The 72,089-nt window shown below is 48.6% G+C and overlaps 2 protein-coding genes across 2 annotated transcripts; one reads left to right on the top strand and one right to left on the bottom strand.

The window, feature by feature from the left end:
- Nucleotides 1-35,682: 35,682 nt before the first annotated feature.
- Nucleotides 35,683-37,063, top strand: LOC121595818 (probable GDP-L-fucose synthase). Its single transcript, XM_041920063.1, has 4 exons — nucleotides 35,683-35,978; nucleotides 36,051-36,294; nucleotides 36,367-36,591; nucleotides 36,657-37,063. Exons 1-4 carry the CDS (start codon nucleotides 35,851-35,853, stop codon nucleotides 37,029-37,031), a joined length of 972 nt encoding a protein of 323 aa, XP_041775997.1. The 5' UTR covers nucleotides 35,683-35,850; the 3' UTR covers nucleotides 37,032-37,063.
- A 23-nt stretch (nucleotides 37,064-37,086) lies between these two features.
- Nucleotides 37,087-69,393, bottom strand: LOC121595817 (inactive serine protease scarface). Its single transcript, XM_041920062.1, has 8 exons — nucleotides 68,975-69,393; nucleotides 62,614-62,752; nucleotides 61,026-61,279; nucleotides 56,456-56,608; nucleotides 39,512-40,660; nucleotides 38,863-39,017; nucleotides 38,520-38,797; nucleotides 37,087-38,449 (listed from the first exon to the last, which is right to left on the bottom strand). The coding sequence occupies exons 2-8, from the start codon at nucleotides 62,750-62,752 to the stop codon at nucleotides 38,034-38,036; spliced, it is 2,544 nt and encodes an 847-aa protein (XP_041775996.1). The 5' UTR covers nucleotides 68,975-69,393; the 3' UTR covers nucleotides 37,087-38,033.
- Between the last annotated feature and the right edge of the window lie 2,696 nt (nucleotides 69,394-72,089).

Genomic DNA, 72,089 nt, shown 5'->3' with positions numbered 1-72,089 from the left:
CCCGTGTCCTGTTCAACCTTCCTGTCACCCTGACAGCCACCGTTTGTCGCCAGCGCGCCGTCAGTAAGGGGGAATTGGAAATAAAATATGACTCAGCCGTGGCAGTGCCAGTGGATTAACATTATAATTAACCTCCAATTAATTCACACGTTTCGCAAGTGGAAATAAACTCGCTCGCACCTCCTGAATCATGATTGCTCTCGCGGGGCTGTGTGGGGGGGAGGGGGGTTGTGGTTGGCGTGAAGATCGGGCTCCACAACCACCACCACCATCAAACCCCTTTTCAGATGCATCTGCAGCCGTGCACAAAGGCTGGCGACGGTGCACACACGCGTGGCATGCAGGCTGATTTTCATCCAAATTGGTTCCCACCCAGTCTCCCGCCCGCCCAGCGCGTCTGCCCCATCCCCGATCGAGCGTGAAAACGATCGAGTTCCGAACCCGGGGGCCACAAAACGCCAAAGATCAACCCCCTTGCCCCGCGCAACTACCCAGACAACACTCTATTCCGGCTCCGGTTTCGTGATTCGATCTTACCATCCACTGCAAAGACTCGCAACAAAGAAACAAACGAAGCAAATAAACCAAAATCACACTACCCGATCGGATGAAAGCAAACCAAACCTTGGGCGACACTAACCAACCGATCGCACCAACTGCCAACTGGGTGCATTTGTGCCAGATCGTTTGCACGCTGATGGGTGTTTTCTTTACGCAGCTCCAACGACCAAAGTGCCACTACCTCCAGCCCGCTCACAACACTCACGCGCGTAGTGGGCAAAGGCCCGGCGAGACGACAAATTAAAATAAAACACTAACAAACGAAACGGCAAACGAAAACGGACCGAACGTACGGACAGAGGCTGCATGCTGGAGCATGCGAAAAAACTAAAAACCGTCACCCCAAACGATCGTCGAAAATGCAAGGAAAAGAGGAAATAAGAAAAATAATTACTACTGTCTTCGATTTCATTCAATTTGTTTCTTCCCCTCCGGTTCGGCTTGGAAGGTTGCGGTGGTGCTGCTGGTGGCTCACGAGTGGGTGAGCTTCAGGCGTCGAAAGTGTGACCTTAGTGCAAGGAATTTGGTACACATCCCGGGGGTATGCTCGAAACCAAATCAATGCGTTCGGCTCTGGGCTTAAGCTTAAGAGGGGAAGGTAAGAACGGATGTGTGGCAATTTGCGCATGGGTTGTAAACTTGCTGCGGAATGCGTTTAATACATACTCAACCAAAAGATTCACCGTGCTGCTTTCATTCAAGGTTCAGCCTGAAGATGGGTTTGAAGTTGTTAAAAAGGAGTGCACTTTTGCACACATAAAAGTAAAATAATTGGTCGAGAAAGCACAAGGTCATTATTACAAGGAAGTAAAAGAGAGAAAGAGAAATTACCAATTATTTTAAGAAATGAAGGTACCAATGGTCTTTGTTAAATGCTGCGTTTTGTGGCTTTATTACTTTGAGCAATTAAACTTTACATTTCATAATTTTTAACCGTAAACATTCTTTGTAATATCTTATAAGGAATGAATGTTGTAATAATGCAAGGGCTTACTAGGAAAGCAACTCCAACAGCAAGCAATCCACTCCAAAGCTTCCTCCACAAATCCCAACTGCAGTGACGACGGGTGCATTCTTGCTTGATGTTAATATATTTCGCACTGCATATAACACATCGTGTTTGCATGTAAATCGATACCTTGTGCGCTTGCGGACGGTTTTGGGCCCTCTTACCCTTGCTTACATTCGAGCCCACTCCCCTTATTCTTTACACAATCCAGCGTTCTTAAGCTCGAAGCGCATGATAAAAAACAAGCCTTGTTCCGGAAGAATTCCTTGCGTCGTCGTCCGCCCAAATGCGCAATGGTACGCGATGCAAAAACGGATTGTTCTGTGCTGCCCGAAGAAGCTGCCTTTTATGATACCGAAAGCGTCTCGGCGGCCCTTGCAACGCGTACGGGTACGGTTGGCATATTTGCCTCGTTTTCGGACATTAATTTGTTCGCCCGCCGACGCCATCGACGCATCTGGGGTCCCTGTCACCGGAGGAATGTGCCGCCGTACTGTAAAACGACACGGTAGCGTATGCTGATGCGAATAAGAAGGGTGGACCCATCACACTCACAGTGAGAAGCAGCTGAGTGTCGAACAAACTGTTCCTACCATAGCTATGACAGGCAAATGAACTAGCGTTTTTGTTGGGCTGGTATCTTTATGAGCTTCTTCACCGACACCAAAATCTCCTGCCAACCTTTCATGGAGTACTCAATCTTCATCTCCGCCCTGCTTAAGACAGTGAAACACTATCTCCAATGGTTACAGCTTGCGCCGGCTGACAAATTGAACCTCCGAAAACCCACCGCCACCGCACTGTTCGATGCGTAGCGTACTGGAGCTGGTACGTGTGGCTCCGTTCGTTGCTGTGGTTACTTCAACCTACTGCCAAGGGAGGAGCGCCCAAAAGGTGGATGAACTGTCGTTGGTGGTAACATAAAACCGGAGCCCATTTTCATCAAACACTGCTTGTGCCCTCGGTAGGCGTATTATTTTTCCAATCAAGTAGTGGAAGCTTCATCAACTTTGTAGAATTACTCAAATTAAACTCATTCCTTTACCGCAATGGGTGCCTTCTGTGCCTATAAATTAAACAATAAAAAATGTGCCAAAAGTATGCAATTAACCTACTGCTTCATCAGTCTCACTACAGCTTCCTCACAAATATTCGATCCATGTGTATCTAATGACACAAATCGTGCTTTACCATTCCCTTCGTAGTTGCCTCTCAAACTCGTACAAGTACAAGGATGACAGTCCACCATTGACAGTCGAAAGCATTCAACAATTGCGTAAATTGTCGTGCAATCAACACACAATCGAATGTCCTATTCACAGCGTATGCTAATCCAACAATTGAGCTACATTTCATTGCTAGACGGCCACCACCAGTGTCAGTTCCTCCACCAAACTGTCGCACCGAATCGATGGAAAAACATTTCAAAATACATCGCGCAACCGCCCCTACCAAAATCAGGTTGGACCGGCGTCTGGACAGAATCTCAAAAAAATGTTACGAGGGCGGACGAGGCGGCCCCAAGCTGTCGAGATTTTGATTTAACGATCTGGGACGGTGATTTAGTCATGTCAACACCAACCACCGACAGGGCTCTATGACTGTTTATTATTATTATTATCCTTCTACTGACACCCGCGACTGTGCACGACCCAGGCGCACCGAGGGAAGAAGCAGAAGAAAACGCACACTCCACGCGGCTAACCACCAAGGAATCGCTCGATATGAGCAATGGGGCGCGAGCAATGGGCGTTCGGTATTGTAACATTGTGCGCTGGCCACCCCACACCCCCGCGGGGAGGGAAAAGATTTATTCTACGACGCAACGACCGTCAACCGTCGTTCTCCCCCGAGAGCCCTGTCACTACCCCCCTGTCTTCTGTCTGGCTGGACCCTCCAAAACCCGGAACCTCCATCCCGGGCGGAGAAGTCGAATAAAAAGTGAAACTGCCATGCTCCTATCGGCAGCATCGACAGCTGTGCAGCTGTGTGGTTACAGCTGCTGGCCGCGCTTTTGGAGCGCTCTCCCCCCTCCGATTCGACACATTGTTCTGTGCGCGAGCTGGCACGTGGGTTTACGCGAAATCTCCATAAAAAGGATTGGAGCCACGCTGGCGATGCAAAGAAGTAGGGAAGCAAAAACAAACATACCCGTTGGTAGCCCACACGCCCTTGGCAAACGCAGGGATCGTAATGCATTCGCATATTTTCCGCAGACTCCGTTAGACACACAAACAAAACCGGGTACTGCGATTGAGACAGCGAGCGCGCTCATAATGACGCATGGCACAGCATAACCGGTAACCCTCGGTAGCTTTGAGACGCAGAGCAGGCATAGCATTGCTGAGGCATTAGTCAGCGGTGGGTTTCCGGTTTGCGGGATGCGATCTACTCGATTACGTTGTCTCGCCGCTATGCGAGATTGGGGGAAATGAAGCGAGAGCGACTAAACATCTTTCTTCACCAAGGTTCGTCGCTTGAAGGTCGAGATCAGTCTTTTCTATTTCGATTGCTGATAAAAGCTCACGCGATTGGAATGTAGTCCAAGGAGAAAAAGGTGATTGATTAAAGCCAAGCAGCAGTGGTACCACTCATCTGTGCTACAGTTTTTCTCCTTTTTCCAATCTAACGCTAAATTCCAAATTCCTTTGCCCGCTAGAATCGCTCCGACATCGATCTGGGCCACTGAACTGAACCGAAGAAAAAACCGAGGATGACAAATTCAATCATGTCACAAGGGAAACCGTCCCCGAGTTTCCCTGCTCCGCAAAACATGTGTCTGTGCACTGGTTCACAACGGAAAGCAAGACAGCCGCGGAGCGACGAAACAGACGACCAACAAAAAAACATCATAATTAATAGACACAAAACGATGGACATTAAGACAAGCAATTAGATCGAGCGATACGATAGCGAGCGGGTATTTGAAAAATGATCCCCGTGTTCAGTGCGCGGATCCCCTGAAACAAAAAATACACAATCCCAGGGGTGACGCTTTGGCTCTCGTTTCGGATCGACTATGGATCAAAATTTGAGATTCAAGAAAAAAAGCAACGAATAAACTTGAATCTCCTGCCCGCGTCGATCGGGAAGATACCGTACCGAGGGGTCTTTAGAGTGAGACGGAAAAAATGGCCAAAATATGGGGCGAGAACGAGAAGCAACGAGAATAAACTGGAGATAATAAAATGAAGGATGAAAGATGGTCAACTCCAGTTGATCGATGGCTACTGCTACGACTTGGACTCTCCATGGCTCCTCAAAATCCTTAACACACACACAGCACTTGCCACCAGACATGACCGTTTGACAAAGCACTCGATGCGAAGGAGGATCGGATCGGATCGGATCGGGGCAAGATATTTATTTACCTTTCCTTCTCGAGCCCATTCCCGAAGCCAACGGAAGATCAAGCCTTGCCTCGTTTTTGTTTTTGGTATGTTTTGGGGCTTCACCGGGCGAGTATTCGATCCGATCCGAGAAGTGGTTAACCCTTGTAAATGAAACAAAAACATGACACTTGGCTTATGTATGCTTCCAGCGGAGGAGCGTTACGCTTCTGGCAGGGAGGCAACATACACGAACTTTAGCAGCCCAAGAAGCAAACATACAGGATCTTTGCACACGAAAAAGGACACCCAGAGAGACAGAGAGCATAGCTATCGATACAGTTTTTTGTTTATGCTTGTATGCACCTTCCTTTTCCGATCGATCCTTGATGATGAGTTTCTGGTACCACGCGTGGTTTTATTTTGTTTTCAAACTCAATTCAAAGAACTTCAACGCTGAGAAAACAAGGAATCTTCACGGGGCGCGTTGCTACGGAAGGCACAATTCAATCGGATAGATGTCATGGGGATGAAAGATATCAATCATCATTTTCGTTGTTTGACATGCTGCGCCCGATGGTCGTCAGGTGAACTAGGTTACGCTAGGAGACGTCGCGTAATACAAGAAATGCTGGTAGCGAATGCGAGCCGCACAATGTATCGATCGAAAATAGAAAAGGTTGATCTTATCACTCGTGTCTATGTTTCTGTGGGTACAAATAGATCGTATCGCACACGGGTTTCTTTCCTTTTTGCTAGGAACGCTTCCAATCGCTCTGGGAACACAAAATGTAACGTTCGATTTCCGACGTTACTTTCATTACTTCCAATTGAAACGATTAACCTCAACCTTTTGGAATGCTTGCCAACGTAAGCAATAGGCATCACTTTCAAGAAACCGCTCACGATAATTAGCTATCGCCAATTAGGTAAGCAAACAACCGCCCATCGTTCTCGTTGAACTGAAATTAGACAACATTGTTGCAGCAGCAGCTGCAGTAACAACAACATAAATCCAACCCACCATTAGCCATTCCCGGAACGGGGAGCACTGCTATTCAAATTCTCACGATCAAGCAGCACAAGAGTCCACCCAGCAGGCGAAAGCGAAACATTTCAGTGACATTGTGATCCAGCCCATGCCAGCTGCGGGTGAAATGGAAAACGAACCCATTCGGCGCTTTGATGGCGCCCCCCGAGTTGAAGAACGGTACGAGCCCTTGCTCGACTCGTAATGAACTTTAATCTTGCATAATCCATGTACAGTAACTGCGACGGCGAAAACATTTATTGTCGCTGCCCTTTACAATGCTCGAAAACATGCGCTCTAGCCTTTTGCTTCTTTGTGATTGAGCTTAGAGAGGGGCAAGAGCGTTCTTGCTGCAATGGTTTGGTGTGTTTTTCTTCGGTTGATTTCGCACATGCACTGGTGAGCCAATTTATATTAACAGAATCTACTTGGCAAATGCTCGTTTCAACATCTTCATCGCCTGGGACAGTTCGATAATTCCCTGAGCAAGCTCATGCTTTTTATCCAAAATGATCTTAAAACAGATTACATTTAATCAGCGTATGCATATATCACGGTCCAATTGAGATACGATCTAGCGAAAATGTTCCCTCGTTATCATGATTTTCCTACTTTAGCACTGTTTCAAACAGGCGCTTTCGATTACGACCATCAAACCATACACAACTGAGCAACTAGATTTGATTTTTTATTGATTTCTTTCCTCCTGTACCCCCGTTTGCCAGTGCTATGTACCAGTGGCCAACAAACCGATTCGATCGTGTTCGATATTTACATACAATAAACGTTTCTCGCTTACCGACCGACCAAATCTGACAGACCGCAGTCTTGAGTGTGTGTGTGTGTGTGCCCTGCCGTATGTCATTGGTGACCGCCGCTCGCACGACTGATGGTGATCGATTAATCTGTCGAGCTAAGCATTCGGGCCACCTTCTGCTTGCCTCCAAAAACCAGTGCCGTACCATTCCTAAGCGTCCCCGCTTTGCGTGGATAATGCGCTTCCTTCTACAGCGTGCTGCACCTTATTTACATAAAACCGCCGATAAGATCAACAGGACCGAACCACATTTCGCACAAATAAAAGCAAGCATGTGTGTGTGTGTGTGCTGCAAGCAAACGGCGAGAAATAAGAAACATTCAACCGCAACAACATCAGGCGAACCATTTAGAACTGATTTGCATACGTGCATCGGGTCCGCGGCAGTGGTGAAGCCTGGGCCCGGACACAAGTTTATTAAGCTGTATTCACAAATGTCTTTTTAGCGAGATTTAGCCATTTTCGTAGGCGGTTTTGGTGCGGCGTTTCGTCCAGTGCGGTGGAAAACGCGATAAGAGCCAACGCAAATTATTTCGGTGCGCCACTTTTTCCCGTCGTGTGTTGCCTTCTTTTCCCCTTTTTTTGCATCGCTTTTACTGCCTTTGAATAATCGAAACAACGCAGCCTGCACCTGATTGTGCAGCATCTCTGCGGTGCTCCGATACCATCGTTAGCGCTGCGCGATCTGTCGATCAAGCGTTTGAAGTTTTATGCTTCCTCTGTCTCTCTCGCGGCTCTGCTTCAAGTCGAAAGATCGGCGCAGAAGCGAGTGAAACAACAACAACAAAACACCCTAAAACGAGCGCGTCACTAATGGCGACTTAATGGTGGCGACTTAATATTGGATCGATTTTGATTTACCCATGCGCAAGGGGAGGCCCCTTTTTTGTCAAAGTCGCTGCAGCCGCCCCACTATCGACAATGTGTGAAATGTCGCATCAAAACGCGAAATTTACTCTTCTCGATCTTTATACAATCTACCGGCTGGTTTGAAAGGAGGAAGAAAAATCAAATATCCTCCCTCCGAACTCGAGTTTAAGGTTACAGGCTCGCTTTACCGGCCGCACCCAAATCGCTTCGTCACAGCCCCAGCAAGCGACGAACCTCCCTCCCGAGCGCGGGAAAGAAAACACACATAAACAGCAAAGTAGCTTTCTGATAGAGATATTAGACATAAAAACGCTACAAATCACCGCAAATATTTGGAGATATTTGGTCGGCCCGGGAGATTATAACCCCCCCCCCCCACTCCCCTCTCACTTGCGCTTGACTGACTGGGGCCGCCCGTTGCGGTGCGGTGGTGCTTTGTGCTTTCGGGCGCACCGCGCACATTTCGGAGCGTTATGATTTCTGGGCGAGGTTTTCTCTCCCGATCTTTACCCGTTTAATGGCGGCGGCCGTGAGTGCGGCCTGTTGCTTTCCCGAGCCGCTCGTTAAGCGGTTTCGTGCCACCTTCGAAGGTGCGCTTTGATCTTCGCTGTCGTTCCGAGGGTACTGTCCTCTCGTGTGGAGGTGTTCCGTTAATGCCAAACAAATGCCTCTTCCCACCGCTCCCCCAGTGGAACACACACAAACACACATATGGGGTTGGGGGCTTCTTTTCCGGAACCGCCACGGCTTTGTGGGACACCTTTGAGCGCCCAACCGGCTTCCTTTCAACCGGCTGGAATCATATTTGGTCGATCGCTTTGCATAATCCGATGAGATCCGATGTGATTCCGGCTTCGCTGCGGCGAGTCGGCCGGTTTGGTCCGGTTGATGTTTACCAAACTAAACCCACCAAGCACCGCACATCGGCCACCACAAAAGAAGCGCGCTTGTCTTTTACGTAACAAACACACACACATAGACGGTGCACTTCCTGTGTGCATCGCGCGCCGCCAAGGACTAATATTGGTCATCGGGTTTTGTGTGATTTGCAATTTGCTGCACCCAGCCGATGGGATTGGCATTCCTGAGCTCCGTGTGCGCAGGCGATGCCCATGCCAAATGCTCCACCGTATGCATCCGCTGGACTCGCGGTATTGGGCGGGCTGCTATAAAAGCGTTCGATGTGGCCCGGGAGCAATAAAGAGGAAACGGATTATTGCACTGCAGTGCATTGACATGACCCGACGCGGTATAAAACTTTACACCGAAGGAGAGATCGAGGAACAAGTCGGCGGTTTAATGCAATGGGAACAGCAGAGATACGTGCGTACTTCTTGGTCCTTCTTTTATTGGACAGTGCCAAGTCACTGCCAAGAAAGTGACCGATCAAACCGATGCAAACATAGCTGAGGCTCTTCGAAGACCATAAAACCCCGATGAATGAAATTCTGAGAAACTATTTGGTAATTAGTCGAAAACGTGCATTCTTCGCTTCGATACCAGACGCAGTGCAGTTCATAAAATGTGCCAAAAATCATAAACGACACCGGGCGAGAACTTTTTACAATCACTCCTTTGCCTACTGCTCGATTTATCGCACCTCAAGCAGGCACCTGGGGGGTGCGAAAGCCCACCAAAAGGTCAACGTACCCCTAAACAACCCGAAACCGCCCAATGCACACGCAATGAAGCAATAAAAGCCGAGACAAATAGCCGATCGGTTGTGGCGGGCGGGAGATTGGGCGCGTTCGGGTGACAGCGGGACGCAAGCATCTCGTCCATCCGCCCTCATAAGGGAGAGAGACAAACCGAAGAGTTGTGTGTATGTGTGTGTGTGTGGAGTCGTTTAATGTCGATTGCCCAGGGCGTGCCTGGTAGCCGCAAACCGTATTTCATCGATGCCCGATGGTGGAGGATTTTTATTTAAGTGCGTAAATAAATTCTAAAATTACAATATGCGTCGCCAGGGCCACATGGCGACTGCTGCCGCCATGCTGACTTTCTCCGTCGGGGTGTCTGGAGTTTCTTTACTGCAGCAAGGGATGGGGGGAGGCGAGCGAGCTTTTACAATGGCAAAAAGTGGCAAGTGGCTCGGCTTGCGAGAATTCAATTTCGAGGACCGCTCGCCAGGTTGACCGATTCCTTCCAAGCGGAGAAGAACGCAACCCCCACAACAGGCCGCCAGTCACTGCCGGCCAGGCGGGCTGCTGGGTACGCACGTATCCCCAGTGGGATCATAATTCAAGTGTAAATTTTTTCCGAACTTTCCGAACACCTTCCGTTCCGATCCCCCGCCTTCCGATCGCTCCTGGACGCATTGGGGAGGGCAGCCCATCTCACCTCCTAGTGCGATTTAATCATTGCAATACATTAGGTCACTTGAGTGGAGCCCCCGGTGGTTGGGTAGCGTCCATTCAGGACAACGAACTCTCCGTGGAGACTCGTCCCGGTAGTATTTTACTACACAATAATAATAAACAGTGACTTCCTTGGTTTTCTTTCCTCTCTCTCTCTCTCTCTCTCTCTCTCTCGTTACCTGTCCCAGGTTCAGGCCTGTTTTTTGATTCAATTTCTTGTCTTTAATTTATCTGCCCAGCCGTCGCAATGGCAGATCTTCTTCTACGTGCTGCGCTTTATTTGCTTGATGCGTCCTACCGTTCTACCCTGCCGCGACACTGCGCGAGCTGCGTGGGCTGAAATTGTTTAAATTCGCGTAACATTCCAAAATATTGCGAAGCAAAATATTACAAATATCCTCCGGGCATAGTCACCGTCACACCTTTCGCGGCTGGGCCGAGCATCCTCGTTGCATTTCGATGTTTTTCGATTTACCGTGCAGCGCGATCGCGGGTCCATTTTCCCATTCGAAGGTTCGCGTTCGTGCTGTGGGAAGCATTCAAATTGAATTAATGCTCGGCAAGTGAGTGTAATTCATAAATTCGATCCGAAATGGCCGACGTGGCGACCAGGACGCGTGCACGCACGCACGCGTGCCCGGGGGCTGGTTAAGTGATGAGGGTTTTTTTGTGGGAGTATCTAAGGGCGGCAAATAATGACCAAACAGAAAAGGGGATCGCCCCAAAACAAGGACCAAACGTCTCCACGCGCAAGACAACACCACCGTGTGACGTGTCAATTGATTATGGTTGCGCTGAATGGGGCGCCTAATCGCCGTTAAATCAACGCTTAGCAACGGCTGCACGCCTGTGGTTTTGCGAAAAGCAAGAAAGCTGAGCAGCGTATGGTGAAACAAATCGTGCAATTCAACGCGCCACCACCAACCAACGATCAGTGGCCTGCAATGACGCATTCGTCCCAAATTTTACGCCATTCAGGGACGCCCGATTTGATGCGCGACTCGAGCCATTTCAATCAAACTGCACCGTTGCCAACTGACCGCAAAAATATGCAAGCAATCGTTCTAAATGATCATGATCAATCATACGTTGCTTTCTTTGGTTGCTTTTTTCGGCAAGTCGCCCTTCCTTCCTGCTTCGCTGCTTCGTGCGCGCTTGTATGGGCTGCGCCGGTACATGGTTACTCTCTGGGGGATTTTTTTTCGGTCTACTTGTGACTCCTGCTGCAGCGCTCGCAATGGGAGGCATCCCCACGCCGTTGCAGGGTGATGAAAAACGGACGGCAAAATACATTTTGCCACCTGCTGATTTGCAAAATAAAAATCCTGCCTCCCCCCTTCCCCTCTTTCTCAACAAACCCTCGAACGGCGGGGGAATCATGGGGGAAGGAAATGGCAAAGATGCAAAACAAAACAAATGCATAACGCATTCTCGTGCGGGGCATCGAAATTGCATGAAATCGTTCAGTTCCCGAAAACGGTGAGATTAATGTTCGGCCAAATAAAACGCGCGTTTGGCCACAGAAAGGAGGGGTTGGGGGGCTTTAAACGCTCAATGAAGGATGAAAAATACACAGCAAAATCCTGGTCCAAACAATCAATGCTAAACCACACTCCGATGCAACCCAGATGCAAAACTCTTCCTTGTGACCGAAAGAGAGCGCAACAGTAACGCTTAAAAGGCAACCAAACATGACTTAATTTTTCTTGTTCTTTCGAGTTTTTAGAACGTTTTTCTGTGTGAGTGAGTGGATGGTATTTTATTTGCATTTTGGGGGTGCTTATACACTGCTGCTCATTTGCCAAAAGCAGCACCCAGCCACCATCATCGATCGTTTTGTAAGCAAAGCGTGTTTCAAATGTTGTTTGCCTCCCCTCCTCGATCGTGTGTCGCGTTTGCCGTAAAATATATGAGCTCATCGAATGCTTCCCCAGAACGCAAAGTTCTTTTTTTCTGTGTCAGCCTTTTCAGGTGCGTTCCCGTGCACCCGGTTGGTTGGCGAATAATTTGTACAACAGATGTCATTTTTTACATCGAGCGTACATCGTGCCATCGTGGTTTTGTGCATTTGTTTGAATGAGTCTTGCTTTTTGCTGCGCGCCTGCCGGGAGGTTCTGTCAATCACCGGGATTGAGCGATGATTGATTTTTCGTACGATAGGTGTCTTTTTTTTGGCAGGGGAAGGGAAGCTTCTTAAGCCTTAAATCACCAACACGAGCGCTCGGGCATGATTTGGATTATTGTAAGTGGGATCTCGAGTTTCGTGTAAAAAATGCATTCGTTAAAACTTCTTTGTAAGCTCTGTGACCTTTAGCAAGGGTAGTTACCACACATTACTTGCAGCAATATGTATGTGTAAAGAATTGGCTATAAAACCACAGAAAAATAAGTATAATTCGCTCGAATGTCGCTTTGCAAGAACGCACTTGCCACTCCTTTCCCATTTCCGCACAGAATGATTATGACAAATATACTCTCGACTTTATGTGCCTTTTGTTGACCGTCCAGACCGCTGGCCGCGGCTGTAGCTTGCCTGATTTAGCTCAAATTGCCGGCCCCGCAATCGGCAATTGAAACGTCAGCGCTAAAAAACGATCACAAATTAGCTAACCGGGCGACACTTTACGATCCTACCGTGTGCCTAGCCCACCGAAATAGGACCATAGCCACACGCGGGCCATGTGTGGGGAAACACGCATAAAACCACCATAAACTACGTGAAACATTTCCCCGGCTGCAAGAAGGGAGCAAAGCCGAAAAAGAAACCCAGCTCCAACCCGTTCCAATGGCCAGCACCTTGAATCCTTCCGACACGATGCAACAGCAGCAAACGAACCAAACGTAAAAAAAGCAATGCACCAAAAAAAACACGATCACCATCACGGGCGACCCCTTCCGGCGACCCGGTTCCGGCACGTTACATGCAGCACGCGAATAAAACACAAAATTTATCGTTCCTGCGCCATGCACCGAGAACGCCTTCCCAGACCTTTGTGTGAGCCCGGGGTTGGGGTGTAGTCCGACTGCGCGCAAGGATTAAAGGATCCCCATGGATTAACGCTAGAAGCTGCTGGCCTGCGCAGAAGCAGGAGCCTCCACCATTCAACCTCAGCCAAAACGAGCGGCGATGGTACATGGGAGACACGAGCGAAAATATTTCTTAAACTCTTGCACGATACGAGAATAATGCAAAGAGATTCGCAAAAAAAACGACGACGATGGTGAACAACAAAACAACAAACCACAACAAGAAACAAACTGCACACACACACAAGCCTACAATAAAAATTTCCAAAATTGAATGAATGCTTGTTGAACATTTGTTATTGTTATTTCTCCCCCTGGTTTGCTTCTTACAAGCTGCTTCCTTTCTCCAGATGGAACAGTGCGTTTGGTGTTTTTTTTTTCTTTTTCGGTTGTTGTTGATCTTCGGATGGGAATGAAAAGGGGTGGTGAGGTGAAAATCCTGACAGTTACGATCGGTCGGTGCATACCTGATGCCTTTTTAAAGCACCCTAGCAACGCGTTTAACGAGAAATGCCTCTGAATGCAACCGCCATCGCCAACCAAAACCGTGACACGAGTGGGCTAAGCTCGTAAAGCTCGAAATGTGTTAAAGAGTTAAGAAGGGAGAGAGGAAAAGAGGGGAGATGGAAGAAAGAATGGAATGTTTTAAGAAAATATGACATAATCATGTTCCAATTGCAGAAACATGCTAAAATGATCATTTGGAGCGAGGGTACAAAATAAATAAAGCGAAAGAGGATTGAGTTCGAGGATTACAGGATGGATTTGGAGCTTTTTAGGTTAAACGTTTTTGGATAAATGGTGTCTTCAATGTTTGAAATATAAACGTAAGCAATATTCTTGTTTTACGAATATATATAATGGCAAAGTTTCAAGCTGTAACGCTAATTCTTCTCCCCTCATACTAAGAATCGATCTACCTTATGGTTGGAATTGATTTCGCTTCAGGTCCAGAACCATGCATGCAAACACGCCTAACTCTTGAATAGTCCCACAAACAATTTCATTCAATCTAACAACAAAAGGCATTTCATCTCAACATTGTGAAAAATTGCTGTTGATGTACGCGTGGCTAGAGTGCGTCGTTATTTAAATCCGCTTCTATGACAACAACATCGCATCGATTTTGCATACGATTTTAGCGCAAATTATTACGCACGATTTGTCATCGATGATCATCTTTGTTCTAAACAATGCAATGACGCATGAGTTTTCTAACTTTAAGATGATTCTTTTCCCATTGAATAAAACTCTTCATACCTTTTCCGCTTCTTTCCACCTGCTCAATTCTACTAGGTATCAATGGGATGGCCGTATTATTTACACGGATGTGTGATTCTAGCCACCCCGTTCTCTATAATCTCAAGCTAAACAATTGTCTCGTGTGTATGGTTTTTTTTCTTATTCCTCTCTATCAATTTCTCTCCTGTTTTGCTATTTTTCTTTTCTCCAGAATGCAATTTTGTTGAAACACAACTTTTCCATCACAGTGTCCCCATGGACGGCTTTTCCCCCGGCAGGATAGGATTTATCAATGCCCCAGCCCAACAGCAAAATGGTCTTCATTACTCATCTTAATGCCTAGCAATATGGCTTAAGTACCTTCATCCGTGCACGTCGATATGTTCGCACTCTCTCTCTCTCTCTCCCTCTCTCAGCCTTCCCGGAACGACAATAGTCTAGCCGGGCAAGAAGATACACGGTGGACAAACAAAACCGATTTCTCGACCACAGACAGGGGCGGACACAAAAATCGGAACCTCCGCATGCATGGTCTGCAAAAACCAACACCGTCCAGTGTCATTTACATAAATTTGTCGGTAAATGGAGACATTTGCTTTTCTTGCCTATTTTTTTTTTTTTCACTCACAACAAACCATTTTCTGCTAGTTCCGTGGAGCTTTCCGATTGAGAAGGCGCGCTAGCCATGGGTCGACCCGAGGATGTCCCATGGCGGAAATGTAAATGCAGATATTACGCTGAAAATAGTCGTACGAAGTCTATTTGTCACATGTCTTCCCCCAGGGAGTGCGCTTTGTGCCATGTTTGGCGATCGATTTATCCACCCATCGAGAAAGAAAGACCAAGAGAGAGAGAGAGAGAGAGAGAGAGAGAGAGAGAGAGAGAGAGCGATGTAGAGCCTCCCAAGAGGCTACAGGAATCGGATGGCTTGGCTTGAACACATGGACAGGTGTTTCGGACAAGGGAATGTCAAGCAAACATGAAATATTCAGGGCTTTGGCACCACCACCGGCCTCCCACCCGAACACCCACACATACGCTCCCTTTAAACACACAGCCCACAATGATCGGCCATTCGAATCAATTCAGTTGAGCTTTTTCGATCGTTAATTTTTATAAATGACCCCCGATAGTGGCAGTTAATTATGGCAATTTGTTAGGACTGATAGATTTCCCAATAGCAATTTGAGCTAATCGGATAGCACTTTGGATGAGTTATGTGTGTCCGCGCGAGTGAGTATGTGTTTGTGTATTTCATCCCGCATTTGGAGGATCCCCGATGGGTGGATTCCCGCCCTTCTCGAACCCACCGTGAGCAAGTGAGCGAGGATTGGCGGTTTAGTCACCATCAGCATCCCTATCCGCTTTGTCTGCGCCAGCGGGAAAAAGGTTTTACACGACTCGATCGTCCCAGGCTCCTATCTGGAACATAAGTGAGAATAGTCAACCGCACGATCTCAAGGCTCAGGAAGGGAGGACAAACCGTTGGAACGGGGCAAAAACCGAAAGAAAAAACCAAAAACATGACCCCGGGGGCGCTTACACACGTTTCGCCGTCCGCCGCTCGGTAGTGACCACTTTATACGTATCAATTTGGTTTATTTGTTTAACCGCCCGCTTTGTTGTTGTTGCTTTTTCGATTCTGGTTTTGCTAGCGAGCTGCCATTCCGGCTGGCCACCTCCGACGATGTGTGGCTGGGATGGTATTTGGTTTTAGCTTTTGTGGCTCGGATGCTGCTTCCCACCTGCCGGCTCTGGGGACGTGTTTGTGCGTGTTAGTAGTGTTCATTTCTTTTCCCTCTGCATAGACGTGTGCGATCAATCGTGCGATCTGGCGGAAAGGGGGTGACATTCGAGAGCTGCTAGGATGTCTTATCTGTAACCGGCTTGACTTGGTTAGAGCCATCAAACGTGTGTGAACTGCTGGTGAGAGGAGAAAAGGGATCGATGGTTTGGGGGAGATGCCTAATCGTAGATCATTTGTTGGAATCAGGTGGATTATGTGCACACAGGTTTGAGTTTGTTTTGGAACAGAAATGACAGGTTTGGGATGTTGCTTGTGCTAGCATTTAAGTCTTTTGAGCAATTGCACATACCTTAAAGTATGAAGATCAACCTTTTGTATTAATTGTCATCTTTATTTTCAAACATTTCACTTCTAGATGCTTTTTCAAGTATAATTCACCTCAAAAACTCTATCGTGCGCTCTTTCTCAGCTATTCGCAGATGCAACTGAACCTTACCTGCCATTCGATCACTGATTTATGACACTAAATCAATATCTTTCTCTGCAGCGATGGGTATAAATAGCTTGCTGGCAATATCGAAATCGCCACGCTGATCCCAATTCCCGCCCCGTAACTGCACTTGGAGTATATCAATCATCTTCCAGTGCACATCATCGCTGCGTCATCGATGCGGCCAACCACACCACAGCGGGCCTGACATCTGTGTTTTACCTTTTGCCATATCGCAAACCCAAAAGAAGCACGAGAAAGATGAACACACACACACACAAACCTCGACACTGTGCACTGTCTTCTTCCCTCCTTTGCTGCTTTTTTTCGGTACTGAGGCTGGGAGTTTTATTTCCACTGCAGCGAGAAACCTCGCAACCTCACACCAATCATAATTCTCACCGAAAGCAGTCAACCCCTTGCTAACGTGCGTGGGTGCAAAGCCCTCCCTCCCAGGCGCTGACGGAAGGTAAGTAGGAGTTTGGTTGTACTTTTGGGCCGAGGAGTAAAGGGGTTGGGACAAGAAAAAATAAATTATGATTGCACCTCGATAGGGAAGTGCTGTGGCCGCTTTCAGCAATCAATCTCGCCGGGGCCCACGAGCCTCACGAGCCTTACCAAATCGGCTCAGTGTGCGACCGATGACGTAAATGGGTTTGATCCGGCCCCGGGGAAATCGTTGCACGATTGTGGGTGCATTTTCTGTGTCTGTGTGTGTGTACGTGAAAATGAAATGCATTTTGCAGCTTGTGACCAACTCGAGAGAGAAAGACAGTAAAGCGAGAAGGTGAGGTCCATGCCTATTGCTTTCATGCTCATTGCCCTACTAACGGTGAAAAGTTGTTGATGCGATCGCTAATATTTAGACGTTACGAGACGGAGCGGTTTTTTGTTGTTGTTGTTGTTTTGTTCTGCACCGTTACGTACAAAACGTCAAATTTGTAACGTCTCAAAAGCTTTGTCATAAATCATAACCCCTACATCCAAACGGAGAGGTGACAGGATGGGAGAGACGAACAGAGGAGCAAAGCAAAAGCAACTGCTCCAACAACCGGTCGTGTCTGGTGTACGAGACACGAGGACCCTTTTCTCTCTTTGTGGAGTGCACAATTTGCACAACCGATGCCGTAAGGGATTGTGTCTAGCCGAGTGGTCGTGGCGCCCTAGACGCGACCCTTTTTCCCCCGGCTAAACACACGCAGCTGCACTTCCTGTCCCGCACGGCCGGCGCAACATTCTTGCAACCCGTTGATGGACAACTTTTCGCGCCGAGTGTTGATTTCGTCGCTGACCCGTGGCTGTGTGCACACCATCTGGAGCAAAGATCGCTTACGAAACCGAAACGAAACCAGCCGCACAGTACTCCTCCACCTTCGGGCCGAACAATGTTGCAATGCGTCCCACCTTTGAGCCCTGCGCGGCTTCAACAAACAGCAACGAAGATCTTCAGCATCACCAACAGGCAGATCATCTCCAGGTTCGAGCAAATACGCGCCAGCCAGCCGAACAGAGAACTCAACGGAGAACGGAGGAAAAAAAATCCCAACTCCAGCTGGCCAAACTTTGGTGGCTCCATGGTGCTCCCGTGGCAACATGGGTACATTATGACAGCCGGCTAAATAATGGCCGTTATTTATGTTTGCTCCTGCGCTGGAGGGTCTGGAGGTTTTTGCGGGCGCGACCAGACTGACTGACACTCGGACCACGGTTTGACGGTGACGCAACGGCCCAACAGCAAACGGGGTCGCTCTGTGCGCGTGAAGGAGCGAAATAAATTATGGCAAATGTCCAGACCGATTTCGTTTGCTGTTTTTTTTGTGTCTCTGTGCATTCAGTGAGTGTCATTTTCAATGCAGCTCTCTATGCGTCTCCGTTGGTAGGAGTTTGGTCAGCGTTTTTGGAGTTCATGAGTCATCGAAAGCGTTGGTGAGGTTAGAAGGTTGATGGGTGGCTGTCACCAATGTTTGCACCATACAGTCCCAATCTACCCAATCTGATGACTCATAATCTCTATGATGTGCTGCTATCAGTGCGGCTTATCGTAAGCGTCTAAATGAGCCAAGCGACGAACCTGCACAACATGCCTTTCCACTTTCAGCAACCGTTTTAACATCATTACTGATTTTTTTTCATTTTCTCTCCAAAATACAACCATTCCCTTCCCACCCAACCGCCATTTTGAAAGAAAAATAAAAACAGACATAATTTATACCCCCAACACCTTATCCGACCCAGGTCAACCGATAAGACACAACCATCAAAAGCGTGTACCGTGTGCGAGAGTGGTTTATCAAAAGCGAAGCAAAATATTTTACTTGTTTCGGCGAGCAAAGTGCACAACCACCACCACCACTACCGTCCCCGAGAGTCCTTGCCTCACGACTTTAGGTACAGGTGGTTGGAGGTGTATGTGCATACCTGGTCAAAGATCCGATCCGAACACGCAGTTCAGCGTCGGTTTCTTATCTTCTGGGAGCCCCCAGAAGTATTACCCTCCGCCGATAGGCGGGCAGCACACGTCTCTCTTTCTCCCCTCTCGACGCAATGGCTGGGACACACCGAGTGTTTTGCTTGCAGTGATCGTAGTGGCTGCCTTTTTTTTTGCGTGTCATTTTGGATCTTTCCTGCCTTCTGCCGCCGACCCTTCTCCCTCGTTTCCTGCCCGGTATCGGTAGTGAACATTCCGACCTGTCCACACTCGCATAACTTCCAGAGTGCTCCAGTGCGGCCAGACCTTCGCCTTCGCGCTGATTGTCCGATTTGGGGTTTAGTTAAGCGTTGAGCTTTTTTGTGTGTCTCTGCGCGCGCGCGCTCTCTCTCTCTCTCCCTCTACCTGCAACAGTTCCCGTTTATTATCTTCGAATCCCATGTCTGGGGCGTGAGGTCTATATCTAGAAGCGGACCCAGCGACCATACACGGGTTTTCCCTGTACTGTAGGCGACTCGGACCTTAAAGCGAAACATGCCGGAATGCTGACAGCGCTGACATGGGTGTACACCGGTGTACACGGGACCCCGATAAAACTGCATTGCACCGTTCCGCGGCCCGAGCCGTTCGGGTTTGGCAACGGCGGTGGCAATGTCGAGGTCAAATAATTGATTCCTCAAAATTGTTATCACATTTTTGTACCGGAAATTGTGCGGTTGTCCCTGGAGCTGGTCTGTCCGCAAATGTCTGTCGGCTGTGGGGCCGCGGAGAAGGGATGCTTACCGACGCCAGTAACGCAGTTTCGGTAGTTGGAGGGCAATTTTGCCTGGAATTCGGTAAGTTTGTCAGCTACATTGTAATATTGTCTCCGGACAAGATCAGTTTACAAATTAGCTTTCAGCAGTGGAACTCGCTGGTATTGTGAGGTGCAGCCTTCATTCACAAACAAGCCAGTTGGAAATATATTGCTTGTTTACCTTTCAAAGAAATGAATCATTTATAAGACAGCTTTTATTGAATATCTTAATTTCCTCTTAACATCAAACATCTTGAGATATGAAATCGTTCAATAAGTTCCAGAAAAATTGCACAACTTCTTGCTTGGACTTAGCTCCTCAATTAAACCTCGCTGCACCTCTCCAAAGGTTCGCTGTCAAAACAATCCAAAAAGCTTCAAAAGACACCGACCCAACCTTTTGCTTCCCAACCGAACGCAGTACTTCTGATGAAGCAATTTACTACCCAACAACTTCAGGCCCTACTCCAATTCGCCTCGGGCTCACCGGGAAACTCACTATCCGTCAACTCTCAGGTCTTATCGGTTCAACTTCATCGTATCTTTCACTGCTGCAAAACAAACAAACACAGCATCTGTTTGAAACGGAACAATCAAAGCTGCGTCCATAGTTCACAACCGTAGAGCATTCCCGCGATCTCTCTCTCTCTCTCTATCTCTCTCTCTCTCTCTCTCTCTCTCTTTCTCTGACGAACCCCAAAGCTTCCAAACAGCTCTGAGCAAAAGGCTTCAAAAGGCCAATCCCGAAACTTGAGCAACTGGTTCAACAACGGATGCCGGAATAACTTCGAAGCCACAAACGCATACTCCAGCAACTGTAGAAAAAGAGGGAGAGAAACAACAAATCAAACGATACAAGCCTTTGACTTGCATGATCAAAAACCTCTAGCGGCGGCAAATTCATAATCGATGCTATCCGACGTCGTCGTCGTCGTCGGTGCGGCATTTCGGGCGTTCGTTTTCCGTTTCCACGATCGCTCAGGGTCTGGGTATGGTATGTGATTTTTCAGCCAGCCTTTTGTCTCTCTCTCTAACGCTCTGCCACACTCTCTTCCTTCCGTGGTGCCCCTCTGAAAACGCTTATTTGCAAGTAAACCTCGCCGTCCTCGCCTTGTCACGATTTTTCCACCGTTTTGGCATTTGCCTTGCCGTGCCTATCGGATTCATCTAGCGTTCCCGTTGGAGGGAAAGGAAGAAACGAGTGGGAATAGTTGCAATTTGTAATGACACGATCATAATTTATGAGCTGATTATGCAAACAAGCGATCGATTGGTCGATTCGGTTGATTCCCGGGCTCGATAGAGAGGTCGGGCAAGCCCCACCACACTGCCGACTTTAAGCCCAAAAAGCGACCAACCCCCGCTCGCAGTTTGGGGGTCCCGTGCCCCTTACTAGCCCAGGAATGTCACCGATCATATCCGGGCGAGGGAGAAGCTGGGAGGGGAAATTGAACGTGTATCACATCATAACTTTCCGCTTCCAACCTCCTAAATCTAAAGCGCGTCTCGTTCTTTCGGGTTGCAGGCGGTTCGATCGTTTGATGTGTGGTATGGCGTAACAAAGGCAGAAGTTGGGTTCAGTAAATCGCATGCGATCGTACATAGATGGACCGGAAAAGGGTGTGCCTAGCGTTTAATCCATCCTAAAAAATATGATTGAGATGTGAAAAGGCTTTTCGAACAACTTCAATGCATATCTGTACTATAAAAATATCATAATATATGTCATTTTACAACCATAACTAGTCGCAAGCCTCGGTCTGGTTTGGAAAATGGATTCATAGCATTCTCTTTGCTTATAAATAATGCAGCACTGCAGCACACATACACACACACGATCCTTCGCCATCATACCAATCGCTTCACCATGGAAAGTGTTGAAATTATAACGTTACTTTCTGCTCCATTTTTTCTCGCTCTGCTCCTCCCAGCCATCAATATCTTCCCCACACGCCTTCAAATAGCACCTGCACGGCACGTCCGGCAGCACTCTAGCTGGCATGCGCAGACCCGGCCACAGCCAACAGCAGGAGCTTTGATTGGCATTGCGCATGGAATGGATCGCACTGCCCAAACAGGTGCGATGTCATTTTCACTACTTACTGGAGAATGTCGTCCACCGTCCTCACACCGGCGATGGCCTTCCATACCACAGCGACCACGAACACGACGACGACGACGACGCTTATGGTGTGCCATTCCCGGGGCCTCGGAATAAATGGTTCAACCTTTTTCCTAAAATCAACACCTCGTCAGGTGTCGGCGGCCGGCCGTGGCGAGCAGCGACTGATTTAATTAGAGCGACTGCGTACGAATGTGAAAATATGCCGCATTGTTCGTCGCACCTTGAGACGTTTTTTCGTTGTTGTTGTTGTTGTTGCCAGTGGGTCACTATTCTATGGCGTAAAAGGAAATAGAGAATGTGCCTGCATTTCGATTTGTGTAGACTGCCCCATCCATTTGCTCATTCCATTTGTAAAGCTGTTAAAATACAGTTTTATTTTATTGAGCAGCATTACTCATATTTAAGAAGGGGTTTTGCTGATAGAGATCTATTTAATTATAATTCCTACCATTGATCTCGGGAATTATTGCTCGCTACATTGTATGGCCCTTCCATTCCTCCATACGGTACGCACATAAATATTCATCTTGCATTCATCTTCTAGCCGTACTGCTCAGCCCGCAAGAACGCTCCAGCAACCTAGCAGCTCCCAACAAGAACATTAAAATATTCCCTTTTCAACCTTTCACACCATTTTCCTCTTCCTCCCTTTCCATCCTCTCACTTGCAACTGGGGACAACGTGGAAATGACACACAAAAGCCTAACCTCCGCCGCTCGAAAACAGTTCCCGCGAATCGAATCGCAAAGAAATAATTAAAGCCACTTGCACCACTTCAACCAACGCAAGGCTATGCACTATGCAACGGCTGGCGGAAGAAAAGCGTCCCATCAAGTGGCCGCGCTGCACTCCATGATTTACAAACGTCTCGGTTTCGTGAGTGCGTTAATGCGCAACAATATCGCCAGCCCCTTGCGGTACGGTGAAGCCGCGACTATTAACAGGTTTTAATCAAGCCCCAGACCGACCGGACTGTATAGGAAAATATTTTATAATTAAAGCACATATCTATATTTCATTTAATGTCCCCCTCATACCGCACTTCAATCTGCACGAAGCGGAAACGAAGTACGTCCGTAGTGGACGTCAACGAAGCCAGCCAACCCTGCCACTACCTAGACACGCGCGCTCAGCTTAAGTCTTTCCGCCTAGCGAAAGATTTCAACGATTGCAGGTAAGCGACGAACCGCTGGCGACAATCGGATGCGACCAGCGACCCAGTGAATTGTCGCACGTATGTCTGTGTGTGTGTGTGTCTGCAAACGGAGGGAAAGACAGGCTGAACCAGCAGAATGCAGCCGGCCGGATAATGATGGCCTATGATGGGTGTGCCATCCGACTTTAACCGAGGGAAAAACGTTGCGAAACGCTTTCATCGCTGTCAACTCGTGCACTGTCCGACCAAACACACATACACACAATGGAGACAGCTGTGAAACGCGTCCCAGCTCCTCCCAAGTAGACGCTCAAGTAGAATAGAAAAGCGACAGAGCAAAAGCTGGACGGCAGCGGGAAATCCTTTCCATAGAAAGCGCTTTGCAATATCAAACATTGCTGAAGCGCAATCAACAAGTGTGAGAAGTGCCCGGTGGAAGCTGATTACAGTTACCCCCCACCCCCTCTTGACCCTAGAACGGAATCATACAGCCTCTCTCCCTTTGCCCCGTCTTCGGTGTAATTACTTCTAATGAAATTTTCAACATTTTCGCCCCGGTTCAACCTGTTCAACCGTCTGTTACGGGATCAGAGGCGGCATTTTCTCAGGTGTGCTTCTGCGTATCGCGGTCCCAGTAAGGCGTTTTTCCATCGCTCGACGACGGAAAGAATCTTTCCCCTTGCTTTCCAAGCCGACCAGAGTGGAAATTGTGAAAATAGGAAAGGATTGTTTGCTCGCTCTTTTTTTTTCCTCTCTTATTATTTTGTGTCATCTGCACATCCACTCGGGCTTCTTTTTCTCCAGCTTAGCCCCCCCTTTTCCACCCTTCCCGCGCATCATTAAGCTCTCGGGTGCGGCTTCGCGGCCTGCACGTCCGGTTCCAGTTCCAGCGATTCTTTGAAATATCTAAAATAGGTTGCGAAGTGACAATAAACGGTTTTCACAGGATTGCTTGCTGCCCCGACTACCGGCTGCACCCGCGCGACAATCGTCATCGTTTAGTGCAGACAGTGGAAAAATACTGTATGCCATAAAAAGGCCGGCACGCTGTTGCTGGCTGTCGATCATTCATCATCGCGGTTTCGACGGTGACGGTCGCGATGTGTCGGTGAGCCACGTTGGCCACGCAAAACCACATGCACATGCGCGAGCGACATGGAAGCATCGGATAGCGCAAAAGTAGCGCGCGAACAAATAGGAACAAATGAAAGCGCCCGGCCGGAACGGGAGGCAAAAGGGCAGGACGCGTTGGCAGCAAGCAAGTTGTAATATTGATTGACTGGATTGAGTGTCAAGCACAAACAGGTTGAGTGTATTACATCAGAATTATCTTGCTGAACAGTTGTGCTTTGGTTGTTGATTGTTTTTTTTTTTTCTGCTCCGCTTTTTGCTTTATTTATATACTCAACCCCATTTTTTGTTTGCGCGTGTGTGTGTGTCTGTTCGTGTGTTATTGATAAGCTACAATAAAACCGGACAAACGCAATCGATGCAGCTGCACACCTTCCCGGTGGTGGGGTCGGTTCGGATAAATCAGTTAACTTTGCTGATCGATACCTTCTTCCCACACTTCGGGGCCAGCTCGGTGCTGCAGCGGCACAAAGCTTGTCGATCGTGCCCGATAGCGAGATGATTAATGTGAGCTTCTTACAAATTTTGTAGTCCCCCTTCTTCTGTGTCCTGCTCCATCCAGGATGGGACACGATTTGTTTACCGTCCTCAGCCCGATTACGATCAAAATAAAATCAAAAACCCCGTACGGAAGATCCATTGCAACAATTATAAACGAATTAATTTCACCGCATATGAATGAGGAAATGCAAACGGCCCGACACAATGACCAGAAGGAATCCGTACCGGGCTGAGAGAGAAGCAGAGATGGAGAGAAATTATAATGTAAGCATTAAAACAACACCACAGCCACAACCATTGCCCGGTAAAAAACAAAAAATGAAACATTCCTGCCGCTAAGCGCACACCCTTTAGCCAGGAGACAAATATTTTCCCAGCTTAAGCCCGCGGTGCTGCTCCCCCAGGGTTGCTGTTAAGAAAGAAATGAACGAAACAACGACACAAGCGCAACACCCCGGCCGCATCCCGTTTGTGTATCTCTCTCTTTCGCTCTCATACAGACGGCACACGGACGTTCCGGACGCACAAATCTGATTACGATATGATCGAGAACCGTTCCTAAATGGGAATCACTTTATCACCGAAAGACCGCACTTTCCACCGAGCGGCACCGAGGGAACAGGCAGAGACACATGCACACATACATGAAGTTGGTGGTGTGGGGGTTGCCATACACCCGAACGTGTGGAACGCTTTCGTTCCGGAGCGTAAAATCTTGATAAAACGATTACGCGCCGGTTTGTCACTTTGCCACCCGGCGATCGAATTTATCTGTCACATCGATTCGATCGTGCGCGGAACCGTTCGGACCACACCGAGACATCGAAGAATTACAGATACACACACACATACGTACAGGGACACAGAAGAAGGGGGGGGGGTCGCACTGTACCATACCATCTGCCACCGCGATTGCGCGAAACGACGATCATCAGTCGTTTGCGTTCGGTTCCGTTTGTTTTAATGACATCGCAAATAAAACGACAGCAACGCTGGCGAAAGCGACGAACCTTCAAGAGCGGGGTGAAAATTATAAGATAAAACCCAACGATTTACCGAAAAGCCTCGACACACACACACACACACAGACACAAATCCGTTCTTTGGAGAGTAATGGACAAGCAATTGATTAAAAGGGAAAAATCAAACACGGGCAGAGAATTGAAACGGTAACGGAAGATAAATAGCTTTTCTCCCACATTTCCCCGTGGCCGTATGTGTGTGTGTGTATTTTCTGAATATTATATAATCATTCAGACACTTAGTGCTCGACCGCCCTCGACGACTCAAGTGTACACGATCCACGCGGGACCACGCACAAACCAGAAATATCCTACCATACCGGTCCAACGCCCAAATCCAACGCCTTTCCTTCACGCCGCCTGCCTCTTCAACTTATCTTAGAACCGGTACGCACCAAAAAGCATACCCCAAAAAGGCTAAACTATGGGTCCGTGTGTGTGTATGTGTCTCGTACGGTTTCATACATGTGTCCATTTATAAATTGCATCGATAAATCACGCAGTACGACGACGACGACGACGATTGCTGGACACTTTCGAGACACCTTCGCAGCCGACCTCGTCCTCGTCAGCGTCCTGACGTCCGTATACAAAACCCTGGTTGACCGATTCCCGATCGGCTGGGTCGGGTTTTTTGTTTTATACGGCGTTTGCTTTCACTTGCTGTGCGTTGAGGGGGTTTTGTTTGGTCGTGTTGGTTACTTGCACGGTACTCAACAGTTGATTGAGAACGGGTACTGCGACTGCGCAAGTGATCGATTGAGATGTTGACGGTTGCGTCGGTCTGATTTGCAGTTGCTGTGTTTTTGTATAGATTTGATAATATTACAACGAATTTGCAACACAAAATATCTGCTCTCCACATCATTGAGTTGAGGCAAATTATTCAAAAAACGGTATGAACATTATGTTTTATGATCCGCTTGATTACTTTAAATACTCTAAAAATGCGTCTCTTTGGGCTGCTTTATCATTTAAGGCAATGATCGAACGAGTACATCAAATTTTATAACCCAAAACTGCTCAAAACCATAAAACTTTTCCTAAATAATATGTTACCGACACACATTTTCTTTGTCACTTATCCTTTTGACACAGACATATCCTGTTTTGAAACAAAAGAAGACTACAAAACCGGATACCCGATCGATATCTCTAGCATCAAACACGAGTGATGACCATATTTGACGTACGAAAAATGGCTCCAGTGTTCCAGAAGGCACAAAAAGGGCATTGATCTCTCTGTTGCTTCTAGATCAATATACACCGATATGGAGGGCGTATATTATGCGGCCTCTCGGGTTGAATGGATGGGCCCGGTAGGACCCAAAATATGTCAAAAATCATTTTAAACGTAGCCGAAAGCGAACATTCAAAATATGAAACGTTATTATTGTAAGGTTTTTCGCTTTTCGGGAATAAAATATCCTCGATCCATACAAGCGACGAACCGCATCAAGGATCCCTTCGCTGGCATGGAAAAGCTGACCGATCGATATTCATCCATAGCCCGGGGAGTACATTGCAGTTCGGCATTTGCCCCGTGTTGACCACCCGAGCCCGAGAATCCATCCGTCAGGCTCATGGAACAGCCCGCAGCTTAATATTTATATTTCTACCCCGAAATTACTTTATACGTCACCGGGCCGGGTCTTATCACCAACTGCGCCCAAGTGCAGGCTGCTACTTGCCGGATGGTTTCAGTTTGCAAATTACAGCGCGCGGACCCCCGTTTGGTAGTCCGGTGATCGGTAGCAACCGAACCCATCACGTACCGTGTGTGTGCGGTTCCCCGAGCAGATATCAGATATCGGAATGGTACCGCCGAGTGTTGTGCCCGTGTCGGTCCTGTGTCGATCGCGGATTGCTTCCGGCACTGATCGGGCGGCCCCGATAACCGATCGGTTTTACTCGACATTCTACACCCGCAAGACGCTCGCTTGCTCGTTCAAACTCAGCAGCCATCAATCTTCGGCCACGGGACCAGCAAATAAAACATCACATCCTGCAACGCTTGGCCTCAGCAGTTCCAGCGAAGCAACACCTCCCAGCCACCCCCGTTCGCAGGCAGCAAACCACCCCGGCGTGATGGACACGGATGGACAGTTTCGGGATGTTATGGGGCTGTAAATTATAAAACCGGTCCGCACTGCCGGGGCCGCAGATAATCTACAGCCGCATTTTGCGCACGGAAAAGGGAACCTGTGCGCGCGAAACCTGTGCGATCGATTTCGGATCGATAGACCATAATTATGGGCTACACGGGTACGGCTCCGGGGTTGAAAGAATGGATCGGGTGGAGGGGAGAGTGGCTGGAGAAATGGTTCGTGTCAGGCTCGATAGAACGGCCGCAGAGTCGACCAACCAGGGAGACGTCGTTCACATTACAAACGATCAGCAAGTAAAACAAAACACAAAAATAACATCACCATCGTAAAACGATCAACGGTGACATGTTACCGGGGGTTGTTCCGTTTGCTCGAATTTAGGTCTTGCGGAGTGGGAATCGCGTTTTATGGGAGTTTGTGTGTGTGGTTTGGGATGATTTTGGCATGACATCTTTCACATGGGTCAGGTGATCGCTCAACGTATCTTGGGAATTTGCTCTTGAAGAGGCATTTGTTTTAAGTTTGCAGTTTTTGTGAGGGTTCTGTTAACACTAGAATGAAAATAATTTATAGCAAAAGAGTAAACAAGAATTATAGCAAATCAATAAGTATAAATGTTCTTAGATGAGTTATTTAGTACGACAGGGTTTCGAAAACATTATAAGAACATTGAAAAAAATTAAAAGGAAATAAAAAGAGAAGGTACTAATAAGTTACAAAGCACGTTGAACACTAACACTTACACCTACACTCCACTAACAATAAAATCACACATTTGTATGCTATAAAACTCACCCGTAAGTACAACACATCACTCAGATACGAACACAACAGCCCAGGTGTGGACAAGCATGTGTATTTTTCCGGTTCTTCTCAGCTCAGCGACGAAAAAATCAACTCCACTTCTCAACACAAGAATGCAGCAACTGTGTGTGCGCGTGTACATGGACAAAATAGACAACACAACACAGTGCCGGATCCCAAAAATAGCAAGAGAGCGCCCAGAACGGAGCAGATTAAATCTGTGAACATGCCAGATACAAAACGATAGAAACGGTTTTGCGATCGTTTGTACTTTTGCCGCTGCCGGTGGACTGTTTCACGTCACCCTACGAACAGTCGTAACAATAAAAGCAAAACAACCACTTCGCGCGCGAGCTCGATTGAGACCCGGTTGCTGGGAGGGCTTGAGACGGTTCGGGAAGAACATTCTGGAGCCTAGACGCGGAGGGGCAGAAGAAGGCGGAAGGTGAACCCAGATCCGAAACACAAATCTTGATGTGTCGTATTTTTGATGGCAATCAATCTGTTTCTAGGCGTAGGATTAGTACCGGTTTCAGCCAAAAACTCGTCGCTTGCGCCTGCCTGTCTCCCTCCAAGATTCTTTCTCCAACCTCCAACCAGCGCGCAAGTTGCCCATTAAATCATCTGATTACAATGAAACGCTTGACAGCGAAGCGTATCATCGGCCCTCCAACGGATAAGTCCGGTTTCCCGGTCTGTTCTATCCACTCTTTCCACCTTTCTCTATCGCCCATTCCCTCTCAATAGCGGCAGTTGACTATTTTATTGTGTGCCGTTTTGCAAACCCATCACAATGCGATCGATCGTGATCGATCGCCAATCGGTCGCGCGATCGACTGCGCGTTCAATATGGGCGACGGTCCATCCGGTGCGCAATCAGCACCACACTCGTTAGCGGCGACTGAGGCGACGACGACGACGACGACTGGCTCACTCTGCCCCAGATCCCGCCCGATCCGTATCTGCAAAATCAATCGTGCTTCATTTGGGAGTGATCATTACGGCCACACAATTGCATGGAAGCTGCGGAGGTTATGCGCGTGAGCGATCGAGTGATTGCTCAATGGTGAGCATTGTTTTAAAAGTTTGCCTCAGAGGGCACGATCGATAATTGGTGGAGGAAATGTGCAGTAAAGCGGTGCTTCAGTTTAATGTAAAGAGAAGCACAGTTTTTCCTTTGGAACGGCAAACACATTTCAAGCTAATACACGATTCGACACCGTTGAAAGCCGCTTCCCGGCCTGCAATAGAACGCAAACCGCAGGCCACCCCGCAGCGCAAGATGGCAATCTCGCCCCACACAGCTGCGTAACGCGGCCGACCCGGGGTCCAAACCGGGTAATGAACGACCGGAAAATGAGCTGCATTCTGCCATAAATCAAACAAACGCCCGCTCTTAGCGAATCAGCTCACGCGCTCACTCACCCGCCAGGAGTCAACCAGCAACCCCCCGCCCCGAGCTACGGTCACGTACCGATTCCAAATGGTTGGAAAATTTATTCCACAAGCCTGCGTTTCGCCTGTAGGTCAGCCGAAGCCTTTCGGACATCGTATTTCAAAACCTGCTCAAAATGAACCAAGTGCGCTCATCCTCCACCCTCCTTCCCCGGCCTTTTGTCGGCAAACACACAAATACGGTGGAGGTTGGCGCTTTTCGGAAGCCCGCTTCTGCTCCGTTTGATGTGGTGACGTAAAGGTGGCAAGGATTTGGCAACAAGAACAGTTTCCCGCAGCACACGCAGCGTACACAGCCACGGTGGCCCACAGCATGGTCCGGCGCAAAGTCACACACACACACACGCAGCAGGAAGTCCGACAGAGTCTCGAACGGCAGAGCCACAACGCCGCGGCCACCCGATTAAATATTCTACCCAAGCCCGATTCGTCTCAAAAGAACCCCAAAGGCTGCTGCTGGTGGATCGGGGTGGAAAAATCTCACCAAACACACACACACACACAGGCGCTGTACAAAAAAATTGAACCCGCTGATAAGCTGCTCCAGGGCCGGCGAATGTGGCACGACACGTTTAAGTCTAATTTACGATAATAACATTTAAAAGATTTGATTTACGACGACGGCCCCGGTCGGTCGGTCGGTTTCGGGCCACGGAACGGTTTCGGTAGCAGGTAGCGCTGCCCTGGCCGTGTTGCCTGCCGGGTCACAAAACGGAACACGTTCGGAAAGTCTATTCGGTACGGATCATAAACCGGGATGATTGTTTTTGCTGCCCCTGTCCGCCACTGCGCCCGGGATGGGTTTTAATGTCTTTGGCGGTCGTCGGTCGTACAAAAAGGGGAGAATGGGGAGGTCCGCGATCGATTTCTCCAATCTCGGGCTGTGCTTGCGGGGAGGGCAACATAAATGTCATAGCCAGCCGAGTGCCGCTGCGGTGCCACTTCTCTCATGCGGAATGCTCCCGCGGGGTCGAGCTGAGGCTGAGCCGCTATTTGCACAACTCTTGAACGCTTGCCGCCGGGACGCTGGGTTCCCCCGATGGCCTGCCAATCATATTTCATTGCAAAACACGGCTGCGGCTTGTTAATCCGTTTCTTGCCGTGGGGTTGCCACCGGTGGAACTTTCACTGCACCGTGCGAAAGTGAAACGGTCAACCTTTTCCCTGCCAGCTCGGCCTGCCGTCCAAAAGGGCTAAACGACACATTTGCCTTTGCTAATGTTGGTGCGATGAACGCTTTTTATGAGTTTGATTAATGAATATTTTGAAGCCTCATTGAGCGTAGCTGAAGCGATGAAAAAGGTTATGAATGTCTATTTATGTATAGGCTTTCATCAAGAGTTGCTTTAAGATAAGGAAACGATGACTCTGGGCACAGTAAGGACTAAGTAATTGAACCTAGTTTTTGTAGCTGACATCTATTTCTTAGTCTTTTGTTCATTTGATCTCATACAAATGCTCTCTTCTACACCATTGAATGAACTTCCATCGTCTCTTCGATCAATCTGCAGTAACTTCCTCATCTTACATCCCCAATCTCGCTTACCATCGTTATCGCCATCGAGACGGCCGCTGTCATCGTCCTCATCAACGTCGTCTCCCTAACAGTGCTTTATTCCACCCTTGCTCTCGCCATTCATACCGCCCTGGTGAAATATGATGACAGTTCTTGAACAGCGAACGGAACGGAAAGGAAGCAAACGGGCAACTTCGCACAACCAACAGCAGCAGTAAAGTCGATCACTTCTCCCTTGCCGCAGCTAGACCAACGCTTGTCCATTTCAGGAAAGGATTGCTCGAGTAAGATAGTAGATAGTCCGAGGCGCCTAGCTTCTATTATCTGCCATCCTACAAAAAAGGGGGAAACGCTAGGGCGAAAGCGAAAGTACGCATTTAACGCTCCAAAGGAGAGGGCGACCGACTAGAGAGACCTTTGCGAACCGATGACCGATGACCATGCGCGAAATTTATGACACGCGATCGGGCATCAGCCATCAGCAGAAACGGAACACTCTCCCTTTTTGGGGTGGGTAGATCTCGGTGGACCCCCTTTTGCAAGCGAACTCCACTCAGGCGCAGAAGGTTCCGTTGATGGGTCACGCGATCAGCAGGTAAGTAAAGGATCGCTCCGTGAAATACTAATCCCACCGTCAGCCTTCGTCACCGTTCGTCTTCACAGGCTTTCAAGGCAAAGCAGAAGACCGTATTCCGTAGTTTTGGACTTGGGCGGTTGCGAAACATACCGGCTCCGGTGCAGCCCACACGCTCCGCAAGCTCCGAAATTTGAGCCCAATTCGCGATCGTGTGGAAAGTAAAATCTCATCCCCGTTCCCCCTGTTGCGGGAGAGGACACGATGACGGATGGCAATGGGGTATTCATTGTGGAAAGGGGCCATCGTTGGCATCAGCAGCAGGGACACTGGAGTTAAAGAGCGGTTGGCGTTCGCTACTTTCAATTCCAGCCTAAATTATTTCATCCATCCGTCGGCTCGCTCCGGGTCGGGTTTTGTAGCCAGATTACGTGACCGCGGTAATAGGGTGCGAGATGGATGGAATCAATCGTTCGCCCGGTTTGTTGAGGGAGTGTACCTACCGGATCGGGTCGTTGTGTTTTGAGTTCATTCCGACTGTTGCGCCATCAATCGTCATCGAGCTAGGGATGGGATGGTTTGCATTTTGAGGTCGATTGTTTGAATTGTGATGATCGAAATGAAGATCGTAATGAAAGATTGGAACGTTGGAATGATTCATAGTTTGGAAGGCGTAATAACGCTGAGATGGAATTAAATATACAAGGTATGACATTCATTGATTGATTTATGCAACGTTTTGCGACATTACACTATTTATATTTGGCATTTTAAAACAATTTTTAACTAACATCAGTTAAGTGTACACTAAAATCAATACTTCAATGCGAATTGCTTTCATTCCTTTAGATTTAAGCATAAATTATCCTCCAATCAACAGTTTCCTCTCTGCTACAAGCGCGATCATTTCCAGTGATGAATATACATCCTTTCTAATCACATCATCCATACAACATAAAGTAAGATATTCTTCATCAACACCGGCCTCTTCCACAACCATTCACTCTGTTCACCGCTGTCGTTACATTACACCCATGATTCATGCGTGGCAAAGATCGTGCCCAGACCGTGGGCCCCGGGCCAAATCCTAGCAAACGCGTCTAGCGCAACGCGGCATTAACTTAATAAATACAAATTCCCTCATCACTCACCCGATTAAGCATCGTGGCGGCACCGTGGAGGGTCTTTTTTTAGACCAAACTCACACCATCCATTCTGTGTACCCTTCAACACCACACTTTGGAGGGACGTACGGCGATACGGCAGCGCTCTCAGCACTCTGCTCCTCAGTACATCGGAAAGGAGACGGTACTTTACGGAAGCCGCACACGATCACCTCCGCAACGGAGCTGTTTGTTGAGGCTTGTTCTTTCTCTTCCTATTTTGTAAAAAAAAACGAGATAGAGAGAGAAGAGAGAAAACAGTAATTGAATTAAACCCTAACTAACGATGGGGCCGTAAAAACAGAAATTGAAATTTAGCACCCATTCAAATCATAATCAAAACGCATTTTGCATCCCCTCGGCCAATCCCGTCATAAATTTTACGCTTCACACATCACACGTCCTTGCCAGTGTGTGTTCCCTTTCGTCCTTTCTTTTGGACACCGAGCAGGCAGCAGGATGACCCCACGAAGCTGAAGAATGAAGGCATAAATTACACCTTTATTTAGCACGTTGTTGCAGATGGTCCATTCGCTGGAAGAAACGGCCGAACGGGTGTCTCCCTCGATGGTCGGGAGCGCCACACCCATCTAAGGAAGAGAGGGCATGTGTGTGGGGCATCTTATCCCGGCGACCATTGTTATTAATGTTGATTATTTGTTAATCGTCTAGGTGGCGCAAGCGAAGGTCCTGCGTTGGGGCGATAGTTCATTTTAATATGCTACATCTTACAGACCGGAATCGAAACGGTATAGATCAATTGTCCGTAAGGCCTGTCTTGGAGATTTCCCGCTCACGCGTAATCCAGCCTTCCCCCTTCCAACGCACCCCGATCGCAATCGGTCACTTATTCACTTTCCATTAAGAAAAGAACAACAAGCGACGAACCCAAGGAAACGGGAACTCCATTCCATATGGGCTGTGGTGCGTTGGTAATGAGATGGAAAGGAACTCGCCATTTCGCATTGCCATATTTGCCGCCGCCACCGCCGGACCAGTACTGGTGGCCTCACATTAGCTCGCCCGGCGTATGCTACTTCGGCGTGAAACTACTTCGTTACCGGCCCTGGTGACACCTCTTCGCGCGGGCACAGCGAGTGTAGGCCGCCTTGCTCTTATCTGCCAAAGCGTTATTACCATTGCCCAGTACTCCCCCAGTACTCGTGCCGAGTAAATCACCCAAGCAACTCGTGCTCGCTGCGTGACGTTCAACTGGGGGGAGGGGGGGGGAGGGAGAGCATGGGGTTACGGGCCGGGTGGTATAAATCGGCCACACTTCGCTCTACCTCCGAGGTGTTATTTACATGTCCCTGAGCGGCTTATTAGGACATTTCAGACTACGCCTGCAGAATTTACCGCAACAGGAGCGAGATAGGGCGCGGAAATGGATTGTATACTCTCTCTCTCTCTCTATCGCTCGCTCCTTTTTTTTGCATTTCTATTCCGTTTCACACTTCGTGAACTATCCTGAAATATGAGCGCAATAACAATGCAAGCTCTGTGCTGGTGCGTGCGCGAACCTTAATCTCGTACCCCATACGGGGGTTGAAGTCAGGGTGGACGAAGGGATTAGTCCCGGGAAGGTTGTGTGAGGCTCTAAAAATGGTGCACATTAATGGGATATGACGATCGGTTGATCGCTGTGCGCCGTCAAAGGATCAAATGGTAGGTTTGTTTGACTGTCGCCACCCAGGGGTAGACGTCGATCGGTATAAGCAGTGCAGGTCTGTATGTAGATGAAGGCTAGTCGTTTTAACGGGCAATATGAAAGTCGTTATTTTCAGAAACGGCATACAACTTGAGGCCGATTAGTACAGCCGTCAAAACCATACTACAAGATCATTGGGGTTGGTTTCAAATATTTTCTGCTCCGGGGGAATCAATTAGTCATCAATTAGTAAGGCTGAACCACTCAACGTTGTTGTAATATAATAGTAACTATGTAGATTTTTCCCATATTAATCACTTCGTAAAATAATTAGACCGTTGGTTAAATAGACGAAAAAGTTAGCTCGTGAACACATAAATCCAAACTACACACTAGCGCATTATCGTCATCATGTTGTTACGGACAATACTCGAACTATGAATGGTTGATGTCTCGGATGAGTGAAATAGTTTTATAATATGATCTAAAATGTTTTTTATGGTAGAATCATAGGATATTAAATATTCATAAGAAGTGTATCCCAACACGCCCATGTGTATGACATTCAACCCACAGATATCGCACAGTCATCCAAATATAGGCTTTTTTCATTAGCAAAATTTATTAAATATCACAAATTCACCTCTAGTCCTTTTTCAACACGGTCCGACTCTCTTGGTTTCTTCTTTTTATAGCATGTTGAGGTGTCTGCCATAAAATCCTATTGTCAACACGCATTTTGTTAGTTGGACCAATGTTTACATTTTGGGCCCGGTTGACGTGTCAAATTGTTGCAAAACAGAAAGCCAAATCCATTAGAATATTGTTACCAACTCTTTTTTTGTGTTTTACGCTGTTTGTTATGTTTGTGTGCCGGTTTTAAACTGAGCCAACGTTAGTTTACATCATTCGCCTTTGTAATACCCCTTTACCGGTTCGAAGAAATGAGTAAAGTGGTGCTAGTAACGGGTGGAACTGGGCTGATTGGAAAGGCCATCGAAACGGTGATAAAGGAAGAAAATCCGGCAGATGAACGATGGATTTTTGTCGGCTCGAAAGATGCGGATCTAACGTAAGTTATGCTGACAGGTTGCCGGCAAAAGTGCAAATTTCTCTCTCTCTTCGCAATTGTCTCCTTCTGTAGCGACTTGGCAGCAACGCGGGAAATGTTCCAGAAACATCAACCAACGCATGTGGTGCACCTGGCAGCGATGGTCGGCGGATTGTTCCACAACATGAGCAATAATTTAGATTTCTTTCGCAAAAACATGCTGATCAATGATAACATACTGCTGCTCAGCCACGAGCTCAAGGCGAAGAAGGTCGTATCGTGCCTGTCGACCTGCATCTTCCCCGATAAAACCTCTTATCCCATCGATGAAACTATGGTTAGTAAGATGACGACTGTTTATGAAAAAATGCTTGGAAGGAAGAAATGTCTCATTTTAATCTCCTTTTAGATACACAATGGACCGCCGCACGATTCGAATTTCGGCTACAGCCACGCCAAGCGTATGATCGACGTGCTGAACCGCGCTTACAACCAGCAGTACGGCGACATGTTCACTTCAGTGGTGCCTTGCAACGTATTTGGACCGCACGATAACTTTGTGCCGGGTGTAAGCCACGTGATTCCCGGCATGATCCATCGACTGCATGAACTAATGTTTGTTACAAACCCCGACGTGAGTATGCGCGTGAGATGTCGCTTCAAATCGAAACACTTGTGTGATTCTTTCCTCATTTGCAGGAACCGCAAGAAAACAAATCCTTCTCCGTGTACGGAACGGGCAAGCCTCTCCGGCAGTTCATCTACTCGCTGGATCTAGCCAAACTTTTCATCTGGGTGCTGCGCGACTACAACAGCGTCGAGCCGATCATCCTTTCCGTTGACGAATCGGCCGAAGTATCGATCGCTCAGCTGGCTGAATCACTTGCCAAAGCGTTCGATTTCAAGGGCAAGCTCGAGTTCGACACCACCAAAGCGGACGGTCAGTACAAGAAGACAGCTTCCAATGCGAAGCTAAGGAAGCACCTGCCCAACTTTAAGTTTACCGACTTTGACGTTGCTATCAAGGATACCGTGCAGTGGTACATTGCCAACTACGAGAAAGCGAGGAAGTGAATAAAGGAACAGAAGAGTCATCATGATACGAATTTTGCAATGAAAGACAGTTGAATTATTTCCTAAAAACGATGAAAGCTTACAATATTTATTATGTACAGGTAATTAAATAATATTACAGATGTAAAAAGATAGTAACGCCCACGTGGTGCTTCGCGCTCCAACGCCCGGTCACGGTGTGGCTGGTGCGCCATTTTGCCAGTTTAGTGTGCGTGTTTGCGAGACGTTGCCGGAGCGCACTGGAGTATGATTCTAGGTGCTCCAGAGTCCTCACTTTAGTGATGTGCTTCAATACCGCGTGTAGCCACGTGTTTGCGTGTGTCATGTGTTGCTATGGTGATGACGATTAACTTGATCTGTGGATACGAGCGCTACTATGTTGTTGAAGAAAATCCAGCAGTTCACTACAGGCTAATGGTGAGAAGTGTTGGCCACCGAAAGACACATCGTGTGATGTTCTGGCGCACACAGCAACACACCCGCGACCCGGGCTTTGAACGTGGAGCACGAGTTAGGGACGAGTTGGGGACGTGTTGGGTGAAGATGGTGAAGATTAAAGTGTTTTGTTGTGTTGTGGGAAAATTGGTTTGAACATCCATTTGGATCCCTTCTTCCTCTCTCGGGGGCTCCGTGTGTTTTCATCTCGATGGTGTAAAATGAAGGGGGACAAGATTCACTTAACGCCTAAGTGTAGCACCACCCGGGAAAGGTGTGTGTATGTATGTGTGTGGTTGTGTACTGGTTGTTCTAGTGTAATGTGTCAATGGGCGTGTAATAATGATGCTGATTGGTGGTACGTTACGTGTGAAATGGTATGTTATGCTGAACGGATTGCTCGATGCCGAGAAAGATCCAGCATTATCCTCTTGCTCTACTTTCAGGGACCTTCCACGGAGCTTCCAGTTCATGTGTGTGTGTTTATATTCGTGTACTATCACTGGATGTTGATTAGTTGGTGTAGGTGCTTTGTTCTGCCGTGTCTTCGACTCTGTCCGGTTCGCCTTAATACGGTGGCAGGTACTTATTGTTATAGGCCGGGCCCTGGGTGGACTGCAGCTGTACCCGCGACACCTGTGGACTGTTGGCCGCGGTCTGATAGTTCGGCACCGGCGTGATGAACTGGTTCGGGTTCTTCAGCGCCTGCTTGATCCACTGCACATCGATGTTCGAGAACGAAACGATCTGATCCGGCCGGTTGCAACCGTTGTCGGCCGAGTACACGCCCTTCAGGTAGTAGGTACCGCTCGTATCGGCACAGGCCAGCGCACTGCCCACATCGACCTCACAGGCGTCGCCGGACGGTCGGCCACAGATGTGCGACTCCGGTGCGAAACCGTTGCGCTGCAGCTGGCTTTGGCTTTCCGCTTCCGACAGCAGCGAGATCGACATCTGTTGCATCAGAGCGTTTTGGATGTGAACTGTGGGAGAGAGAGAGAGAGCACGTTAGTGTTAGCCTCTCGCATGATTGCCACCTTTATCAACACTTACTCTTAAGCACTTCCTTGCCCCAGCCCGTGGTAACGCAGTTCTCGTACGAAGCGCTCGGCACCACGTCGTTCTCATCCAGACAGATCGAGCCGATGTGCGTGTCGAACTTCAGGCGGTCCTCCAGCACCAGCATGGCGACGTCGTAGTTCAGCGTGGTCGGATTGTACGCCGGATGGTACACGATGTCCTTGACGCGCACGATCTGGAATGTCTTTGGTTCTGCGTCGACTCCCAGGCGCCATTCGCCTCCCTTGATCTGGATCGTTCGTGGGTTCAGTCTGCAGTGGAAAGAGGCAAGCGGGTGAGTGTTTGGAACAACTACCGGAGATCGATGATATCCTACCCATAGACACAGTTGGCCGCTGTAACGACGGTGTTATCCGAAATGATAGCTCCTCCGCACAGCAGCGACTTGTTCGTCTCCAGCAGCACCATCGCCTGCCACGGGAACTCGCCGAATCCGGTTCCAAGAGGTCCTGCCCCGCGTGGCTGTGTGTTCTGTAACGTCCAAAGCCAAAGATCATCAATAACACAGAATAATCACAATTTAAAGCACACAAATAAGACATCAAGATGGCTATTAGCTGACCTACTCCTCCGGTTCAAGACCTATCAAACCTGAGATCATATTGGATTGGCATTTAGAATCAATTTTACGACCCCTCCGATGGCTCTCTGGGTGAAAACCTAAACTAACACGCAGTTGATATACGACCAGGTAGTCCAGAGGCCTTCCATTTCGCTGCGATGCATTAGCATATTATTATGATCGGATCGGCGGAGGATCACCGCAAGCTCAGAGATTCTTTTATGACGCTCATAAATCCGTTGACCTGCACCGTCACCTGCTATGTCAAACGGTTTGTCTACAAGATCCCCCTCCAAAAAAGGGCCTCATTTCGGTGTGACATTGAAGTTTAGTCGCGATCGTTGGATTATCCCTTCTGATGATCATAATTCATAGATCGCACACACACGGAGCTCATACTTACATAGTTTCTCGGCGCACACTGCTGTGGCTTAGCGAACGTGCTCTCCGAACGCTGGTTCTGGAACGGGCGGAAGCGCGTGTTGCCACTGTTGGTAAACTGTAGCCCGGCCGGTGCCGCGTTCACCCGCTGGCCGACGGTCGACTGGAAGGAAGCGGACGCCGTTACGCCCCGATCGTACTGCGACTTCGACTGTGTGACTGAGGCCGTCTGGCTGACGAACTGGTTCGGTGCAAACGATTGTGTGGACGTTACCTGCGACGGGGACGCCTGAATCGGCTCGCCCGGACGGCGTCCATTGCCGTTTCCATTGCCATTATCAACCGCGTTACCGTTGCCGTTGCCATTGGTCGGTTTGTACGAACCATCGTCGAAGCCAAGAATCTCCGGATTGTACTGACCGAGCTGACCGACCGGCCACGGGTCCACGTAGTCCGGATCGCGGCAGCAAACGCCGGTAAAGCCGCGCTCCAGGTTGCGGCACGGCGTGACCGGCACGCGGAACAGCTTCTGCTCCTCCGTCAGCACGACGGGCGTCTTGGAGATGACGCCGGTCGACGAGCAGTACTCCTCCTCGGTACAGTTCATCGCAGCGGAGCAGCCTACCGGCGGCAGTGGCGGCGGTGCCTCCGGACCCTGCGGGCGCGGCGGCTGGAACGGGCGCTGGGTCGTCGGCCGGATCACGACCGGCGTGTCGTTGGCCGGGTTCGGGATCTCGTCCTGTGGAGGTCTGATCTTGTTAGGGTCGTCATTGGACGGGGCCGGCACCTCCTCCCTGGGTGGAATGTACTCCTCGCCGCGGAACGGTGCACGCGTGGTGGTCGGTGGGGGGAAGTAGCGCGTCGTCGTCGGGGGCGGCACGTACCGGGTGGTGGTCGGTGGCGGTACGTAGCGCGTAGTGGTCGGCGGTGGGACGTAGCGTGTGGTGGTGGGTGGCGGTACATAGCGTGTCGTGGTGGGCGGTGGGCGAGGTGTGGTGGGTGGGGGTGGTGGGGGTGCAGTTTGAATGTTTGTGACGGTGTTTTGACCCTCCGGTGGGAGGTACTGATTTTCCGGTACCTTAACGACGTAACCCTCGTTGGTCAGGACGGTCGATTGGGACAGCAGCGACTGCTGCTTGCAGCATACTTCCGGTGCGTAACATTCGCCAGTCTGTTGGAGGAGAGAAGAAGAGAGCACAACAAGAATTGTGTGTGGTGAGTTGGAATGTCCATCAAGAAGGTCGGTGGGTGGCAATGTTTGGTCAAAACGTTCAAGAACATCATATACACATGGGGTACATGGGTGGGGGGCATCCCCGCTAGGAACTGTCATCGGCCGTGAGCAAATTGATTCATAAGTATAGCTCCCCGAGCGGGGACCATCTGGCACGACGATCCTTCACCACAGTACCCGATCAATCAATTTCGCAAACACTTTTGTCCACATTAATCATCCCCCAGTGGCCTTCGGTGAAGCGGTGGAGGACGCGCAGCCTAGAATTCGTTGTCTAAACGTGGCGCAGATTGTTTTTTTTCCTCGCTACCCTTCTTCTTCAGTTTCGCACCGAAGATGAATGGGGCTTGGCAATCAGTTTATGGATGGATTAACGATGGCTTTAAGCCGAAGCGTTCGTTCTTTAGCAGCATCCACAGCACAGCTGTTGATCATCATCCACTCAATCCATTGGAAGTCGCTGGAAGTCTCCTAACGTGTACGTGTCCAAAATTGGAGATGGCCAGCTAATGGCGACGGCGCGATCTTCGCCACTCGTGCCCATAAACCCCAAGCGGAGCAGCTAAGCCGAAACGTGCATAATTAATTGCTACTAGCCTTACACATTTGCCCGGAGCGCGCTCTGCTGCTGCTGATGGTGGTCATGTTGCGGTGGCCTTTGCCTCCAAGCTGAATTAAGACAACGCGGAGACGTGCTTGCGGAGTTGCAGTAGCCCGCAATCGGCATCGGCCGACAATTTTTATATTCCATCTTCTACCACTCAAGGGGCCTGTCAGATGTCAGACTGTCATAAGGGGTTACCGTGGTGTGGAAACAGCGAAACACGGTATGGCCAGGATAGGACAAGTGTATCCAAGATGTCAGCTCCACTTTCGTCCGCAACCGCCACATGCACACCTCTTATCAGCGCGAAACATTTCGTAATCCTTCTCTCTTTGCCCAGCAAACCCTCACCCGCTCAGCGAACCGTTTTGCACCGTTTCGGTTGACCCGTCCTTTCCAGGAGGTTTCCTGATCCTGATTGGCCAGTTCACCAGGCGATGGAAAAAAACGGAACGAAACAAAAGCGAAGCTCAACCGAAAAACAAACCGGCCCAATCCCGGATGTAGCCCCCGTCGCGGGTGACTTGGGTGGCTTGGGTAGGTAGATCAGAGTCAGGAGCGTGCGCATAATCGCGACGCCGACCCGATCGTTTCGGCTGGATTCTTTTGCTTTTCCCTTTCGGTCACGGTTTTGCATGAGCGGGAATTCGGTGTGTGTGTGTGTGTGTGTGTGTGTGTGTGTGTGTGTGTGTGTGTGTGTATGGCTTACTTTTTCTCCTCTCTCTCTCTCTCCCTCTCTTGGCTGCGCAGTTTTGCCCACTTTTTTTTTACATAATCCCGATTGAGTCAGCATAGTTTCAGTGGTGCAAAATAGCAGCAACAGTGGCGGGAATGGGAAGGAATGGAAAAGGCAAGCAAAAACGCGGGCTCGCGATCACGATCAGCAAATAAATGATCGTCCACTGGAGCTGGAGAGGTTTGGGGTGAGCCGCCATACCGGTATCGAACGGTGTCATCCCATCCCCGCTCGACCAAAAGAAGCCGGGGGGGAGGGACCGGAGTCATCCGACCCGCTTTCGATGGGTCATCGATTTTGTGTAATAGAAAAATATTGACCCATTTCAAGTGCGGCCGATCACACAAAGCAGCTGCCGGGCGTGTAAGCACACAGCCTCCAGCACATGAGGTGCGTGCCGCAGGCCAACCGGTAGCCACTGTCAATGTTTGGCGAGACAAATCGCTGTACAAACGGGCCAATTCGTCAAACAAAGGGAGAGCACGTGGAACGCGGCAAAGATCAATATTTGATTGGTGCTTTGATTGGCGGGCCCAGGGAAACTGTCAAATACTTCCCCGTTTGAATGCACGCTTGGGCCGAGTTGATCGATCGGTATCTGATCTATTGGGAGTCTTTTTTGTTGTGTGCTTTAAGCAGAGAAACTCAAGGGGAATTCCTAGATTTTCTACGACGAAGCGCTGCTAAAGAGCTTTTGAGATTATGGCCATACCAAAAAGACTGTTGTGAAGCTTGCGCGCTTCTACATCCTGGTTTCGGTCTGAAAGGCGCAAGATCCGTGTTATCGAAACCACCACTGAGCCACTGAGCTGATGTATGCAAATCGTATGCTAATCGCTGGCCATTTATTTGATCGCTTAGAAAGTGTGGAAGGGCTAGAAGAAGCGACCAACGCAATGGTAGAACGGTTTGTCGTAAAAAAAAGCCCAAAGCCAGCTGAGGAGAGGAAAAAAAACTACAGCACACAACAAATCATCAACATCTGCGTGAATTCTTGATCTTAAAGGGACATCGAAGAGCCGCGGCCAGATCCGGGTGCTGTCTTCCGTTCGTTCTGGGAGGGTGAAACATAAAACCCTCGGCTGCTCAGCGGAATTTATGACAATCCGCATCCGTGTATCCTCCACCGACGGCGACCGCGACCGCGAATCTTGTACAACATTTGCCAATATGGTAATGATGTGCTCAAATTAAGCCACACGGTGTCGATGCTGGGCTGTGTGGAGGAGATGGTGCTGGGGGTTTCGCGTAAAACCATTTGCCATTGACACAGTTGCGTGCAGACCGTAAACAAATGTCAACCGCCAGAACGGAACACACACACAATCAGTTGACAGCATCGGCAGCCCTTTTTGTGCGCAAGGGCTAGGAGACGATCCGCTGCTGCTGCTTTGATTTACGGACCGGCAACCACAAGGGAGCTTGCCGTTTTTACCGCTGATTGACGGGCGTGACAGAAGAATCGCCCCCGAGTCGAGTAGGAGTTGTTCCATTCGAGCAACATTAAACATGAATGCGGCGAACAGCTGTGTGGCAGGATGCTGGGGGACATTCTGAGCCAGCACCGCCGCCACGCGCAAGATTTATTGGACAGATTGGTTCTTGACCGTTTCGTGTGCCACGGACGAGGAGGGAGGGGGGGGGGGGGGGGAGCCGAGAAAAAAAGAGCGCATGCAGGTTCGTCGCCACATTTCGGCTGAAGTGATCTTCGAACTGCGTGCCGCCGACGGGCTCCGACGGGTTGCTACTGCTAGAGCGTCACACGCGAGTTAGGCGTCTCATCTTCAACGATAGCGCTGAGTGTTGTTGTTTTGCTGCCATGAAACACAACACGAAGGACAATATAAAAAAACGAAACGAAAACATTAAAAAAAACCCGCGCTACATAAACATGACTTTCCTCAGTAGTGGCGGTTTGAGAAAAGAGAGAGAGACAGAGGGGTTGGCAAAGAGAACATTAAAAAAACAACATCCATCAAAACATTTCGCCACAAGCTCGGAAAGCGCTTGACTCTTCGGTGGGCGAACGTCACTAGCAGCGGCTGGCTGCGACAACCGTCCGCTTGCCGTACCATTAGAGGAAGCAAATTAGAGACGAGTACACCGCACGACCCAACCAGCTGGCGTTTCGAGAAGACGAAAAAAAGGGCAACCATAAATTTGACCACCGACACGCTGACACCTTCAGCACCTGACCTTGTGCATACCGTGCTCGGGTAGCAGGCTTTTGTGTGAGTGTGTGTGGTTAATAAAGTGCATCCGAAACAACAACCCATTAGAAAAAAGGTGGGTTTCAAGGTTCGTCGCTTGCGCGCTTGCATGGGTTTTAATGAGCAGTTGCCAGACAACTGGAAGTTGCGTGATAAATCTTGCTTTAAATTCCGTACTTTCAGTGGCGGGGGGAGATTCTCAAATTACACAGGAATGTTAGGTAGCATTGGATGAAAAGGTTTTACCAGTCTTTTAACGACTACACGACTCTTTCACCTCTCGCCAGTAAATCACATTCAATTAGGAGTCGTAAAGCAAGCGGCACGCTAAGCTTTCCATTTTAAAACGCACCACCTCGGTTTTCTTTCTAAGCAGCGCGTTCCCGCGATCGCGATTTGAAAACATTCAATTAACCACCCACGACGATGGCGCCAAAGTAAACGATCGCCACAGTCCGAAAAGTCGCACTAGACAGCTTATCGATCAATCTCCCTCCGTTTGTAAACGCCCCCTGTTTTTTTAGGCGGAGAACAGTTTATGAGCAATAAAAAAGGAATAAAAACTAAATCTAGAGCACCACCCCGCCCGGGGAAAGGAAAGGGATCATAAAGTGGGCTGTGAAATTTGCGATCGCCTTTTTAAAAAACGTTGCCAAATCACACCGAAAACGACCAATTCAGGGTCCTCGTGGTAACACAACAACATTTGAACAGGGAGCTTAACCTCTAGCAAATACGTTTCTTTTCGTCTAGAGCCCCGGACAACTAATTTGCAACTATTATGGCCTCCTCTTTCTAGTCGGCCCCTTCATTTTCTCTACTGTAATTTAATTAACGTTGTTTGTTTAGGAATCTAGCAACAAATTAAGCGTTTTACTACGTTGCGACTAGGAACCCGTTTACGGTCACGGCACTGGCAGCACGTTGCCCATTGGCACCTTCGGCGGAATTGCTGGGAATGCGTTGTTGTTTGCTGATCCTAACAGTTAATCAAAGGTCGACGATCGCATTTAATGCTTACTATCAACAACGAAACCGTGTTTGTTTTCCTCCTTCAGGCCATCAGCGCACAACCTTGTGCGGGCGCATTTCATTGCCACAATGGAGGCGCATGATGATTCATTCGGGGATGCAGCATTCCAACACCGTTTCAAGGGACCGTGTGGCGTGAACCGTTTAAAGTGCGTTTCTGATTTATGGCGTCTCGTGCAAATGGGGTGCAAATAAAAACCTGCTGATAGCAACATTGTCTCCGTTTGCCAAACTGGCCCGAGCTTTCCGAGCGAGTGTGCAATTTACCAGTTGTTGCATAAGCATAGACTCCTTTTTTCGGTTGCTCCATGGGCTGGGTGGTGATAACTTATCACTATCACTTAACCCACATGCATTCAGGGTGGGGAAGGGAGCGCAAAATGCAACCATAACTACCCATAAGGAAACAGTTCCCTCTTTTCGGGCTTGTTTTTTCCTCCCCAGTTTTTTTTTTTTAAATGCTCCATCGTTAACGCATTGAAATCAGTGAAAAGGAAGTTACACGAGCTGGAATGCAACGAGCTCCAAGCTCCTCCGCACACAAACACACAAAAAAGACAGACAAAATCGAAAGCAAACCCATGATCACCTGTTGTGGAGACACCAAAAACCGGGACGGAGCGTGAATTCTTCATGCCAACCGCTCCCGAACTCCCGGCTCTCCCCCTCCGCGAGGGACAAACCGGTTCCCTCCACCAACCCGGCCGGTGCCGCTGGGGAGGAAATCAAAAACTCGAAACACGGCATGGCACGAACAGAAAAAAAACCCGGCAAAAGACAACAGCAAAGATTTGTGAGTGTGTTGTGACAGCAGCCAAGCGTCCTCCCTTGCATATGTGCGGAAAGGGAAGATGAAAAGCAAAAACATCATACAAAAAAAAGAAGAAAACACGAGCAGAAAGAAAAACCTGCCAAAAAACCGCATTCTTCGTGCCCGGTCATGTGTCACCCGCGGGAGGACCAATTTGTGAATTGGATAAGACCCATCCGCCCGGTTCGTTAACTGCGCCACCCTACTTCACCCAGCCAAGGACCAGCTTATCAACCGTTGTGCCGAATGGTTCCGCTTCCCCGATATAGTGCCCCGAAACGGCTTAATAACTCAGCGATGAACGCTACGTAATTGTGGTTCTTGCGGGCCAGCTCCACATTGGACCATGTTGTGTGCCCTCGAGGCGATCGTTTTTGTTTTGCACCGCGCAAGGTAATATTTTTCTGTATCAAAGCAAACTCCTTCCAAAAAAAAAAGATGGGGAGACCAAAACAATTACACACCGTGTGCGTCGGGTCGCGCATTGACATAACGTGCTGGTAATTTATGTGCATTTCCCTTGTGACAAAGGGCTGCGGTTGGATGAGGGCAGGACTTGCTGATAACTGTGCGGTAAGGTTACGTTTTTACTTTTTTTTGAGAGGAGATCGATTCGAACGACAGTGAAATTTATAGGTTTTTTAATATGTCAATCGAATAGCATCCGTCTTGGGCGAGTTGGAAAGGTCTTGTCACATGGAAGGATAACGTAAGCCAGTGACAGCGACCATAGGCTGTAAGAATAGGCAAACTGTCAGAGAACATGCCGAAGGATAATCGTTGCTTTTTGGTTGATGATGTAACGAGAAGTCAACAGTTTTCGTTATTACGCGATCAATTAGATTTGTGTATTCATAATGATATTACATCAAACTCCTACCTAATGAGGTCCACGATGCATTCATCAAACGGTTTCCAAATTCGGTCATAGTTTCCTCGCCTCGTTAACGAACATCTCGCATTCTGAAGCACGTACCAAACCCGTCGATTGCATCTCCCCAAAACAGTGATTCATTACCGTCGCCCGAATTGAGCAATCAAATCATTGACGGAAGCACCCAATTTACGTGGGATTAGCGTACTTTCTGGTATCTCCTTTCACACTTTTATTCAGATCTCTTTTTGATGCCGCCTCCTCCTGCTCCTCCTTCAGGCACATTGTTCGCCAATTTAACCTTGTTTAGACACGACCGAGCGCGTGCTTCGTGCGCGTAGGCGGCATACCTAATGAACCTTCTGGTCGGAGGTGTTCGCCACGAGGCGCCTCTCACACGGCAAGCCCGTCTCGTGCAGCGCTCGAGGGACGGTGGGAGCCCATCCGCTTAATGGGTTGCGTCGCACTAGCGCACTAGCCGACAGCTGGCGTTTAGCTGGCTCATCTGTGAGCTGGTTCACATTTTCGGTGTGACATTCAAACCATTCGTCCCCCCCCCTGTACGATGTACGATATTAGTTTACCCTTAATATGAGCGGTAATGGTTTTGCGCTGTCAGCGGTGAAGATTTGTCACCGGCACCGTTTTCATTTGCTTCTTCGTGCTTCTCCTACCGAGCCTCCTGTGTAGGAATGTCAAGTCCGCTCTAATCGTGCCCCAGTGGTCCGAAAAACCGGTTCCAAACGGGCAAAAGTAAAACAGTTTACAGAGGGGTCAGCTTGGTGCAGCATAAAGTGTGAAAAAGTGTGCCAAAAATGTTGTCCCATTTTTTGTCTGCTTATTGCTCTAGCACCACCGTACATTTTGCACAAAAATCGCACATTTTTATCGTAGTTTTGCTTTCGTTTACTTTACCCCGCTCGTAAACACTCTCCTGACGCGCGGAATAATAAATCGTTTGCACTTTGGCACAATCTTTCGAAATGATCGATAGCGACGCGCTCGTCACTTGAACGCTAGGTCAAGTCTTCTGTTTGCTCGGCTGCTGACGGTCAATGCTATGTACCGATCGTCTGCGTGTATGATGTGAACCGTTCCGCTCTCCAGTGCACCCTGTCCCTTGAACGCACAGACTTTGCGTTTGCGGAAGCTAACAACGTAAGTCGCATGGAATAGGTGTGAATTTGATCGGCAAACAGCACACACTCATATAGAGCTTCCAGCCGGGCTTGTTTTGAATGCTTTGCAAACTTCTTTTATCTGGTTTTATGTGCTCTTCCTTTCTTGCTATTGTACAGTAAAGGGACAAATAACGTTAGGATGTTATCATACGAAAGGTAAACGAAACCATCAGAACAAAGGATTAGTATGTACAAACTTGGCCGTCCGAAGCGACACAATCGTCAATCGGCATAAAATTAAATTCCTCATTAAGTGCTTAGCTATCAAATTCGTTCGACAAATAATAAACGCATCTCGGAAGGCACATTCCAATCTTGTTCGAAGGGCTTTGCAACCCTTTCGGATACGGCTTACCGTGCGAAACCATCCCCACACACACACACACACGCTCACACAAGCAGCATTTTGAATGAGATGGTAAACTGATTTGCTACGAAAAAGGAAGGAAAATCAAGTATCATCTTATTTGAATATTCATTCGAAACGCTTGATTAGCGATTCAAGAACGGACCGAAAGCCCGAGCCCTTGCTTCATTATTTGCTCGTAAAACTGATCGACGATCTTTCACAAGTTTCGGGCGAGCAAATTCGGACAGGGGGACGACGCGGATTGTGAAATGTTTTTTTTTTTTTTAATTTACGAATCGAATCAAGAGGAAGTCCTTCGGATTGGACCACCATCGACCAATTATCGACCTAACAAGGCATTCCATCAAATATTGTGTTTGTATGTGTTGGTGAGAAGGATCCAAAACTAAAAACGTTTTCTAGATGGATCGTTGAGAACAAGCTTTTTAAAAGAGAAACTTGTTGATGAAAAAGCCACAAGAGTATGTGTAACCGTTAACGGAATGCGATAAAAGGTACATTTTCCCATCGAAATAACCGGCCAAAGGAAATCGTGCCCGTGAGAAACTACACTCACACATTGACTGCAAACTGCAAAGATGCACAAAAGGGTGGCTCTCTGACCATCCCCCGTACGTCATTAATTCGACATGCGCATTGTCTTGTACGGTGTGTACTTAATTAACTGATTAGAATCTGCACTCCATCAGCACCGAGCGTGTCGTTTCGCGCGGGTTCTGTGGGCAATCAAGGGTGATGCCGCGTGGTAAGCGTGGTGCCCACCGACACAATAGCTACCATTCGCCGTCAAGCAAATCTCCCATCGATTACGGTGAAGCTTTGCGGTGGTCGGTAGAAAAAAAACGACTTCCAAGCGCTTCCAACGAATTGGCGATACGATCGTATAGAGAATCGATTGCAAACGACCGATAGCGATCGATACGGAAGGCTTCGGGAGGCGGAATGTAGCATCCTAGTGCAACAAAGTCATCGAGCCACGCGTTCAGGTGTCGATCAAAGGTGCTGGACGTGGCAGACTCCTAATTGCATCCTTTAGGGATGGCTTAGCAGGCATTAATTTGCAGGCTGCGAGGTTAATGGGTTTGGTGTGATCATTGATGATGTTTAAGAATCAATTGAAGGAGGGAAAACACGTAAGCTTTCCTGTAAACCTTACAAAGAAACAATTTGTATGTTCTATAAAAACCTTAGATTTCAATGCCGGAAAAGATACAAAAGTGCATTATTTATCCAAATAACTATTTTTATGTTTGCTTGTTCGAGAACAAAATGCGTGGAGCAATTGATTTATAATTGCATTCCCTTTGCATGCGTTTACGCAGTGCGTAAGGCTCATTGCTTATCAATCAGTGAAGAATGATGCATTTACAGACGCACATGCAGCTTCACTGCAGCGTTTCACTACCCTTCCCGCCTGTCGATTGTATATGATGGGAATCTTGATTAATGGCACCGTCGATCGCTGGTTTCATTATGCAACGTGATCATGACCTGTGAAACGAACGCCACCCGCCAACGAACATCGAACAATAAGCTCGCAAAAAAAAACAACAACATTTCGAGCAATTTGAACCCGTGCGTACGTTTGTCGTTCAAAAATGGTTCCTATCGCTCCTAGAGAAAAGCAACACAAAAACCTACCTTAACAGGAGGAGAGCAATAAAGTCGTAATCAGTTTTGGAATTCGGTCAGCAAGCCGTAAATGACACACAAACGCAGGATGGTGTGAACGGAGCGCAAAACAACAACAAAAGGTGCAGCTTATTTCACCAATCTCTGATCGATCGCGAAACCAACCCGGCAATCGGTTATAATTAGTCCCTGGTCATCATTTGCATAATTTGATCACGCGTTCGCTTTCTCGATTCGCGTCCCCGGTCGGCAGCAGGCTAGCAAATGCGATGTGGCTAATCCGAGGATAAAGCGTCGAACCTTATAGCGCAACAGGGGAGGATAAAGCGTTACAGCGCATGGGAAACGGTTTCGAGTGTGCAATATAATACACCTTTTTATAATGATTTTTAAAGCGACACGTTACGTAACAGTTCAAAGATTTGTCAACGTTCGGCATCGTCGCGCCAAAAACAAAGAGCCATAAACAAGTGTATCGGTGCGAAAGATTTCAATTCCATTGCAAGCGACGAACCCGGATCCGAGAACGTCCATTGTATACGGTCAAGTAGCTACCGAGTGGGTAGTGGGTCCGCTTCTTTGCTTTGGCAAGATCATAAACCCACAAACACACAACACGAGTTTGGCTAACCTGATTGTCAAGTGACTAATTGTTGACTTCACTGCCGCTCTCTAACGGGCACAGTTAACAATCCAGAACGCGCGACCGTTTTCGGTGGCTATTTATGACAGGAAGATCATCATAATCGCATTGCCCCGGGGCAAGCAGCGAATGACGTCTGTCAGTTCCGTTCTCACTCCCCTTGGCTTTGGTCTAATGATTTGAGCAACAGCATCGTGCTGTGTTCAGTGGCCGTGCGAGCTTCCAGCAGTGATTGCAATCGAGTTTCCTGCCTCCGCGGATTCTCAACAATTTCGCGTAATTCCATCGCTCAACACCCCCTGCTGGGTGCATCCCGGTTGAACCCCGCCAGATCGGACAGTCGGATCCGGGTTCAAATGATTCTACTCGTGTGCCGAGATTCATTCGCGATGCACATTCGAATGAGGTGTGAGGTTCACGTTTGGCGGGAGAAGTGTGCATCGTGCTGTACAATCATTAGCGTGATTCGGAGCAATTGTTGAAAAATGCAATCGAAATGCGGACATAGCGGACTGCCTTCCCTCGGGCTAGGTCGGTCTTTTTGATCGTTAATCTCGTTGCTGGAAACAATCTTCCAGTCGGCTGGCACTCTGAGCTTCATGAAAGCAATTGTTGATAACGTCTTGGAAAGGCCGACAAAGTCACACATCAGGCGAAATGTGACGTCGAATAACGGTTGCACCTACTACACCTACACATACCCAGCGAGACCTGTCAAAGAAATTAACTCTGACATTTAGACAAATGAATTGCGCAACCATTTCAACCGCACGGCCGTAAACCTAATTTTGCGCCCATCTTAGCGGTCCACCCGCGCATCGACCAGTCCAGCGGGCCGTCGATCGCTGGGAAGATGCAAATCATTTACCCTACGACTGTCCTGACCTCTGTCACTGGTATGTACGCGCGCACTCTCGCGCACTCTCCAGTAATCCTAATAAAAGAAGAAAAGCAACCGAAGCAACCGATCGAAGTTGCTGCAATCGCAACATGCAGCGGGATTAACGGACGGCGACAGCACTTGGGTTGCACTGTCACCGCACCGGTACGAGCACCTCGGCCCTGAGTACGTGTTTACGCGCTCGTGGTCGTTCCTTCGCCTTTTGCGCTTATTGTGCAATATGATGCCGCCGTGCACCGTGGCGATCATTCCGTCTGCAAAACTGCATCACCGCCGGTTCGATCGATTCTCTTCAGACCGACCGATCATCATCAGACCGCGGGCTCGTCTTCACCCGAGGAACTGTTGACCTGGCTTCTTTTCCCCCCAGAGTGTTGGGCCACCTGAACCCCAGGGCATGTGGCGTAGCCAGGGGGAGAGTATAAAGTAACACATTTACACACTCACACAGCGAGAGACAGAGAGAGAGAGAGGTGCATAATGAAATGCCAATCCAAACATGCAAAACGAGTCAACCGTTTCTTGGTCAGTGTGACTTTTCGCTTCGTTTTTATTGCGCTCGCACTGGGTTTCTAAGTTGAAATCGAACGTGCACCGTGTGTGCGAAAGAAGCGGAGAAAGAAGAAGCATTGCGTTCCGTTTTCATCTTTCTCTTTGGCGTGCTGGAGAGACCCTCCCCCCGGGGTCGGATTGGGCAGCCCGCGGGTTGCAACCGATGCTGCAAATCACAATCCACACCCTTTCAGCGGGTCATCCTGGTCACGGCACCGGCAACAAAAGGCCCGGGGTGGCTTTCCGCGGGCCACTGCGGGGCACTCCACGATGAAATCATCACCAATCGAACTACTGAATCTGCATGATGATTGGATGTACCGTTACTTTCTGCTGATGGAATCGACAACCCGGTCACCGCAAGTGTCCTTCGGTTGCAAAATTGCAACTAACAAAAAACTGCCGAGCAAATCTAACCTTTTGCAGAAAGGGGTCACACTGGTGGCGTAACAGGAGAAACAGACGAGGCACACACACACACACACATACATACGAGCGAAACCTTGGAACTGCTTGCTTCGCCGCCACGAAAGTAGCGAAAGTGTTGAAACTGAAAGTGATTCGCAACGATCTTGAACTTGAGCCTCTTCACAATGTTGCTTGATTGCGCCGCAAGCTCTACTATCCGTAACGAAAATCTACAAACAATTACTTAGCCAGTACAAAAAGCAAAAGCTTCAATTTTTCGACCGAAAAGAAATCGCACTTAACCTTATTGCAGGAAATAAATCAAATTAATCTGGCTACCACCTCGAGTGCACCCGTGCATCGAATCGTTCAATCAACTTCATCCTCCCGCCAGCGGCAACCAAATAACGCTTAATAGTTGTCATTAAGCCCACATCATCTCCGGCACGGTAAAAGCAAAACGAGCGAAACATGCACTCATTGCACCATTTCCTCGCCACCGAAATGCGCGCCTTTGCCTGCCCGAACTTCATGGTGCTGCGTTGCATTGCGTTGCGAGACGCTTTTTGCTTAATTTTCATCAATTACAACTTAATGAAGTGGAATAATATGCTGGGCGTACTGGTGGTACTCTCTCCCCACCCCTTCACAGCAACTTCCAAAAGCCAATCGATCCGTTTCGAAAGCGCTACGATCGATAAAGTAAAACACCACGGTTCCTCCCCCGTGAGCGAGAAACTTGCACCGGAGGAGCATAAACAGCAAAAACAAGATCTCGATCGAAGGAAGGATATGAATTGACGATTTAATTTCTGCGAATAACTGGGCTGTGCCTTTTAGTTGTTTTGCGGTTTTGATCGACCCCCTTTTGTATGTTCTTCTTTTCTCGGTGGGCTTTCCTTGCTCCCGTTGCGCTTGATTTGCGGACTACATGCGGCTGTGTGTGGTTAAAGTTTCTCATTTTCGGTGAATATATTGAATGCTTACGCTTCGAGACTGACCGCAGCGTGTTGGGTAGAAGTAGCTTTTGCAGTTGCATAATTCTACATGCCATCGATACAACATTTCTCTTATTTCATGCCGTAAAAGTGGTAGTAAATGAAGTCCACTTCTCAAACGGTGCCACTCACTTGCTTGTGTAGGTTTCGTGCCCAAACGCACGAGCCAATAATCACCTATTAAGAGACCATAATCACCTTCAACAGGCTAAACAGCGCCGGCTAAACTAGCTGTGGCGGCAAAAGCATAAAGTCAATCTAACCTTCAAATCGAACCGTCTTCGAAAAATAAAAATAAAACACCACCAAAACACAACACTTTCCTCACCACAGTTGTCACCTTTGACACTGAAACGCGGGAACGTTAACACACGCACTCGCGTATCGATCGATCGTCAGCTTTATCGATCGGTCATTATCGAACCCGCGGGTTGTTTACTGGATGGGAAAAACCGCCATAAGTCTTTAACCACTAATGATGTTGGTGTAAATGTCTCCTCCAAGCTTTGAGTAGCTTGTTGTGTTTGTTTGGACCAAAAAATAATCTCAACCGTAACCTCCGAATTCTCGGCCAAACAGCGACAACCTTGCTATTTTCGCAATAGAGATTATGATGCCCAAAAAAAGACACCGTTAATGTAGTACCAGCCTGAAGCTCGGTGCTTACTTTTTCCATGCCTCCAGCAAGCTCGACAAACTCGACACAGCGCGTACCTTGGCATTTTTGAAAGTCAACACAGCAGTTGCACACCTTCCCTGTGATTGCTTCCAGCAATTAACGCCTAGAGGAAGTTCACTCGATTTGCACTCAGATTGCTCTTCCCACCACACCACGCATCACGCAATGTGGGAGTAGGAAGTACACCTGCACAGTCTATGTACTAATAATCCCTTCAGTTCGCCCACAGAAACGAAACGAAACCTTACTCCCGCTTGAGGGATGCGGGAGCTCCGGCGGGCCGCGGGACGACACTCTTCTACACACTAACACACCACGCCGAAAGTCAAGGTTAAGACAACATTACCATCGGAACGGCGGCATCATCGTCAGCCGACATCTCATCATCGTCTTGTCGCGCTCCGCACGTTCGGGGTTGGCGATTTGGCGTTAGGTTTGGTGTGCGTTTCGCAGCCACCTTCCCTTGTCTTCTTCATTCACCAACCCCAACGGGTGTGATGGTATTCGCGTGCTACTTCCCTCCCCAAAAAAAAAACAACAACAACCACGCGAAAGCGCACGCGTGCTCAGCTCGATTACGCCATCGCTCAGGAATACCTTTGACGTCATCGGCGGCAGCGGTGGTGGTGGTGGTGCGGTTAGGCCGGTTGGAGCCGATGCTCGCTGGAAGTGGCCGATGACGCCGATCCACAGCTACCGGTTAACCCGCACACAGGGAAAACTATCCGGACGCTCTTGTTTGTTGGGTGAGTGGGTGAGTGACCGAAGCGAAGTCGTCGTCCCGCTCGAAGGCAAATAAAAAAAAAATAACGAAAAACAACAAGCGACCACAAACGTGTCAGGACTTTACGTAACTCCGGGAGGACCTCCGTCGTCAGCGTCTCATCGCGGCTCCATCCTTGCGGGGATAAATTAACGTTACGCCAGTGGCATAAACAAGACAAACGCTGCCGTACGGCCGGGCGAATCCTTGCCGCTTGCGGTGCGGTTTGCGCTGTTTTCGCTTCCTTTTCGGCCGACTCCTTTCCGGCTTCATGCTTCTTCGTTTATTAGTTCCCTATCACCGCGTCGATATCTCCGCGCGACTTGACAGTGGCGAAACCCCCGGTTAATGTTGGCTACGAGTCCTGCTCGCTCACGCTCGTAGGTCACCTCATTGCAGGAACGTCGAATAAAAGGATGCAGACTGGCAGTGTGGAAAGGAAAGGTCTCAAGCGAGACCCCCTATTACGCAATCGACCAATGGGTCGATCGCAATTATATCGTAGGCGTCGCCAACGTCCTCGTGTTCTCCGCTCCTGCAGGCCGGTGGACTTTTTTGTTGTTTTGTTTTCGGCTCCTCACTTTCTCTCGATCACGTTCGCACAGGATGTCGAGTGATATGCTACTTGATCGCCAATCGTCAAGTGAGCGAGTGAGAGAGAGAGAGAGAGAGAGGGAGTCGAAGAAAAAAATGAAAGCAAATATACATAAAACATTTCACACCACTCACACTCCCCTTTCGTGCCGTTGCCCGTGGCAACCAGACAAGAGTGATGATAGAGGGATCGAAACATACCAAAAAACGGTGCTCCCACTCCTCTAGCGATCGATTGGAAGTGACCTACAGGAGAGGACACACTTTACCAGGTTTTCGTTTCATACCCCCCTAGAGAAAAGTGTAACAAGACTCCGGCGCCAGAAAGAAAACAGCTGAAGTTTCGTAAAAAAACATCCAGCGCAAAAAGGAAGGAGAGCGATTGTTTGACTCTTTGGTTGCTTTTTCGGGCGAGACCCCTGAGATCCCTCCATTTAGTCTTCACTTTTGTTGGGCTCCACCGGCGGAAGCCCTTGTGGCGGGAGGTGAAAAGTCACCGGGCGAACGGCAAGGCCGTCTGGGGACGTTCGAAGGCAGTCCTCGCAAAAAAACGAAAGCCAACCATTAAATAAGACAGGAAGACATGCTGGCAGGCTATTGGATAACATGAGGTATATCTGTTGTCGAATGTTCGTTCCCCATTGGAATGGGGGCTCGGGCTCGGGAAAGTGAACCTTTCCTTGCACCAGACGGCGAACGGCATTTGTTTGCGGTGGAGAACTGTGAGCCCCGGCGTCGACTTACCGGTTGTCTCGTGGAGATGGCATTCTGTGCATCGAAGTTCAGCAGGCCGTTGTTGCATAAGCTGGGCGATACGCAGACGTAGCTGTCGTCCGGGCAGCGCGTGGCTGGCGTCTGCCGAATCTTACAGCACTGTTCCGTGGCCGAGTTGCAGTTCTGTGGAAGATGGGACAGCAAAAAACCATATGAGTTATTTCATAAAGAAGTGACATAAAGTGTAGAGTCTACGTAAATTCCTTTCAGCAATTGAATACGTTCTAGCCTGGCAACTGTGGAGTGTGATGTGCGCGTGCTACTCACGCATTCCCCCCCGAATGATGTAAATAATAGTGTTTGACTAATGCCGTGTCGCTTAACGCGAACAACCGAGCACAAAAAAACACCACAAATCAATGAATATTTATGCATGGGAGAATTCTTTTGAGCAGACGCTCGTGCAAACAAACAGGTGTGCACGAACACACTCACAGACTCCTGGCAGCTGCGTGTGGTTTGAGATTTGCCAAACGTTCTCAAGACGCACCCCTCGTGGAAGGATGACTAATCGAACGGTACCGATTGTCGTATCAATGCCAAGCGAGCCGTAATTTGTTGACATCGATCAACAGATGAAGGTTGTGTGTGTGTTTTTTAATCCACCGTTTTCGAGAGCAGGAAGTGAGCCGTATTTATTGAGGTGACATCAGTTTCAGACAACCCCAAAATTGCCTTCCAAAAATCCATCACAACCCGTTTTGAGGTTGATGGCGAAATATTCGGAACATGGAAAGGTTTTCCCAAGGCTCCGAACCTTCCCAGACATTAATTTTCTTCCCCGTTTTCGTGACTGTGAAGTGTAAACATTTCCTGCACCACACCCAGCATTTCCCTCCCAAGCATTCACCAGCCCACAGCCGGCTGGGTGATAAATCGCAACATAAAGAAACACGAAGATAATCTACTCATTATCTCGTTAAAATGTTAATCTACTTCCTCACCTTACACGTGCGCGCTTGTCTGTATGTATGTGTGTGTGTGTGTGGGGAGGGTTGCGTTTCAGCACCACCCAGCAGCGCACACACATTTGATGCAACGGGGCAAGCATGCGAAAACATCATTAATATCCATTGCCAACGCCGGCGTAGAAGGTCACACCGAATCGGAGCCCAAAAATTCTACGCCTGCGTACCTTTCCGCCAGCTCCGTACCATTCGGGCGCCAAACCATTCGAACGATGCGAATAACATTTCTCCCACAGCACCCAACCCAACAGGCCAACACTTCACACGATCGTGTTGCGGTGGTTTGTTTACGCTTGCGTCTTTTGCTGCCATCGCTATCGCGGCCCTTATGCATCGCATCGTGTTGCAAACAGCATGCAAAAATGCATGTCTACGATACAATCGGTCGTTTTTAACGAATACACCATCTGATAAAGCACCGTTTGGCCCACGACGCACCGCGGTGACTGGTGAGCCAAAGACGACGAACCCGCAATTGAATGGTTCGTTAGCAGGCGGTGCGCACGCTTCTTCGGAAGCTTCTCGTCGTTACCAACAGCGATTGCAGTGGTTGGTAAAATTATCCAAAACATGCTACAGGCAACCGGTACCAGAAGCGAAAAAAACTAAGCTTTCAATCTCGGCGTGCGACAGGTGCAATGTCCTGCGTGTGCAATTGCAGCGCCTGTCAGCGTGGGGACGATCCGCTTTAATCAGCTCGCTGAGCGATGGATGATTTAAAAGCGATTTAAATGGCACCCATGTTTAACCTTTGCGCGTTCTAGCGGTGTTTGTTGCGCTTTGGCGCCATTAACGCTTCCTCTACGATCACACACACACACACACACACACACACACACACACACACACACACACACACACACACACACACACACACACACACACACACACACACACACACACACACACACACACACACACACACACACACACAGTGACTGACCTGGCACGCAGTGAAGGTGGTGTGTTGCACCGGTGTTAGATTAATTCCCAGCAGGCCCCTCCTGCAGGCACTTCCCCCCATCACGACGATGGCACGCACGCGTAAACTATCCTTCAATGACAGCGCAAACGACAGGGGCCTGTTCGAAGATGTTCGAAGCCGTCTGCCGTGCTTGCGCCCCGCTTGCCTCTCCCCCTTTCCAGTGGAATGTGCATCTTTCGCAAATTTATCGCTCGATGATTCCATTTTAATTACCGTTCCGTTGCGCATTGGCAGCGCTTGCTGCGCCCGGGGTGCCATCGAGGAGTCCGAGTCGGTTCTCGGCCCTGGTGGCTACTGTTTCGCCAGCAATAATTCACCTCGCAAGCTCGCTCCTGGTGGGATGCACCCGTGGACACGAAATGGCAAGGTTGCTTCATTTGAATGACAAATTGTACGGCGGACGCCGGTTGCGCATTATGCAATAAGGATGCAAATTGTGATCGCAATGTAGCGGTGTGCTGACACGACGATCGCTTGATTGGAGGTACAAGATATGTGAGATCGAAGCTACTTTCGTATGGATTCCGCAATGAGTGTGGCGTCTAGAGTTTTATTGCCGCAAACAGTTGTTAGCTCTAGCGGAGAACTGTTAACTTACAGTTTTCCTCTATTTTGGGAGCGTCCTGTGCCTCGGAACCGTTTGCATCCGCAAGCAGCACTCCTCGTGTGCCGGACATGTGCCACGAAATTGGTAACAAATTACCATCGCGCAACTGTCGCTCGATAAAAGAGGCCGAAAACGGGAAACGTGACCAACAACTGTACCCATAAAACAGGTACACGAAATCTCCAATTGCACACATTCATCTGTCACATTCAATGGCCATTTTCTTTTCAGCGAACGAAATAACAAAACCCAAAGCTCACTCGGAGCACGTGCGCACGTCGTGCGAAAACCAATTTATCTGACAGAAACGACGCCGTCCCGGATTGCGTGAACTACTTTGGCGTTGCTTCCACCGTACGGCTGTTTGTATCGGCTGTTTTGCTCCTCTCAACTTGGTAGACGCATCAGCTGGACAAACCTCGCGCGGGTTCGGTAACACGAGGTAAAACCAAGCAAAAAAAAAAAAGCTCAGAAGACAACATTCCAAAACCACAACAACCCGACAACAGGAGCAGCCGCCAAAAAAAAACGAAGCACCAACGCACCGGTACAGGGAGCTTCACCAAAAAGGCAACACCGACTACGGACTACGTAGGCATGCGCGGATTGGGCCGTTAATTTTAGATGCGACAGACAGCGGAAAACGGGCAGACAGAGGCCCCCAAAAACGCGTCCGCTGACGGCGTGTCACATTTCGCGCATTCCGCGCTTTATTGATATGTCACTTGATTCGGTGCTTTGCCGTAGGGGGATGAGACATTCGATGTTGTGTGAGTATCTGTGTCCCGCACTGTGTCTTCTATGATCCCCCAGATGTAACGCACGAGGCGTTATATGTTATATCATGCCGGCAACGACAATTTAGATGATATCCTATCAATAATGGTCGCCTGCTTCGATTTGTGCCGACTGGTAGATTCCGAAGTTTCGGAACGTTCCCCAAAAAAGTAGGTCATCCGCCACCCTGGCCCGAGCAGATCGATCGCCGATCGACGGTTTTGAAGCGATGTCAATTATGAAATTATTAATCATTCACCGCCCAGGCTTTGCCGATAAGCAAAACCGCAACGCGTCTTTTGAAGTTTCGTTTCGTGGATTAAAATGTTGCGCATTGAGCTACAAAGTGCCGGCATGCGGTACAAATGTCACGCCCTCACCGTTCTAGGCAAGATGGCGTGCGGTGGTGACATTTCAATGAGCAGCTGGGTAACGAAAAAAAAGGCAAAGAAGCAGGCTAATGATCACAATTCAATGAGTGACGGTGAATAGCTTTACAGCGCATTAACAGCGACACAAACTGCTCAATTTGTGTCACTTGGTACTACATTGCTTGTCGAACAACTCCAAGATGAAGCATCCCTCGAGCAGTGCATTAAAAGTGAAAGTTTAATCGACGATTCATCACCCGGAAGGGGCGCCAGTGAACGGACGAGTAGAGCGACCGATCATGGCCAGCACGACGACACCAACGTAATCCATTGGCCTACTAACACACAAGTCGGGGAGTTATGGTGGGTTTATTAGTACACCCAACGGAACCCCCAGGTGACATCTTCTCCGTGCGATCAGTCACTCTGACGATGGAACTACCCCATGCCACCCCGTCAAATGTCAATACCACTCAAAACAGTAATACGAGTGCAGAGTGGAATTCCTCACGCACGGCCAAGCGATTAAGCGTACTTCATCAATCATTTACAGCAACTGACACTATCGCGCGGTGTGTAACCTATTATTCGTGCGCCTTTCTCAAGGTGTGCGTGTCGTGAGCACGTCAGTTGAATAATTCCCTCCAATTACCATTTCGATTGGAGTACACCGAATGCCACGCTCGAGCTTCTTCAGCTCTCAGCTCGAGTTCTGATTCCAATCACCTCACAGTCACTGCTTTGATGCCTTGTTATTAATGACATCCTTCCACATTCTTCCAACCTACAAGGATGTCTTCGCTTTGGAGTTTAGGTAAACTATTGTTCCTACCTGATTGTTCGTGTTGAACAGGTTCAGCTGCGACTCGTCGACGAATCCATCGTTACAGTACTGGTTCGGGGCGCAGATCTTGGTCGGCTCGTAGCACGGAATCGTTTCCGGCACCGGGTAGTTGTAGCCGTCGGACGTGAGCGTCGTTTGCTTGAAGTACGGGCGCGTAATCGTGCCGGTGGTGATAACCTTGCTCGTGATGCCACCGTCGGTACGCTCCTGCGTCTTCGTCACTGTCGTGCCGCCGTAGTTATCTGCGCCGTGCGACAAATTGGGAGCATTAGTTTACGCGTGTTTACACGGGCTGTTGTTGTCAGTATTTTGCTATCTCCAGTATTACTACCATGCTTGAAATCTTTACAAATCTTGTTACCAAAACGCATGCAACAAACAAACTCACAACAACTACTAATAAAACAAAAGCGGATAGAGACGAAACAAAACGAAGAAATTGAGACATCAAACAGTTGTCTAATCTACAGGCATGCAAAACTACTTCCTTATCGATTAATCCTGCCCAAAACGCTACTGACTTGCTTTGGGAGAGGGGGTCTCTTTCGAGAGGGTCCTGCCATCCCCAACTCCCCCCGCTTGTTATGGCTGAAAACTGAAATCGGAGTTAGCGGAAAGATAGAAAAGGGAAAGCAAAGAGGGTTACTTGGTGTTAATCCGGTCGTCCTGGTAGCGGTCCCGACGACCGACGAGGTGGAAGTACTGCCCGGCTGCCCCGGCTGCCCCGGATAGAGGTTAGTTTGGATAGTATTGGTACGCTGCGTATCTACGTTAGTCTGTTTAGTAATGCCGACGGTGGTGGGAGGCACCGGCCGGTTAACGTTCGAGGTGATGGTGTCCGTCCGCACGCCGGTCGTCGTGCTCTGGATGGAGGTGGTGGGTGGTGGCGGCGGAACGGGCGCAACACCCGTCGTGGTTTGCGTTTTCGACTGGCGGATGATCGTGGACGTGCGCAGACCGCCGGCACCAACGCCCGGCTGTACCGTGCCCGTGTTGACCTGAGTGTTCGAGGTGGTCGAACTGGTTCGCGAAGAGCCGGCAATGACGGCTGGCTGGGCCACGGCTCCCTGCGTGCCGAACGTGCGGCTGGACGAGCTCTGGCTGATGCTCGTCCGTGTGCCACCGATCGTACCGGCCGCCCCGCCCGCTGCCACACCGGCCCCCTGGAACCCTTGCGTCTGTGTGCCGATCGTGCGGGAAGCCGTCGCCGACTGGATGGAAGTTGTGGTTCCGCCCGCTCCAAACGCTTGCCCAGCCTGGCCGGACGCGGTGCGCGCGGCCGAAGCTTGGAAAGCGCTCTGGGATACGGTCTGTCCACCGGCCACACCTGCCGCACCCGCTCCTGCTGCACCCGCTCCTGCCGCGCCAGCAGCAGCAGCACCACCGGCCGCACCACCATCGTCACCATCGGCACTGGGCGGCTCCTGGACACCACCACCGATTTTAGTAGCCTTGAACGGGGTGTCCGGTGCCACCCACCAGAAGGTGGTTTGCTTCTTCTGATCATGCGGGATGACATCGGCACCCCCCGGACCGCCACCGCCTGGAGCCTGTCGCTTAAACTGCTGAACATTACTGCTTGAGATCTGCGCCGACACCGACTGGAAGCCTTGACCGGGCGAGAAGAACTCCGGACGGTAGCTTTGGTTCAGCTGGCCCGTCGCCAGCCCCGCTATGCACAGCAGCCCCACCAGGGCCCTCGTTCGATGGTTCATCTAGGGTGAGAAAGAGAGAGAGAGATAGAGAATATGACGATTAAACGCTGCACGACACGAGTCACCCAAACAAAGACATCTTGCTGAAGATGCAGAAAAACGGCACGAAACTCCCTCATTAACACACGCCAAGCCAACGACATTCTTCTACTGCCGCTACATTGGTAGTTCTATTCGAAAGACTCGTGAGAAGCAAGCGACGAACCCTTTACCAATTCCGCATCGAACTTTGAACGGGTGAGCGGCTTCGTTTACGCAACGAGCGTGTGTGTGTGTGACTTTGTGTATGTGCGCATCTCATAATGTCGTGCACACAATAGCACACAGTGTTGCTAGACCATCGCCCACATCTCCCTTCCAGCTTGCACAAGAAGAAGAAGAAAGAATAACAAAAACGTTCTCACCAAAACCGCTTTAATGCACGCGTCCGACCGAGCCGTGGGGAACGGAAAATGTAAAGTTGTTTTGGCGTTTTTGATTAGCAGTGACCACCAGAAGACAACGGCAGTGCTTGCAGAAGGAGTTCTTGCAGCAGCCAGCGCTCCACACGCCCGAGGGGCCAGCGAGACCTGTTCCATCTTTGCCAGCAAATCGGCGCTAATCGATTTTTAACCCAACCACTTGGTCCACGTTTAGCGGCAGCCTGCCCCTTTCCTCGAGGGCCGAAGGCCTTTGTCTCGACGAGATTATCTCACGGATAATCTTCACGCTCGCTTGGCCCTTTCGGGTGAATGGTTGTGAATGTGTCAAAAGCCTTTTGTTTGCAGCACCGGTAGCAGCAGCCCTCATGCGGAGGAATGGTTGCAACAGTTGCGGTCCTAATCGCTCGATATGCTAATAATTCGTGCATCAAGCCGAGATCGCGAGCGACAGCTTCATTAGACCACCGTTGTTTGTACGCACGAGTTAGTGGATGTTGCGAAAGTCGCATCCGGAGACGGGAAATTTCCCAACAGCCTCCCAACAGCGGATCTGCGCTCCTCTTTGTTTAATTTACCATTTTCTAGCTGCTTAGATCTTAGATGATCGTTTTCACCTTTATCAAAACGGGCTGTAGGTCCATGTGCGAGGAGGGTTGGAACAGAGGAGAAAACCAAAAATTCCACTATATTAACTTGCCAACCTTGAACTTCGTCAGCGGCCTCTTTCCCCCGGCACCTCGGTGGTAGGTGATGGGGTAGATGCGTGAAGATGATCATCTTCTCAACTTGTTTCTTGATCGCCGCGATCGGTGTGCTGTTTTGTTGTGCTGTTGTTCTTCGCTTGTTATTTTATGCTTCTACTACAACCTCTACGCTTTTTAAATTCACATTATTTACGTGCGTGCGCGCGCTCACTCAAGCCTGCGGAGCATGTTTTGGCCCGGCTAGCTTCTTTTTAACGTGCGTTTTTTCACCTTCTTTCCCGATCGCGAAGGATCGAAAAAACATTTACTGTTGCCACCAGGGTGCACGAATAAAATTAAGTTAACATTAAGCAGCAAAATCACACACACACACGTTCGTGCTGCTGCGACCTTATGGATGCGGCGCGATCACGCTGGCTGGCTCATCCTCTCCGGAAGGGAGCGCGCGTGTGGATGAGCAGCTTCGTGTACGCACCGCTCCGCTTGACCTTAAGCCACGGAAACGGCCGACAACCGATTGCCCTACAGGGACCGGTATCGTCACCGAAAGGGTTTTCTCGTTTCAACACGGCGGAAGTAAAGACCTTGTACACGCCTCCAAAGCGTCCGCTGTGCGCCTGTCAATCCGTCCGCCATAGGTGCTATATTATGCTGCCCAGCTATTTCGGTGGGTAATTTGAAACCGTGGAACATTAAAAAATATATTCCCGCTTTTGTTCGACAAAGGCTATCAAATAATTATGCGCTCTAAAAGGGGCGTTTTTTTAACGTACGATCGTTTGTCGCCTCCACAGTTCGGTGCATCGCAGCCGTACGGAGTATCGTTTTTATCGCGGTGCGCATCTGCCACTTGAAAGAATAAAAAGCTTTGTCCCCAAAGATGGAGCTGTGGCCAAAGAGTAAACCCTTTTGAGCAAACAAATCACCCTCGGCCGTATAAATCAAAGTCGGGAGTCTCGAGATTGCTGGCGGCTTCCTCGATGCTCGATGATGATAAACTGTACGGAACAGCGCATTGCTAGATTGAACCCGTCCTGAAGGGGGAGATCTCTCTACGCGCCCACCGCCGATGGTTATCTGGTAGCCGTAAACTACCTTGCCTATCGCCACAATTGCCAAGGCTAGAGTGCTTCAAGCATCTCACAGCTGCTAACGGGCAACGGATGATTAGCTCGATGAGAATGCGCTGATCAGCTGTTTGGTTGAGAGCAACGAGGCGGTTCAAAGAGCAAAACGTTTGATTCGTTCTGCGGATGTGGATCTATTATTTTTTGTATACAATGTCTCTGCTTGGTTGGGAATTAAAATGGTCGAAGAATCAGAATCGTGAGGTCAGCACCGAAATTGACATCACCCGGGGAAGTGAGTCCAGCTTTGCTTAATAGCTTCAAATTACCTCAATTCAAGGAAACGTTCTGGTGCCTAAAACACGCACGATTAGCCTGAAAGCTTGATGAGAATCCATTTATTTTATTTTATTGGCTTCATCATACAGTTTCCGTGTTTTATTTCTTCCTTCTTTTGTCTTGAAACGGTTGGCTTATTCCCTTTGCAACGCTCTAGTGCCATGTGCTAAATGCAATTTAATACCATCAATCAACTCATCGCAACTCTCTCTTTTGAGGTTTATTGTGTCACCGACCAATTAGTAAAGTCGCGATAATTTTCAATCACACACCACCAGTGCGCCACAAACATCCCCTAAAGCCCACTGTCTGTGGCATCGTGATCCGGCGGCAGGAAGGAAAGCATCACCGCCAGAGTTGTTGATCAGTCCCCAAACCAGTAATCTTCTAGTCAAATTTAGACCTACATCGATTTCGGAATGGTGTGAATTGGGTAGTAAGAAACAAATATTAACGATTGTTGTTACATTGTCAACGTGCTTGCCCGAGCAATGCTCTTATGCAACCCGACGCGAAGAAGAGCTGTAGACAAAGGCGACCCTTGCTACGATTACCCCATCCCCATCCCTGACCTAGGGCACGGGAAAAGTGTGAACCGCCACGAATCGAAACGGGTCACATCGGAAGGCGAAGCATCCAAGCCAAAATCGGGATAAAGAGGAGTCTTCGAGCGTACCGAAGACAGCGAGCCTCAGCTCCAACCAGGACGCGAGGAAGTGGATTGAAAACCCTCAGTAGAAAGAAATGGCACAGTGCTAAAACCAGTTCCACGGCGTTGCATAAGCGAAAGCGTTTTACTAGCCGTGGGTCTGTTTTTTAATCGTAAGTTCCTTTCCTTTTCCCCGAAACAAATCGTAGCTGGACCAAGCTCTGCACTAAAGGCACGCCAGCAAGTGTCCATTCTAAATGCCACCCAATCGCTGTCTTTGTGGCACAGCCCCTTTTGTAATGAAGAAAAATAGAGTTCGCGTAGGATATACGATGTTTAGCAATCTCACACGCGGACCCTTCCCGGGGCTGAATTAATTTAGATGTTATAAAATGAAAATAAAAGCCACCCCTCGTGCGCTCAATAGAGCCAAGCAAAAAGGGGAGGACACCAAGCAGCGCATCACACGAACAAAAAAAAATGCTCATATTTTTCCCTCAAAACGAACCTGTTGTCCGTCCGCTGCGTCCTCGAGAGAGGATGCGTCGATGGATTGGGTAATGTGCGGCGTCGGTTCCGACACGATAGAGCCTTTCCTCCAAAAATAGCGATTGATTAAGCGCTATCGAGATGCCGGCAAGGCTTGCGCATTTGCCTGCCGTTTCGGCTTCAACTTGACCTTACCGCACCGGGCCCGGGCTCGGGCAGGCTGCGCATACGCACAAGTTGGCCGTCCAGTTTTTGGGCCCGATCGGCACGATGTACGTTTTCATAATTTTTCGTCTATTTCTTTGACACACGGAGAAGATTGCACACCATCAACATCGATTGATCAATAGAGGGAAAAGTAGAGGGTTGGCTGCGGCCTTTTTTTTCAAGCTGTTGTTGCTTCTCTGGGCTTCACCCCATATGTTGTGTTCAATGTGAATTGACAATGTATAAGCGTTGCGTGCGGCTTGTAGCGCAAGAGGCGGCTTTGTCGCGCTGGGCGCTTGAGTGAAAAATAGTAATTCCGGCTGGCATTGAGCTTCTGACTGTGCCACCGGGCAAGTAAATCACTCATCGTCGAGCGGGCTTGACCTTTCCTGTTGCCTTCAGCGATAAAAGCTGAACAGAAATACGTGTACGGACACAAAAACTGTGAATTGAACATGGTTCGATTGGGCCACTCTTGCCTGCCAAATTCTTCTAGCCACAGCAGCGTCCAAAATTTAACCGAGAACAATTAAATAATACTCTCACCCGATACCATTTAACCGTTTACACAACAGGCGTTTCCAATTTCTTCGCGATCCTGTTTCAACCATCCTACTCGAATACGTCGAATCAAGTGAACTGGAGCTGAATATTAGAAAACTAATAGCCAGCTAATGATGGTCGTTAAAAACACGGTTCGAACTTTTGCCACCCGTTCGTGGTGTGATACCGCCACCCGCCCGAGGGGAAACAGGAATAAAGTGTCAATTACAGTTGCATTATTTAATGTTAACACGACCGGGCGGCACAAAAACCCGCGCCGAGCGCTTTGAAAGAGGATAACAACATCAGCTCGATCTAAAACGATCCCGACACGATTACAGACCCTGACCATGCCCTCGGGGCGCATGTCTTTTTCGCCTTCTTGCCGTATTCCTTCGTCCGTTTGCTCTGTGGCATTTTAAGCCGCAGCAAGCGCGGAGACTTGAATTTTTCGACCAAAGGCAAGCGACGAACAAAAGAAGGAAAAAATCAAAATAATATTCATCGTGGCGTAATTAATGATACTCTAATATTATGTGTCCAACCCCCCTCCGCTGCTGCACTCGAACTCGTTCGGGATGGGAAGCAGCCAGGCTACCAGGCTACTCATAACCCGAACGGAGACACACGTAAGGAAATGGATACTTTCACAAACTTTGCGAGAAGGTTGCGATTCCCTACCGACAAGCGGCCCGGGAGCAAGCAAGGGGATGGTGAAAGAAAGAGATCAAAGTCAACGATAATTGAAAGTGTTTAATCAATTTCGGATTAACTCGCAATCCGTTGACACGCTTGCCCGCGGGCTGTCGCGATTTGTCCCTGCCGCGTGGTAAGGTGAGATGGCTGAGTGTTACAGATACGGTCCGATGGGATCGTTTTATCGGCACGGAGGGAGAACGGGGCGGGCCGTACACTTTGGTCCCGGTCGTCGGTTCATGCAAAGATTATGGAGCACACACACAAAAATTAGTCCGATCTTTTGGCGGACACAAACGGATGTGTCATGTATCTCGAATGCGTTAGCGATCAATCGAAGGTGATTGTGGAGGAGTTGAGCAATCTTGAAAGGGTGTCGGAGTGTTTGAACGGCGTTGGGAATACAAAGAGCTGCATTCACAAGCTCGTAATACATTCCAATTCAAGTGTGTAATTTTAGAAATCAATAAAAATTGAATTAAACAACATGATAATTATTTTTTTCAACACCTCAAAGTTTCAAATTTATGTACAGCAATTGAAAGAAAAAATGCAAAACTGATCTAAACACAACCAGAATACACCAAAATCTCAGCAAAAGTTACTAAATGCGTCGATTAATATCGCTCACATTCATGGATAACTCGATAAGTGCTATTATTTGCTATCGAAAATAAACACAATGCAGTTCCCAAATCACACCCATTAAATGGTTCACCACTGAGTGCCAACAACATGCCTAAAGATCGTATCACTTGATCAAATTTCACTTCTTGCTAAAAAATCGCAAATTGTTGTCAAATTCCAGACGCAACAAACACGATATAGCGATGATGCCAACGTTCGTCGCTTGACGGCAGTTTAAGTTTTTCAATTGATTCCCGATCTCCTGCTGCGTGTAACTGAAATTTCTGGATACTTTTAAAATGGATGTCGAAAACGAGCGGTAAGTGAAGCATAACCCGATCCACATTAAAACCACTTTAAGCGTGTTTTGTCCAATAATGTCACAACTGATCAAATGTTCACTGTTTCACTGTTGAATTATCCCAGCTTGTCCTTAATCTACAGCATGTTCACCATTTATTCAACAACTTGATGCTTACTTTGAAATATTCTCACAGCGCTCCAACTAGACCGAGAATCTTGTCACGAAACTCCAAGCTTCACTGCACACTACTGTTCGCCGCCGTTCAGCTGCAACGCACAGAACGTATCAACACTTTCGCTTTCGTTTCACTTTCCGAAGCTCTCGGCACGGAACACGAGCCGTTTTCTGTTTTCACACTTGTGTTGTTCTTGGTCGATTCAATTCGTCTGTACTTTTTTCAATTTTTTCGCATACAAAAAAAAACTCCCAAAATCACTGTGCACTGCTGCGGTCCATGCAAGGGTGGTCTGGGTTACAGGTACGGTACGCTTCTTGTCACTTCGACCCGGGCTTCGACGGAAACCAGGCGAGTCGCTAAAACGAACGATTTTGGTGAACGACCACCTAAACTATGAGTGCGGGTCGCCAAGATCAACACTTTATATATAGCCCGTGTGCCCGTGTGTGCCGGCGGCGGGGATTTCCTTAGCGTCCGGGGTGCCCGGTCGCCTCCGATTTGTGCGATCTTTCTCTCACTCGGGACGGTTTGGCTCGCGGGGAGGAAGCAGATGAATCCGGGTGGAATTTGGCGCGTGAGTGCCCGCCAAACGTGGCCCGAGTGCTCAGCCACTCAGACTCGATCACGGACCTAGAAGTTACGATCGCATTCAGCATCGCGATCTTTGCTTCAAAACTCACCCTTTCCGTTTGGCACGCACGCGGGATAAAAACACGCGTAGTACTCTCGCGAGACGGTACCCAAACACTCTGAGCGCTCACTCTCAGACTCACCGACAGCGCCAGAAAAGACTTGCCGAGCGCTGGCAGGCGACGAACCTGCCACAGCTTCTCGTGAGTTACACGAGCCGGGGGTCACTCTCAAACGAGCGAAAGATGCAAATTTCTTGTTCACCTCATCGCTGACGATTGTTCGCAAGCTGGCATCGCATTGCCTGCTGCTGTTGTCGCTGCAGCACGTACGATCGGCACGCTTGATCAAAAGCCTCCGTAAGCAAAGGGTTGATTTTTTGAGTTTCATTTTAAAGTCAAATACTATTGATGTGTTGCATATCGTTCAGTGACTGTGATCTTAGGGCGGCGCACAATAAGAGCATTCCAAAATAAATTCCCGCTCTACACCAGACTGTGACCAAATAACATATGTCAACGTGTGAATTGGTGAAGAAAAATTGATCACTTAACACAAAGCCATTATCGCGCTTGTCATTGTCCATTTTTTCTCGGTTCATTCGATTTAATGACAACCCAATCAACAAACCAATTAAAAGCGCAGCGCTCTGCACCTCCTCACGCGGCCCGAAGCTCCCGAAGCTCCGGACAATGAGTTTGATTGATGCGCTTGCGCTCGTTTAAACGAGAATGCAAGAGTGGTAATCAATTTCCGATTCTTACGACCGGTATCAAGTCGGTGGCTGCGAAACCATGCGATCGATGTCACCGGCATCCGACCCGGTAAGCGATTGACCTCTTCTTCTTGTTTTCTTGTGCAGCATCGTTGCCTCGATCTTGACAGCATCCTTCGGTGGTGATTTTTCATTCCATCGCCACCAGAACCAGGAGTAGCGCGCAGGCACTGCAAGGTGGCCTTTTTCGCAGAGGGTGGCACTGCTTGGGTCTACGAGCGAACTGTTTAATTGAATCCAACCGGGGTATCGTTTGTGCCATGGTGCCAACATACCGGCCGGCAGACGAGCAGTAGGTGAAGGTGATTATCACGATTATCGAGCCGGATACAGTTCACATACCGATCGGGTGTCCTCAAAACCGCACGGAGACCTCCAAGAGATTTTCTTCGGCTTAATCTAGCGTCTGGCATTGGGGCGCCTTAAGACAGGGTCATAAATTGATCGGTCTTATTATGCCAACAGTAACTAAAACGGTGACTAAGCGACTATGCCGTACTTGCTACAGTGCTATTGGATGATGTCTATCCGCCGGTTTGACCGAAACACTTGTTCGAATAGTGTTAGTCAACCTGTACGAACGGGTCGAAAGGCACAAGCACGTCGTTGCGCTTCCATATGAGCAGGTAATGTTTGAGTTTTATTTCCCATGGTAATGAGTACTTTGGCCGCTCAACGAAATCGTTTGTGAGGAGTCTGTTAGTGCGTAAGAAGTCTGCAAGTCCTAGAAAGAAAATGACTTCAGACATTGTGTACGATCTGCATTATCGTTCTCAGAATTGCATTTGACGGAGTGTCTTCGATAGCCGAAGCGCATTATAAAGATAAGAAAGAGCCATTCCTTTCCTAGGCTCGTGTTTATCTGGCTTGAGACATGCTAGCTTAATGATCGTACCATATATAAGCACAGTAATATAGAGAAGATTCATTCCTTTTGCAATGTAGCTGAGATAGTCTTTTAATGCATCATTTTTACACTGACCACGAAGACAAAGAACGTACGATATGGTACCTTATGAACGGCAACGCGTGTTTTGTTAATGTATTTTATTTGTTTTGATGCATCATTTCACAATCAGAAGAATCAGTCATCGATCGAAAATATTTTTATAGTATTTTTATTCCAAAGAGTCAGTAGTAATTGCTTCAATTACTTTATTATCATACTTCTTAGACACGAAGCTGTAACTGCTTACTCTATGACCAGGATTTAAAGTACATAAGAATAGCATAAAAAATGCAAACTGTTTACTATTTTCATTACGCGAACAACAACAATCTAGTATGTGTTTATTGAATGATTTATTATTATTTTCCCAATTACTTTCCGCTCGAAGATCTACAATGTCTTACCTTTTGTGTATACCGCACGTTTAACAAAGGTTAACAGAAAACAACAACATCTTCCCAATAATTAATTATAACGCCCCCAGCCTGCTCGCTAGTACTTCCGCCAGTGCTCTTCTACGATAGTTCCCCGCTAGAAGATTGTTTGCAGTTTCGATTTCCGTTAGGCTGCGTCGAACGCTCCCAGCTATATTTAGAATTAAGCGTTGTTTTACAGAAACGCGATGCATATTGTCTATGACGTTGTGTTGTGAGCATTCTTCTCAGGGGTGTTTGTTGCCAGCATTGTAACTTGAGGGCGATGAGTAAACACATTCCAGCCGATTTGTCTTCGGCTCGGGTAGCGCTTGTTAGAGTCTC

Source organism: Anopheles merus, chromosome 3R, assembly GCF_017562075.2.
Source record: "Anopheles merus strain MAF chromosome 3R, AmerM5.1, whole genome shotgun sequence".
In the NCBI taxonomy this organism is placed as follows: domain Eukaryota; kingdom Metazoa; phylum Arthropoda; class Insecta; order Diptera; family Culicidae; genus Anopheles; species Anopheles merus.
This window is presented reverse-complemented; position numbering and strand designations above follow the sequence as displayed.

Coding starts and splice junctions, on each gene's coding strand:
- LOC121595818 (XM_041920063.1), top strand. CDS start 35,851: ATGAGTAAAGTGGTGCTAGTAACGGGTGGAACTGGGCTGATTGGAAAG. Junction 35,979..36,050: donor TCGAAAGATGCGGATCTAAC/GTAAGTTATGCT, acceptor CTCCTTCTGTAG/CGACTTGGCAGCAACGCGGG. Junction 36,295..36,366: donor ATCCCATCGATGAAACTATG/GTTAGTAAGATG, acceptor ATCTCCTTTTAG/ATACACAATGGACCGCCGCA.
- LOC121595817 (XM_041920062.1), bottom strand. CDS start 62,752: ATGAACCATCGAACGAGGGCCCTGGTGGGGCTGCTGTGCATAGCGGGG. Junction 61,280..62,613: donor GTCGGCGCAGATCTCAAGCA/GTAATGTTCAGC, acceptor CGCACGGCGCAG/ATAACTACGGCGGCACGACA. Junction 56,609..61,025: donor TGTTCAACACGAACAATCAG/GTAGGAACAATA, acceptor CATCTTCCACAG/AACTGCAACTCGGCCACGGA.